Source organism: Thunnus thynnus, chromosome 18, assembly GCF_963924715.1.
Source record: "Thunnus thynnus chromosome 18, fThuThy2.1, whole genome shotgun sequence".
In the NCBI taxonomy this organism is placed as follows: Eukaryota; Metazoa; Chordata; class Actinopteri; order Scombriformes; family Scombridae; genus Thunnus; species Thunnus thynnus.
This window is the reverse complement of record NC_089534.1, coordinates 23,847,571-23,919,659: the sequence shown is the minus strand read 5'-3', so window position 1 is coordinate 23,919,659 and position 72,089 is coordinate 23,847,571. Positions and strand designations below refer to the sequence as shown.

At 40.1% G+C, this 72,089-nt stretch overlaps 2 protein-coding genes across 2 annotated transcripts; both read right to left on the bottom strand.

Annotated features, from left to right (window-relative positions):
* Positions 1 to 13,315: 13,315 nt before the first annotated feature.
* Positions 13,316 to 27,309, bottom strand: tfap2b (transcription factor AP-2 beta). Its single transcript, XM_067572207.1, has 7 exons — positions 26,104 to 27,309; positions 23,404 to 23,862; positions 21,811 to 21,865; positions 20,512 to 20,731; positions 20,104 to 20,222; positions 18,866 to 19,007; positions 13,316 to 14,394 (listed from the first exon to the last, which is right to left on the bottom strand). Exons 1-7 carry the CDS (start codon positions 26,149 to 26,151, stop codon positions 14,103 to 14,105), a joined length of 1,335 nt encoding a protein of 444 aa, XP_067428308.1. The 5' UTR covers positions 26,152 to 27,309; the 3' UTR covers positions 13,316 to 14,102.
* Positions 27,310 to 35,510: 8,201 nt separating this feature from the next.
* tfap2d (transcription factor AP-2 delta (activating enhancer binding protein 2 delta)) lies at positions 35,511 to 53,909 on the bottom strand. The gene is given in 7 exon segments (XM_067572209.1): positions 35,511 to 36,990; positions 38,495 to 38,608; positions 39,650 to 39,791; positions 39,915 to 40,033; positions 41,321 to 41,486; positions 46,818 to 46,878; positions 49,996 to 53,909. Coding segments are annotated over 7 exon segments (1,389 nt in total). The 5' UTR covers positions 50,566 to 53,909; the 3' UTR covers positions 35,511 to 36,773.
* Positions 53,910 to 72,089: the final 18,180 nt, after the last annotated feature.

The window sequence follows — 72,089 nt, the reverse complement described above, 5'->3', positions numbered from 1 at the left end:
GTTGAAACAGTATAGTTGTGATGCTGCCAGGTAGTGTGGATTAAGATATGTTTTACAACATTAAGTCTACTTTGTGGGAAATGATAGAGGTAAAAAATATGTTAAGCGTTTAAACTAAATAGTCTACAAGCTACAAATAGTATTCTTATTATTTGTGTTCTTGGAATCTTATTTGCACCTTTAAAAACAAACAGAACAGTAACAGACGTGTGTTTTAGACCTGTACGTTAAATATGTATTCAAACAAACTGCATTGTATATGTCAGAAAACTAATTGTAATATAGTATATCTGTCCAGTCTTAATGCGCACACACACATGCTCTCTGAATGTGTGTCTACTGTATCTGTATGTCAGTCTCCCACACACAAGCACACAATGTTAGAAGTATTATGAGGGTGGGCTGTATGCTATAGGGGTGGATGGTTGGTTCATGGCCTTGCTCACTCGATCAGACCAGGCATTTTGTTCAGACACTGAACAGAGACCTCTATCGCCCTGAGGCCATCTCTCTCTCTCACTGTCTCACACAGTCTGTGAGCCAAAGCAGAATTTCTATTATATCTGTAACAAACAGCAGATAATACAGTTTCTGTTCTCTCCCTCATCATCCTCTTCTACAACAACAAATCATCAGCCTGCCTCACTCATCTTATCTCTCTTCAGAGATGTCTGCTTCACCAAATCTTTGATCAAACCATATGTGTTTGCAATGTATTTACGATATGTAGATACACATCAAGATGACACTGAATGGGTAGTGTGTGCTTGTTGACCAGATGTCATTGCCAGGTCAAAATTGGATATGAACACAAAGTTTTTCCTTAAAGGGGATGTATCATGTACATTTCCAGGTCTATATTTTTTATTCTGGGGCTCTACTGGAATATCTTTGCAAACAACAATTTTTACAGCTCAAAAAGATCCTTAATTATCTTCCTTCAGTTCAGCCTCTGTCTGAAAGAGGCCGTTTTAGCTCCTGTCTCTTTAAGGCCCCCCTCCTGATGAACCCACTCTGCTCTGATAGGCCAGTTTCCGGCAGACTTTCAGTGGTTTTGGGGGCTATGTAAACAAACAGTAGTAGCAGGATTTCACTTCTTTTTCTCATTCCTTATTTGAGATATGAATTTCTCAAATACACCTGTACATGTTCAAGCCCAAATCCCAATCGAAATCTGCAAGCGGCCAATGGAAACAACCCATGGAACAACCTTAGCAACAAAGGCTAATGAACGGACAGCTATTTGTGGGAATACTCAAATAATCTAATGTCATCACGAGGAGGAAGTAGAGGTTACATTGCAAATGAAGTGTTGGGGCAGGTTGAAGCCCTGGCTTTTGACTTGCAGGGAGCACTTTACATACATTCACTTTGTGTTGTATGTAAAGTGTTTTGGATTTTTGGAACTTTTTTTAAATTGTAAATCATGCAAAGATATTCCAATGCACCTGGAAATGTGCATAACATGTCCCCTTTTAAAAGAAAAATGTCCCCCCTGAACACATTAACTTTTTAAAAAACAGCTGTTAGGGATCTGCCTTGCATTCCAGGGTTAATTTTGCTCTTTGGCAGTGAATTTATAGTCTGAAACATGACTGGCCAAATATACACAATGTCACGTCATATAAAGGTATAAAGGGCACTGATATAATCATGTCTGATGACCAAAACTTGCCTAAACCTAGCCGCTGTGTACTGCTCACTGGGGCTGATTCCTTGTCCATCAACACCCCATGTCAGCAACCCAAAACACAGCCAAATCTGGCAGCCATATATGGGCCAGTGCCACCTCACATTTGGTCCTCCAGTGCCACAATACAGCTGATTGCTCAAACATTCATTAACCATCTATGTAAAAGGAAGGATTAAGATTAACTGTGCCAATGTAACTTTTGAATGTAAATCAAGTTACGCTGCCTGACAGCAGGCTTTAATGGTATTTAGCAGGGTCAGTCAATCCAACATGTTCTCATTCCCAACTCATCACATAAGGACGCTTGGTTAGGAACCGTTGGCGTCACTTTTTAATGCACTGGGTACCCATTTAGTGTCATTTTTCAACATGTAGGGCTGTCCATTCACCTTAATATTAACCTTCCTGTGGTGCCATATAAAACTGTGAGCATCAGTCTGGTGGGCCAAGCCGACCCAGTATCACTGCATTTTTGAAATTTAATCTATAGATGCTTGTATATGGACACGAATTTCCAATTTTTCTCATGACACTCAGCACGACTTTCAAACTAATGTATTTCAATTGGAAGTATCTTTCCTGCACATTACACCTGCTACATTACTCAACATTTAATCACAAGATTTTTTCCTTTTTTTAAAATTTCTTTATTTTAATTTTCATCAGTACAGTCAATGTTCCGCATCAGTCTGGTGGGCAGACCAGAGGACCCAGCCTGGTATCACCAAATGGCGAATGAATAACATGTCAATTTCTTAAGTCATTTCACGCGTTATCACTACGGATTTTTTTGCTTCTTGCGTGTCATTTTATGCCATTTAGTCTCTACTGACTTACACTGTGCAGAGATGGCGTGTCCTTTTATGTTCAAATCTCAAAGAGAAAAAAAATCCATGTGTAAGAAGTGGTTGACTCACCGCCTGGAAGTATTTTCCTCACTGTCACTATATTTAACATTTCTCAACACAAAAACACAAAAGTGTCCTTGATAACTCAACAATATGATAGGTTAATGTCGAGGCCATCAGTTTTAATTATTTGTCCTTTGATTCTGAGAATTGAAGTGGCTACATTACCCATGAGCCTCATCAACTGTTACTATAGAGATGAAGACATTCCGCTTCGCGTTGCTACAAAACTTTTATTTACTGTTATATCTGTTATTTAGCACCCCCCCATTCACTTACACACACACACACCCATACACACACCCTCACACACACAACGTTGGATGACGTGGTTCAAGGATAGGCAATGTGTTGTGAGTGGACTTGATGTGTTCGACTCCTGTTTTGGCTAAATTATCTGATATAAACCAACATCTTTACTTTTTCTTAACATAGATCATCCAGATGCAGTGTCATTGCTAGTTCAGCTGTACTAGATATTTGATTTATTTAGTAGATACAGTATATCTTTTTTACGACCCCATTTACAACCCTACTTTATAAACCGTTAGAACTACGACTGTGGTGTAGATTTGTATCAAGCTGCATGGTGCATTTTTCCTTGGGAAATTGTAAATATTGAATTTAGAGCACACTGAGGAGTTTCAGGGGATGGTAAACACATTTGCGTAATCAGATATTAAATATCTAATTGTTAAATGGGTGAAAATGAATTTTAACCATATTTTACTCATATTTGACAGCACCCCCAGTTGTTGACTATACTCACATGATAGCTGAGGTAAAGAGCTCTCTATAACAGTTGGTCCCATGTCTGAAACCCCTTTTGTTGCTGAATTATAAGCCTTCAAACATGCACCGAGGTCAAGGTTCAAAGGGCAGTATTTCAAAGCTGTGGCCATGTAGAATCTTCATACTGACATATGTTACTCTCCAGGTTGAGACCTTTCCAACAATGTATTTGGTTTTGCTCTACGACAAAGTTTTAATTTTCTCATTTCATAGACACAAGCCATCCCAGGCCTAGTTTCAGAGAGCACTTTAAAGGCCCAATATATATAAAATGAAGCTTTTTGTTTGTTTGTGTGTTTATTTTTTCTTTTTTAGTGGAAATAGTGACCAAAATGAGTCACCGTCAGAGATTGCAATACTGCTGACAATCTAGTACATTACAACAGGCTTGGAGGAGGGCCTGAAGTGCTTGGGTTGGGTTTATGTTTAAGGTTAGGGTTAGGGCTGAAAAGTCCAACCCATTCTCATTTCCAGATCGTCAAATACTGACACATGCATAGTCTGCCAATTACACAACCTTGGAGATTTTTGTATCTTTATGATTTTTCGTTTTGGGATTTTATGTCAGCATGGCATAATCCATTCAATCAGAATCTGTTTTATTAGCCGATGTAAACATACAAAGAATGTGTCTTGGTGTTTGCTCCCAAAAAACACAACACAGAAGAATAAAAATAAGTAAGGTAGTAATAATAATAATAATAATAATGAAATAATATTAAAATGAAATTGAAATTTTAAAATCTATTTACACAATGGAATGGTAATAGTTTTGAAATGGGATATAAAACTTGAAATGAAATATTGACTATACAAAGGAAATATGGACTGTGCTACGGGCAAAGAAATGAAGTGTATGAAATATATGAAGGGAACAAAAGCAAAAATTAAAGGTGCATAAATAATTTAATTACGTAACAGTGCAGGTTGAATGCAATGTACAATGTTAAGTCCAGTTTGATGAAATATATGAAAGTGACAAGTGCAGGGATTAAATGAAGTATGTGAAATGTAAAGTCCAGTTTGATAACCCCATCTTCATCCCGTTTATATGGTCATGGTACAAGATTTGATGCACACACATACACTCATACAACAGCCCTACACGTTGAAAAATGATGCTTAAGGAGTACCTAGTGCAAAAAAGGGGTCCTGACCAAGCATCTGTATGTGATCAATTGGGAGTTAGAACGTGAAATTGGAAAAACACTTTTGATCATTGCCAATAACATCCTTAATTGCTTTATTTCACACCAGTGTTGGTAGTTTTTCTTTCTTTTTAACACAGTTACCATACAAACACTTCAAGTAGTCTGTGTCATAGATTAGGTCAGTTATGTTTTATAGTTGTTCAAATTATTTTCTCTAGTTTTCCTTTTTTGTATCTTGAAAAAATGACTACTTTTGTAATTCCAATTTAAGTTGTAAATAGATTACCATTTTTGCTTTCCACATCTGAGGTCCTTGAGTCTTACTGATTGGTCTCCCTGTGGTCATCCTCATCCTCAGTCCTCAGGAAACTGTTTTAAGAGTTTAGTGCTCTTTCTAGGTATCCACTTTGGACTAAGTGTGGATTTATTTCTCTTCTGAGTTGAAACCTCATCTTGTCTATGATACTCTTGTCTCATGCCTGATCTCCTATAATGACATCCTTCCTTCCATTCAAAGGTCCTGCCTGTTTGTGCCTGTAAACGGTATGACCCAAGCACGCCTCCAACAATAACTCCAACTGGTTCTCAAGGGAGTGTGTGTATATGTGTGTTGTGGCTGGAATGAACAAGGAGTTGATAATGAACACGCACTCTCCAAGCTGGAACTCAGTGGAGCTGGTGTTTGGATAGTAATCCTCATCCCGCCAAAAATGTCTTACTCATTTCCTCTTAGCTGATACCTGCATGTTTTGATTGATCTATATGGATTGAGATTTGTCTTATACCAGTGTGCCTTCACCTCTAGTGGTACTGAATCCACGCAATACCTTGCCAGTTTTCATTACAGCTGATCGCTACAGCAGCTGTTTTCAATGATTATCACCGACCCATGGTGCAGTGTAGGAGAGGGTGAATTTCAAGGTCAGCTCCACCAAGTACAACATTTGCACAGTTCAGTATGTTATATAATAGTAGACTTTAAACCACTTTGAGCTAGTGTTAGAAAGAAAATGATGTGGGTAGCACCAATAGACAACCTATGAGTAGATATTATCTTGGGTTTCAATTTAGTGTGAAATCCTTGAAACTGCTGCTGTTGTGTGGTTGTAATGAAAGCTCTCAATCTTCTCAACAAGTCCTCATATTTACTACAAAAAGGATGTTTGTCAATGCATTCCCAAATAACTATTGTGAGCATCATGCTGATCTGACATCCCCATCCCCCATTGGTGCAATGAAGACACAACAGTAGAAATACTTCTTCTCAAGTTTAGGCAACCAAACCTACATGGTTGTTAAACGCTGGTAGTTATAACAAACAAGTTATGCTTAAAGGATATGGCTTTTTCTATATTCTTCTTATTGTCAACAAATCTCATGTGCAGAGTCAAACCAACAATGAATTGATCTACTCAGAATTATGGTGTGTGCATCCAAATCCTGATATATGTTATTCCTCTGTGCCATAGACCTCTATTTTTGTCCAAAAACTATTACAAATATGTCAATGAGTCACACTATTGCACAGGGTGACATGTTCCTACCCCACAAAGATTATGGCTACAGCAGTTTGTTTAGAAACGGCTCCAAAAAGTAATAACAGCGATCATGTTTTCAGTCTCAGGAGAGTAGTTCCTTGTACAGCAGACACCACTGTGCTGCAATGGAAAGCGATTCTGTTTACAGATCTTCGCTAGCTTGTTGCGCTACATATCACAACCTCTTGACTTTGTACTACATTGTAAGTTTCTTAAAGAACTTCAGTAAACAGCTTACAAGGAACTTCTCTCCTGAGTCTGAAAATGTGATTGTGATCATGGAAAGATGAAAAGAGCGTATCGCTGAAGATGTTTACATCTTTTCACGTTAGTTAAAAGCATGTTCACAAGTTTGTTTTTCATGTGTTAAAGCATTCAAAAGTGGGTGAAACCACTTTTTCTGTGATATTTGGTATAGACCAATGTGGCAAAGTCACTTCTTTTTTCTTTTTGCGTTTTTGTAGTGGTTTGGCACATAATTTTAAGGTGTTCTAAAGTTTATTCTGGAGATTTGCCACCCCTCAGTGTTTATAGTAGATGTACCATTCACAGCAACACATCACAGGGAGGTAATAATCATGTGACAAGCACATATCTCCGCAGAGCCCAAAACTTGAGCAGGTGCAAGAGCAACTGTAAGAGGCCACATGACCATATACGTAGGAATGAGTCAGCCCTTATTTGTAGTGGTGCTAGCCAATGGCATGGCAGCATCAACCAATATTGGCAAGATAACATGACAAGATATAACTTATTGATGTGTGTAAAGTCTTAAGATGCTAGATTATAACCCGTTAAGATGCTGAACATGTCAAGATCCTGTGTGATAACATGCACAAGTAACCAGATGTTTTTGACATTGCGATGCTGATTTAGAGGGAGCGTTGCTTTGTGTGTTTGTGTTTTTATGCGGGTGTCTATGTGTGTAAGTGAGCGCGAGAAGCGATGTGGCATGAGTGTGTTCTCCTCTGTGTAACCTTGACCCGTCTGGAGAGGCAGCCTTGCCTCAGCAGCAGCAGCAGCTGTGTCACTTCAACTCAGCGTCTTCAGTCCAACCTTAAGGGACCCGGACTGCCCGTGTCCCTGCCTGCCCACACATCCAGCAAGGACCCCCCTGACAGAACAACCAGCCAGATCCCCACCCCCCCACCCCCTTGAGCTACCAGCAAACACACATTCATGCACACTGTCCGTCATGCATACTGATAAACGCGTTCACTATCAACAGCAGCAGACAGTGGCCTGGCTGGCTGGCTGCTTGACTGCTGACAAAGCCCAGACTCAGCCTGCCTGGCCCGCAGACACAAGAACAGCGGTGGAGACAAACACTGGCCTCCAGCCACTCCCAGTCAGCTCTACATATGTCACATGTTAATGACATCAAGTCTGTGGCCACCCACAGATCGCGGTGTACTTGAGGGCAGCAGATTGAGAAATAAAGTCGTTTCTCCTTGGAATGCCAGTCTTATCCCTTCGCTTTGGCAATCAGTGTCAGGACCAGAAGGCTTTAAACCTTCACTACAGGTCTGCTGTCAAGTCTCTCACCTTCCTCTACCTTCTTCAGCTGCAAACTATACACCCTGACACAGTGGTTTTGGTTAGCGGGTGATTAAGAATAAAATGTATTTGTACAACACAAATATATCATTATAATATTTATGATACATGTTTTTCTTCCTGTGAAATAATGAATATTTGTAGCCTCCAGGCTTCCTCTGTTAATTAATTAAGTGAACTAGACTGAAAAGGGAAAGTAAAAGTCATTATTCTAGTGTCTGAGTTCATCATTCTGTATATATTCCACTGTTTCATGGGAAACTCAAGTAGATACCCATTTCTTTTTGTAGGGATTTGAGCCTAAAACAAGGACGGCTGAGCCAACAACATGCACAGCTTTAATCTTTATCCCATTAAAGGACTCAGTAGTGAAAATAGTAAACAGCAGCCATGCTAGAGTCCTCCATGTGCAGAAAGGAAACACTACGGTGTCTTTTGTCAAACATGACTGATTCACTTTCGCCTTTTGTGTGTGTGGGAGCTTTCCCTTTCATATCGATCACAGTTGTGCCAACTGTTTGTTTTGTCTTTTCATATAATGAACCCTGGGCCCTCGGTGAGGCCCCGGCGGAGCTTTACTCCATGCTAAAGGGCTTTTTGTGAGACAGTGTCACGCTCCCTCGTTCCGGCGAGGCTCCGCGTTTCTTATTATTCATGGCTCTCTCCCCGTTTGTTGAGAAGGCCGGGATCAAACAGGCCGATTTGCCACGCCTGACACCCACTGCTGCGAGTGTGTGTTTTGTGTGTGTGTGTATGTGTGTGAACTCGGCTCTGGCTCAGTAATGACAGGATTTGTTAAACAGTAAATTAATGAATAATGAAATATCCAGCACGCGCCTGCCTTGCCTGGAGCACAGTGCCCCGAGCAGGAATTACTCCCGACCGGCACTCGGCTGTCTGCATGCTGGATAACCTGTGTGTGTGTGTGTGTGTGTGTTGGATAAGCATTTTTACAGCCCATTGCGTGACAGAGCGCTGAGGGGCTTTGCTGATGGGGGCCTGCTCTCTCACTTTCTGGCAAACTGACAGACAGACCGACGGAAATCTAGACATAACTACATATAGAGAAGACTGTCAGTGCTGCTCTCATACTCTGCCTCTATATAATGTTTTCATTGTTTTCATGAGCTCGGTCTATGCTCATAACTGGATTACATTCCACTGCTCTTCTCATTAAAGTAACAACCTGTGACATTTTCATAAAAATAAATTTTGCCTCCCATTATCACCAATTCATCAAATACAAGTGATTCATATTATATCCAGCTTCTGAGCGCCTGTTTGCCATCCTAAACACTCTGCAGCTGGTGGATCTCTCCCTGGTGCACAGGAAGTGATGCGCTTTAGCATCATCAGCAGTAACCACAGAGCACCACATAGAAAAACTCAAACTTTGACAGGTGATTTCAAAGCACTGCAGCATTTAAACTTTACACAAACCAAAAATTCACTTGTGTAATAGTCCAAAGGTTGACATTCCTCCACGGTTTAATTTTAAGGTCTGTTGAAGTTCTCAAACTGTTATCCATCTCCAGACTGTTGGTGTCTCTATAGATTTTGGTGTAAGTGAGTTGCCTCAACAGTGTCACAGGATCGCAGCATATTATCTTCACTGTTGGAGTTATTCTGCTATGACAAAAGCTCACAGAAGACTTTTAACAAGTGTCCTGGTGGGAATATAGAAAAGGGAATCAGAGGGTTGCGTTAGAAAGCTCCACACAAACTCCTGTTTTAGCCCTACAATTTTATATTTTCAGTTGAGCTGTATGTTCATATTAATACGCATTTGTTGCCTGAGTAGTAAGCAGTGGTACTGACACATCAAGGTTTTGTTGTCTGAAGGTTTACATGAGGTTTCAAACTTCTGTATTTGCATCGATTTCACCTAAAGGAATTATTATCCTGTGACAAGCTGCAGGTTTGTAAGGTTTCATATTTTATATCCTTAACAAAACAAAGATAAAATACAGCTGCTCAATGCCAAAGCCCACTGGTTATGATTATTGTTTTAATTCTATTTTAAGTAGTCATATATAATATATACATATTCTATATAACTATGCACTGACTACAGGTACAGTCAAGAAAAAAGAGGGAAACGGGGAAATATAAGTGAACTCAAAACTTGACATTATCTTTCATTATTTACTGGTGACATCTGCATATGTGATTTTTAAATAATTTAAAATCATTTTTTAAATAATTTTGTGAATAATAAAGTGTAACAGTAAAGCATTTCTAACCTCATATTTTAAGCCATGAAACTTGCAATACTTTTTTTTTTTTTTTGGCTTTTTGAAAACAAAATCTACAAACTTTTAATTAAACCTATTTACCAAAGTAAAGTTTGGATTGCCTATCTGGAATAAAAGGAAATTCTACTAAAACAAGATTGAATTGAATTTAAAATATTTGCATGACCTTGGTGGACTCATTTGTGAACATCAGGTAGTGCCTGTATATAGATGGAGCCTTGACTTCACAATGAAGCATTTTCAAGGAGGCCTGAGGCTCGATACACAGAATGAGAGAAGCAACTTTGTGACTCAATAGGAACAAAAATCTTCTCCAACTACTCGGTTTGGGTTCTTATTTTGAGGAGAGAAATAGGCTACATGTACACAAATACTTAATGAGCTGCCTGAAAGACACCTTACTACCAATTAATTATGTATCAGGGAGGAAACATGTTGTTTTTGAGGTATGGCCTTTGTATTCCTGCTCTTTTTGATGTACGTTATTGAATTGTTAATTGCTTTGAGATGTTTATCACTCTGAGCAGGTTGGATGCTTAAACACACCTGTCGTCATCAGAGCTTGTCAGCCTATCGGTGCACATGGATGTATAAATATGGGTGTATTTTTCTATTTTTACAAGCATTTTGAACAGACGAGGATCCATGTAGTATCGAAACGTTGTCCTAATTAAATTTTGTGGCTTGGAGTAATTGTGTAGGTGTTACTTTTTTTCATTAGGGAGGATTTTGTCATGAATTGATTACATTTACCTTCACATCTAATACCAGTTTTTAGTGTATTGTCATTTTATTGAGCTTTAATGACATTTTAGGATGAATTTTTGCTCTTTTAACTTTCTTTAGTCTGGTTGTTTTTGTTTTTGTCTTCCACAAACTCTAGTATCCATTTAATTATCATCCAGCAGAATTAATACACAAATTACTTTACAAAGTTTGTGAAATTTAATCATTCTTTATCAGGGTTTTGTCTGAACTGGGTTTGGCAGTTAATGACATTGCGACCTACAAGAGACCTATAAAAGTTATTTTTATTTATTTATAGTTAAATAATTTGATTTTAATTCCTGGCCCAGACTGCATTGTAGCATAGCAAAGCTATTTCCGTCTTTAATGAATTCTTTGAAACATTCAGTGACACATTCAATCGACAAAAAAGTAAGCTAACATCAAAATTTCCTCCAGTTGTTTTAAATATCATTGATTTACTGTTAATGTTTAAATAAACTGTCATTTATCTTGATTGAGGGATATTCTCTGAGTTAATTTGCTACAACGTCACGTTCCTCCTCGTGTTTGTTGTTTTCTTGTTTTCTTTAGCTTGTTTGTTTATGGCTGCAGCCAACCTGTCGTTGTTGTAGCCACTGATGCTCAGCAGCTTCTCGTCTTTGTAGAGGCGGGAATCGCTCGCGGACATGCGGGTGCTGAACTCTGCACCTGCGTCACGCGGCGTTCCACTCCACGGGTCACACTCAGCCCGCGGGACACACACACACACACACACACACACACACACACTTTCTGTATGTCTCTCCAGCTCCCCGTTTTCTTTCTCATTAGCTTTCTTTCTCTGCCTCTCTCTACTTTTCTCTGCGTGTCTCTCGCGCTCTCCCGTCATTAGCACACCGGCGGTAGATCCCCGCCGCAGAAGCGGACCCGCGAGGCACGATTCTATTCCCCCTGCGCGCGTGCGAGAGAGAAGCCTCTCTGAACGAGCGCCTCACCGGCTGGAAAATACAGCCAATTATCTCCCTGGAATAAGACGGTATCCATCATGGTGTGTGTGTGTGTGTGTGTGTGTGTGTGTGTGTGTGTGAGAGAGAGAGAGAGAGAGAGAGAGAGAGAGAGAGGGAGAGTATTCATTTCAGGGGCTTTACATTATGTGGACTACATACATTTTAAACCCTGCAAAGATTGTTATTGTTAATATTATTATCGTTGTTGTCATTATTGTTATTATTAGGTTATTATTACTATTATACATTATCCTTTTGGATTATAATCTTGACACTTTTACACCATTAGTGACCATTAGTAACACATAAGTGTATTTAAAGGACCAATCAGCAATTGTTTGACCATGTAAACTACACATATAGGCTAGTGATATACACTCACCAAGCACTTTATTAGGAGCACCTGTGCAATCTAATGCAATCCAATACAACAGCTCTGCCATAAATTCTGTTCCTGAAGCATTTTCAGTTTTTGCTGACATTGTCAGAAAGGTGATGATTACAAATAGATAAATAGAGTGTTTCTAATATTTTGTCCACCACATTAACTTACAGAAGGGTGGCAAAATATTAGGAACACTTTTCATTTGAATGCACCCCAGTACACCACCACCACCCGCTATGACCTCAATAATAAAAATAACGTAGAATTATCACCTTTCTGACAATGTTGAGAAAAAGTGAAAAAGCTTTGTGAAAGTAGAATTTACAGCAGAGCTGTTGTATTGGATTGCATTAGATTGCTCCTAATAAAGTGCTCAGTGAGTGTACAGGCCTAATGTAAACTTTGACTTGGAGCAGGGACATGAAATATAAGCATTGGCCATTATTCAAGAAATAAAGGCCTGTTTTACTCATGTGAGTAAATCAGTAAATATTGATATTGAAGTAAAGCATCAGTAAATATTAGTAACTTTAGTGGTGTATTTGTATTACATGTCCAGGTAATTCGTTTCAGAGTTACTCCAATCCTGCGTTATGAATTTTTGGTGGGAATTTTGGTCTGAATTTGTGCGGGATAAACCATTTTTTGACATTTGAATTCAGGATTGTGCTTTTGAATATAACAGTTTCCACACATGTTCTTCCCTGCAGGAAGATGAAGGGCCCTCTCATCCAACCTCCTTCTCTTTGGCACTACAGCAAATGTAGGCTGGTAGTCAAGCTGAGTGGCTTTTAAAGAAATGTCTGAAATACCAATTCTTAGTTCTGTTTGTAATGCCGTCATGGCGAACAGAAATTTACTGTCTACCACAGCAAATAAAGTGTGGTGCACTGTAGTATATTAGCTAAAGGGAAAAATAAGGAAATTGGGTTACTTCAAAGCTGTATTTGGCCCATTCATATTGACATGAACAGGTTAAACATTTCTCACCATTTCTTAATTCCTTTCAATTTGACCAATCCCACTTGAGGATCAGTGTTGGAGTAAATCCAAATCAAATTGCAGTTATTCAGAAAAAAAAAAGCATTTTCTTATACAGTTAATACCCCAAAAGTAAAACACTTCAAGTATGGATTCATTCATGAATATTTCATGAAATAAGTAAAGGTAAATGCCCAAACATCAGCTAATAAATATCATGTTTTACATTTTGAATCGATTGAACTGAAGGTGAGTTGTCCCCCCCAACCCTTACTAGTGGAGGATTGTCCTGGAGAAAAGGCGCAGGCTGCACACCTCGCATAATAAAACACATGGTTTATTATCAATGTGATAGAAATGAAATCACTGGACAATTAGAAGCATGTCTACCCATCATCAGCACCATGACAACAGCTCTATAAGAACAGAAAAACACTGGATGAGTCCTGTCCCCCTGCCGGCTCACAAAGGTCGAATCACAGATAAATAGGCCTACTCCAAAATAGCTGGCACACCTATTTACACAACCATCCATTTAAATTAATATAAATAAATATTTACACACATAAATTAACACCCTCCCTCCTCGTACTTGTGTTAAGGAAGCAGACAGACCTGTTTCACAGATAGAATGCTCATCACCCAAATCTTCATACCCACAATGCTTTTCTCTGTGTGAGGACACACACACGGATGTTGACAAACACAAGCACACGCGCTCACTCGAGCACACACACACACACACACACAGACACACACACACACACACACAACATGTTGTTTGTTGGCTGCTCACAGCATCTCAGTCTCACAGGATGCAGGCAGGGGGAGCGAAATGGATGTAACACAGTAACCACCATGTCCTCAGGGGAATGAAAAGAACGTAACACAGATGAAAAATCCCTCTGTGCTCTCTGACACTGGCCCACGGGTGTCTTCCTCTGCCTTTTTCTCTCTACCAAGCCTTCCTCCTCCTCCTTCTACTCCTCCTCCTCCTCCTCCTCCTCCTCCTCCACCTCAGCCCTGTTTATGGCAGGTCAGTCGCAGTGGTGTAAAGCTAGAAGTAACGGTGTAACGCCTCTGTCTGTGTGTCTTCCTCCCCTGCTTCATTTCCGCTGCTTCTCCTCTTTGTCGCCGGCCTTGTTGCCACCGTCCCCGTGCCGGTTGTTGGGAGGGTTGTTGAGAAACATCTTGTCGAGTCCTTTGAGGGCCTCGGTGAGGTAGTTCTGGAGGGCGGTGAGTGCTGCGCAGATGGCGGGCGAGCCGAAGCCGTGCGTGATGAAGGAGAAGTGGGAGAGGCAGCTCTGGATGCCGGGCTCCAGGATGGGGGAGGGCCTTGAGTTGCCCAGGGGAGTCCTGTCCTGGGCCAGCAGGTCTGTGAACTCCTTACACAGCTGTCTGCAAGGGAGAGGACACAACAAGACGTCAGGAGGGAGCTGACTATATTCAATAGCTTTACTGTAAATCTCAACATTTCCCAAACATGACAAATTGCTTACTCCGTGTTTCCTTAAGAATGTTACATGTTTTTGAGCTGACGAAGATCTGATTTGGATGGAAACATTTGGATTAAAATTTGAATTGTGACTTTGACGTAAATGTGCAGGCATTAGTGTCTTTCCATTGTCCTCTAATAGCCCTGCACTAACATATAATTACACATCTTCCCACTGACACAGATTGTTGATCACATAAAAACTCCACTAAAAGCCAACTATCACTCAAAATATGTCTCAAAATCTGAGTTGGGGATCAGTTTTGCAATAAGTATATAAATAATTACATTACTTTAAATTGGAGCATAATGAGTTGCTAATGTTGCAGAGTATAAATGCTGTGTAATCCTACAACATCAGAAAATGCACCTGAATCAGCCAAATTCAGGGAAAACATAGTGTCAAGGGGATGACACTGCAGCATTAGATGCAGATGTTCTTCTCAAAACTGCCTGAAACTGTTGTGAAAATATGTTACAAATTTCAAAAAGCTTTTTTAAAAATTATGAAATTTAGGGGTGAGGGGAAAATTAGAGGTAAAGGATATTACAGTTACAGTAATGTTAGTGTGTAATGATGTGATGTTATCCATTGGATTTCTCCCCAAAAAACAACTGAATAACTCTCAAATTAAATGTGACACTGCCGTCTGAATGTGGCACAGCACATGTAGAAATAATGGTTGCAGCAGTTCAGTGGATCATGTATCTTGTTGTTTTAACTTATAAATATGCGTGAAAGGGCTGCCTTAAAATTTTAGGTCAAGTCAACAAATACAAATAGTTCTAACAGTAAAAAGACTAAAAAGTGCATGTTGTATAAACCCTTGACTTCTTTTGTTGGATTTAGATCTGGTAATTCATTGAAATGCCATATGTATTTTTTTGACATTGTATAAAACTCAGATTAAATTTGGTTTTCATTTACTTTTTTTTTCGTAATTTAAAGAGTCAGTTTTTCATTTGATGCTTCCAGCTGTGGTTGCTGCTGTTGCACTCTAGAGTCAGTACACAGAAACATGCAAAGCTGCTCTCAGTCACCTTGTTATCCTACAAGTCTAAACAGGTTTAGGGACTGAATTCACTTCTAATCTTCACTGTGGTTGTTTGTATTGTTATGAAAAGAAAAAGTCATGACTTATTTTAACGTGTATCACAGACACACAGACAAATGAACTTAAATGAAATTAATAAAACGTGCATATTTAAATTAAGTTCATGACAAAAGATTAGTCGATTTCACTAAATTCCTGAATAATGTACAGTGTAACACAAACCAGTATTGTATCATAATTATCATCAAGGTGGAAAAGACCCTAAAACAGCATTCAGACCATCACTGTAACCCCGTATAATGAAATCCTTGCAGGTGGTGCACCAGCCTGAAGGCCGAGCCACCGCATCCACTTACTCAATGGAAATGGAAAGTGTGAGCTATAAAGCTTGCTGCATCAGTGCTGTGCTAATCATGACAAGACTGAAGCTGTTAAACCAGGATCCTTCCCTAAAATCCTGTTAAATCTCTCTCCATCACATGATGCAAACCATACATAAAAACTTCAATCGTTTCCTTCGACCAGACATTACAGCCTTAATAAATGTATTGAAATACGATATTAAAAAGGGTCACAGGAATGTTGCACCTATTCTATCATCATCCTCTTATTTTATTCAGCTGCTTGAAGGAGTTAAGCTCGCCCCAACCATTACAGAAGTTAAATTCATAAAAAATTAAATGCAAAAAATGTCCCAGGATGCACCTTCATGACATAATACAATCCCAAAGGAAAAACTGCCCCCCTGATACTTTTCCTTTTATGTCCCCTTTAAGTGATATTCACTGTATCCCAGGGCTTATTTTGTGATGAAATATAGCAGTTTGCTTTTTTTTTTTTTTTTTTTTTTTTTGCTGTTGAACCCTCTTTCCCTCAGCCTTTCTCTCATCTTCTATTTCATTTAGTGATTCCTCGTACTTCCCAGAATGCCTTTGGAAAACACTTTGGAATGAAAAAGCGTGAACGTGATGCAGTCTGCGGTTTATACGTGCACCCGGACTGAGTCGTAGCACCGTGAGAGTTGGAAAAAAGTGAGATTTTTGAGACTGTTGTCTAGAGTTGATGCTTTAGATGTGTTAAAAGTTTCAGATAGACTTCATTGGACACCATCTAAACTCCAGACTATCACCCCATGTTGTTTATGTTTAACAAATGATCACTGAGAACAAGAAAATGCCAAAAAAATCAACCAACAAAACGCGCTGAGAAATGCAAGGTTCATTTCAACACATTTCCTGCCTTGAATATCTGGAACATACAATGAAACTAATACCAGAGCAGTGACGCTGTATATTTTTGAGGCCTTCACGTTAGGTGTAATTCGAGACGTCTGCATTCTTCACTACAGATTTCATGGATAATTGCAACGGTAAAAGAAAAATCACCTCCTCGTCTCCTTCTCCTTGTTAAATTTCAGCAAATCATCTTCTGGTTTTTTTAGGCCCACATTTTATATTCAAGAGACCTCTCTATCTCTTGCTTTCCCTCTTGCATGCCCCATACACACACACACACACACACACACACACACCCTGTAAGCGGCCCGAGGGCAGAGCTACAGCAAATGAGTGACAGGCTGTGCAGGCCGAGCCCAGCTGGGGTTAGGAGAGTAGAGAGGAGAAGCTGCCACCCCGGGCTACACTCAAGGCTCTCGCTGTTGTTTTCTGACGACTTGAAACACTTCACTGCTAAATAATGAATTTCTAACAGGCAGCAACGACACACAGTATTGGAACAGGTTTGAATCTGAGCATCAAACATCCAGCACCGAACCGTACATACTGAACACCGCGTGGATACACACACACACATACACACACACACACACACTCACAAGCAGATGGTTTATGCAGTGCAGGCCAGCAGACAGCACTATTTATGCAAGCTAAAAATACAAGCTTCCTGAAGGGATCTTTGTTAGGTGGTTTACAGCTCTGCTTTGCAACCTTTTCATCAAGAAAACCCACATTCAGCTAAATAAATGGACATAGAAGAAGGCTACTCATCAGGGTTTCTTTGTTGAATGTAAAAATAGGTAAAAATCCAAAGTGATTGTATGATTTGATCCACATTTATACATCACCACTGTTGCCCTGGTTTCTTTCAAAAAAAAAAAAATAAATAAAAAAATCTATGCTGCTCAGCTGCTAAAGGTAATCACAAGATGCTGGATTCAATTCCACAGTTTAACAGCCATAAAAATGGATTAATATAAGTAACTTTTACAAGGTGGACCAGTAAAACCGATCGCCTCTAAGACCAGAAGCAAAGGTCAAACATACAAGCTCCGAGGCTGTCAGTGTGTTTTATGTCTGTGAGCTCTATAGGCCACATAAAAGTGTTCTGCATCAAAAAAGGGCTCATCAAAAGCTAAAGCTAAAGGTTTGCTGTAAAAAAAAAAAAAAGCTTGTAAAGATGCTAAGTTGTGCAGCTGCATACAAAGCGAGGGGATCAAATGTTGATGGTACAGGTGATGCTTGATATTTAACAGAATTCATTTATATCACAATCAAATTCTGTTTTTGTTTAGATGTTATAATATTCCTAACTTTGCATAATTCCGCTCTTTGCTTTAAATGCTTGAACCGCCCAATTTTTTTATTTTTTTTTATTGTGGCGATTTTTCAATCAAGCATTTCATTACAGTGTTTAATCCATATTGAGTTTGATGTGTTTCATTAAGAAAATCTCAGTCTCTTTTCTAAATGTCAGTGCCATGTTCACTGTGGCAGAGTGGACTGTGTGTGATATAGAGTACAGCACAGAGTAGAAGCAGGGCTTTGCACCCTCAGGGGCTTCTTAATAGGAGGCCATGGAGGCCTCAGGAAAATGAGGGAAGAGTTTAATTTCACAATAATTTCATTAAATGTTGCTATTTGGATAAGAAGGATGCCCTGTCTTCACCCTGCATGAGTGCAGTTATGTAATTAAAACCAACAGCAATCAAAATGTTTCAAAATGGAAATGTCTCTCTGTCTTGGACCTTTGGGACATTGAAATATGAGAACATCTGCTGCGTTAGGCCAGGCTAGAGTGGAAATGTATTGAGACTCACTGGATTTTTGTTTTTGTGAAACAGTTGTCTGCATTTTTCTTGGTTTTCTCCGCTCTTTTCCTCATCTTTTCTCCAACTCTCACTCTGGTTTAAATCTGTCTAAATCCCGAAATATCTCGTTTAAACGGTTCAAAAACAGCTAATCGCGGGTTATAATCTCATTATTATCGTCTTCTTATGTGCAGACATTTGAGTGTATATGAGAAAACACCATATAAAAGCTATGAGGGGACAGAATCTAATCAAACGCTCCATCAAACTCACTTTGTCGCCAGCAGCATGTTTTTCCGCGTGTGCAGCTCGTTGGGGTCCGTGTGCTGCCGGTTGAGGTACTCGCTCACGGCTTTGGTGGGAAACTCCGTCTCGCAGATGTAACCGAAATCCCGGGCCAGGTGGACCGCTTCACCTGAAGGAAGGTGTGTATATGTTAGTCAATGTAAATAAATATATGACAAACAAGAATGTAAATATTTCACTCACGAATTTCTATTTCAGTTCTAACGTTTTATCTTATTGAAATCAGCAAAAATAAATCCTCAGACCCACTGGCCGACCATCTCCCTCATTTTTTTTATTAACTATTAATTCATATATTGTGGTGCCATCTTTCTTGGTGTCCGATATACAGGAAATGGTTTCAAATGGACACGTTATCCTTTTACGCACCAAGTTCACTCACCTGTCGCCCCTTTAACTGACGCAGAAACCATCGACAGTGGTACAAATCTCACTGATTTATTGGGGCAATTAAAGATACCAGACAATGAATCGGTTTTCATGGTTTTAAAAAAAAGAGGGAGATGATTTACGTGGTCTTTTGAAGGCGAGAATGAACACAAGCGGTCACATTTAAATATGGAAGTAGGCAGTGAAGAAATAAAGTTATAGCCTGTTTGAATGATTACGTGTTTTAAGTAGGTGACAGCAAATGATTAAAGTCAAAATGTAAAGAAAACCTTTCCCTTTAGATATGATTTGAGAACAGTGTGCCTCAATGGAAATTAGCAGATGACCAAATTAGTGTGAAAAACATACTGTATGTGTGAGAAACAAGGCAACTGAAGAAAAATATATAACTCGTGGTCAAATCGTTGTCATACAACGGGGGCAGGCCCAACCTGTGGCCTCTAATGAATTAATTACAGATATAGAAACCTTAACCCTCCTCTGTCCACCTGTTAAACACTGAACATTTCTTTTCCTGGCACTGCTTCCTTACAACTTTTTTATGGAAACAGGGACATTGCCAATCTCCTCAGGCCATGACCTTTGCAGTTTTTGTTGCGCGCAATTTTTGGTGATGGTGGTTCACCGTGGATATCATATTAACAAAAGACTCCTAAAATACCAAAAAAAAAAAAAAAAAAAAAAAGAGAAAAAAACCCAAGAAAAAAAAAGTAGGTGTCTTTTCTGTTGCAACACATTTTCCCATTTCAGAGTAAAGATGGCAGTGCGTTTCTGCTGTTCCTACGTTTATAGATTTAAAACAATGAATCAATCACCTTCTACTAGTGACGTTAGTAATGTAACATTGGCAGCTTTGCGTCTTCCAGCAGGTAAATTCAGTCCAATCTTCTCCAGCTTTTCTCTCAGACATTTCCCACCGTTTTTAGATTTTGCTCTGCAGAAACAAAAGAAACCAAAAGCATGTGAAACGAAGCATCCAATGCATAAATATTAAGATATATACTCGGTTTAGTTTACTGAATAATATCTTGTCATATCATCAGCTTGTGCTTCAGTTTGTCTCCAGAGAATTAGTCATTGTTAAGTAGAATGTAGGTGGCGTTTTTCATAGCTCAAGGTTTAATTAAAAGACGCTCCTGCATAGCTAAATCTCTCAGATACAATCCACAGAGTTTCTACAGGTTATTCTCTCTGTCATCATGCTCTGCAGGCTGCAGTCATACCTTCTCAACACGCCCCCCAACAAGGAGGCGTTGAGGCACTCGGGCGGGGACAGTCTCCTCTGCACCTCCCCTACGGTCACTTTGTACTTGGAGGTGGAGCTGAGCAGCGACAGGCGGCCCGGTACCGAGCAGAACAACTCGTTTATGTTCACGGTCACTCCACCGATCAGCCCGTCCTTGCCCAGCATCAGAGAGCCCATGTTCTTGGGTGGCATGGGAACTAAAAGAGGAAGAGGATGGTTGAAGGCGTTTATTAATATGAGTTGATATCTTACATAATAAAATATTTGGGACAACTTTAAATCTCTCTGCTATGTCAAACTTTGCTTCAGTGTATGAGACCACACGCGCTCAGAGGGCGGCCCGGGCCTAATGAGGCGCCCACGCGCCGGGCATTTGCTGTTATTTAATGTCGCGCGACATTCTCATTACAATATTATCGATTGTTGATTGGCTCGCGCTCCCAAATCGCATTAACCACCTCCCCGTCTTTTCTCCACGGCCGGTTTAACTCCCACCAGCAGCACTGGATGTTCCTTCATCCCGGTTCCCGCGTGTTAATGCTCGCGCTAATGGCATAAAAAAAGAAGCCTCGTGCGTGCGTGCGTGCGTGCATGCGTAGGGGCCAGTGCGAGGGGGTTTTGATAGCTCCACGGGGGATAATACCGCAGATTAGCTCTAAACGAGCTCACGAGATCTCCGTGAGCAGTGCCATTTATTACATCAGCGGCTTAAATGCCCCGCGGGGAGCTCAGTCACTCAACATCCCGTAACTAAATCACCGCACATCATCAGAGCTGCAGCATGGCAGCCTGTCAGCGACACACTGCCTGGCAGTCAATATACCGGGATCGTTATCCCGGCTTCCAGCTCCTCATCCTGGACCCAAAAAGTAGAGAGCACTGCCTGGTTGGTCTGGTCCAGTGTAGGTCCCCATGGTGCCCACATTTACCCCTTTATGAGCGAGTAGGCTATGATTTATCCACGCCTGCATCCCATAAACATCATCATTCACAGCACACATAAGAAAAATGAATTATATAGCAATACATAGAGTATATAACCCCTAAGAAAAGGTGCCACTTCTTGACAGTGGGTGCACATTTGCTAGTCTCAGTATATGTTATGAACGGATAAGATTGTTCCTAAATTCTAGTTTTATTTTGAAATATATTTAATAGTTGTATTACATATTGTCATTTTATTATATTGGTACATTGGTGCTACATTGGCAACATTACTCAGACAGAGATGTGTGTGTGTGTGTGTGAGAGAGAGAGTGTGTGTGTGTGTGTTTACCTTTTTTAATTACTGATTGATCCATTATGTTCGTTCCGTTGGTGTCGTCAATGGTCTGTTAGAACCAAGATGATTAAAAATCATTACAGACCGCTTTATACAAGATGATCCACACTGTAACAGGCCACTTAACGTCTAACTTAATTTCAGTTGAATTCAATCACACAATCCAACACCCCAAAAAATCCCTAAAGGATTCCCTACCCCCACATTTCAGCTCATGTAAAGCAGGAAAATTACATTTTTAAAATCTTTGTTTGCAGACATCAATCAAATGTAGTTTACAATCCATTTATACTTCATACAGTTGTCATAAATGTAAATCCTCATTCATCATCCTGCGAAATAAACTCCTTGTTAAATAGATCTGATGTCATCATTGCTTCACACTCGTATCAAGAAAGAATAATTCGTAAAAAAAACAAATTTATATAGGGTTAATAAATGCATGGCACACATAGGAAATCCAGAAATGAGAATCAATTCACAATTTGTGATGGTTGTGCCCCGAGGGGGAAACGAGGGGAAGATGAAATCCTACACAGCTGACTATAAAGTCTATTTCTCCGAGTCTTTAGCAGCTCGATCTGTTAATTTGGCACCTTTGCACCAAAAAACAAAACAAAACAAGAACAACAAAAAAAACGTAGATCATCTTAGAATAAAAAAGGAAACAATCTAATTGTACAAATTTCAACAATATTTATAATAATAATAATAATAATATAGAGGATCTAGAACACAAAATGAATATTCTATATTAAATATATTCAAATGTTGCAGCTTCCCCTTCAAACATTTTTGTTTTCGAATTAAATTTTTTTTTATGCTGGTGGATTTCAATCCACATAAGCAACATTTGATCCATGCAGTCATTTGTGGAGTCCATTACGCCACATATCAGCGTCCTCTCATCAAAGAAGATGTCTCTGGATGTCTCTTAAGACACTTTGCTTAGCTTTGGGCCATTTACGTTCAGGCTACAGCTGCTTGAGAGTCCAGCCCTGAGGGAGCTGCTCGGAGTTCACTGACCTCAACTCTAATGGCACGAGAAACATGCGAGACAATGAAGAGGACTGTCAACTATTACCAATCCCTGTCTTTCATTTCAATTCTTGCCATTTTATTTAGGATTTTATTTTAGTCTGGTTTATTTGCTGCATTTTCTAACTGCCCTCCAAACTAAGAGAAGTTGATAATGAGTTGTTATATTTTGACATGCAAATATTTGTAGGCTTTACCTGGATTAAATATTATTGTTAGAGATTGTTTTTGGTTGATTGTAAAACTGTCTTTGTTGCAAATATGAAAGGTTAAATTCATGATTACAATTCATAAATTCCTTGTCTGTTATTGAGATAATATTGAATGAATTGTAATATAATTGTAGCGGCATATTCCCTGTTTTGCCCAACGGACCCTGATAGTCCCTGGACTCAACTTGAAAACACTTGACTTAGAAGCGGTGTGTAGTTTTACCTTTATCTACTAAGTCATACCAGAAATTCTCACAGAAATCACAATAAATGGAACTATAAAATAATATTTCATGCCCTATACCCTAGTAAATCTCAGCTGTGACCTTTGACTCACCTGAACATCCTCCATGCCGTGAAGCCCTTGCAGAAGTCCGTCGCCCATGGGATCCAGTCCCGGGTGAGCGGAGTGCAGCAGCACATCGGGCCGCCTCACGCCACCGTAGTCCCGCCGTGGGTCCAGCCCGGACAGCTGAGGCAGCGAGGCCCGAGGCTGCGCCAGCAGAGCGGAGCTGTCCATCCGCTCCCCGGCGGCGTCCTGCCGCTGCCGCGCCCCCCATGCGCCCTGCTGGCTCTGGTGCAGGGAGTTCAGGGAGTACGGGTCGCTCACGTGGGAGTACGGGTCCTGGCTCTGGTAGTGAGCGAGCGGCTGGTACGGCGGCGGGAAGTACGGAGGCTGGAAGTCCGACGAGGGCGCATGAGACAGCGGCGGGGCGCTGGAGTAGGGTCCCGCATGTGATACCGAGCCCAGCTGGGACAGGCGCGAGCTGTGGCTCGAGACACCGTCATGCCGGTCCTTCAAGAGGGTGCAGAGAAGAACATAAAAAAATCAACTCCTTGCAGAATGGGAAGCACATTTTAACGAAATGAAACCATATGGAGGCCTAGGATCATATGCATTTATTAGAGTATTGCCCCTGGTGATGTAGCCAAAGCAGCCTAACTGGCATTGAATCTCCTGAACATAAAGCACACAAGAGCCTGAAGGAAAGATGTTATAACCTCATTAAAATGTCTCACTACTAAAACCTGAAAGCAATATCAACGAATTCACCATTTGCGCAAACGAATTCTGAAATACACAGTGAGGAGTAAAACTCACCGCGGTGGAGTAGGAGTGAACTAACATCTGTATACCCTCTGTTGATGTCACGAGCGGGTTCACGGTAAAACAGCAGGATAGTAAAGAGCGCGTTTGGGCAGAATAACACTAAGTCATTCCAGGTAAAAGCAGCGCGTGTGTATCTGCAGGCACGGCCTGGTCTACAGCTCCATACAGAACCTTCCTCCGCCCGGAGCTGCCGCCGCTCTGAGTGTGAGCACCGAGCTCCCGCCTCTACCCCCGGTATACGGTGTAATTGTTATTCATGACTGAGACTTACAGGAATATTAATGTGCGCGAGGCAGGGGACTGGCGACACATGGAGCGTGAAGCCTCTCGCGCAACCGTGAGTGACGTTTAAATTCCGTGGAGAGCCGAAACGACGCGCGAACAGCAGGAGACAGAAAGAAGACTCTCTCTCACTCGCAGGAGAAAGCGAACAGGGTGTCCAGACCCGGGAGGAATTCCCCATCACAAAAAAAAAACACACTCTGGGGGCCTTTTACAGGCAAAATCTGACGCTGGAAAAAAAAAGAAAAAACGCACGGAAGCCTTTGGAGACAAATATTGTACAAATATTCTTTTGCACAAACAGACTTTGACGTTATAAAACCCAAAATAAGTGAAGTCGGTGGGTAACAATAAACGAGGGGTGCTGTTAATCATATTGGGAGAACCATGACACTAATACCACCAGGGTCAGAGGCTCTGTGTCCACACCTGGTCACTGTGCCAAAGAAAGGAGATGTGGAAAAGGCTCCCAACAAAGTAAAACCCTGTCTTCTTCTACGCACAGACACAAAATACCTGCACACACATGAACAGATTTTTTTTCTCTAGTCACTCTCAGATATTTAAGCTACTAAAACTTAATCATACCAAACTAAGACTCCTATAATATAAAGGGCAGCTCGTGTTGTGTTGCAGCTGCCTTTTATTACTAGGAAACACACTCAAGACGCTACAGGGCGCGTGAGGGGCTCGTGTGAATGGTGTCACGAGTCAAAAGAAGCGATTAAACTTTATATTGTAAACTACCGGCCCCTCTTTGCCCTCTTGGATGACTTGTTTAACGACATTATATCCTCCCCTCCCTCGCGCCGTGGGAGAAAAGCCATGTGCGGCACGAGACAAGGGCTTCCCACCGGGTTGAGCCGAGGGGCCTCGCGAGCTGCCCTTTCTCTTGTGCTTTGTGCTCGAGCCCATTGAGCGCGAGCCGGAGCAGCGTTTCGCCCCCGCGCGCGGCGGTAGGCTATTTCTCCCCTTCTCCCCTCTCGTTTTCTGAAATGATTGTTCTGGGATGAAAGCCAAATGATTATCATACATCTGACACACCAAAGCTCTGCTCTGCACATCCAAAATTATTTTCTCTAATTAAAAAAAAAAAAAAAAAAATCTAAAACGAGCCATTCATTTGTTCTTCGACTATTTTTTGAATGGATGATTTTGCAGCATCACTGATTTATCTACAACATCTTTTAGATATTTTTAGAGCTGAAAAATATTCTAAAAGTTGTGATTTTTAGATTTCTAACAAACATTAATTCATACAAAAAAACGCAGCGCCATATTTACATTAAATAATATTTGTATTTGTATTTACAAATGACAAATATCGGATTTTTTCCTCTGCTCCACCATATGCTCCAAATAGCGACTCGACTCGCATCTGAGTCAGAAACAAAACTGAAATATGAAATAACACGCTCACAAAGATACGAGCGCAAAAACGAGACACATTTCTTCCAAACGATACTGTGCCATGTAGTAAAATGTCCTCCAATTCATATTCACAGCATCACAAATAATAACAGGCCTAACGCCTCCCGGAAAACACCTCACTTAACTTTACACAGACTAACATTTCAATTATCCTAAAAGCATGTCTAATAAGTCTGTTTCCCCAAGACACAAGCAGCTGGACGGCAACGTTACCTCGTAAATATCTTCATACTTGACATTCTCAACTAGCTTCCACAGCATGGTCGCTTCTCCGGTGTCGGTAAACCGAATGCAGCCAAGTGAGGAAGGGATGCCTCAACTCTCTCTCTCTCTCTCGCTCTCTCTCGCTCTCTCTCTCTCTCTCGCTCTCTCTCTCTCTCTCTCTCTCTCTCTCTCCCTCCCTCTCTCCCTCTCTCTCTCTCTCTCTTTCTCTCTCTCTCTCTCTCCGCCCTCTGTAAAGTCAGACAGGCTGGCTTTGTGAATGGGGAACCCCTGTAAAGACTCCACTACTGTGAAGAAGAGCTATAGGGCGGGTTGACAGCAGAAGGCTCCATGTATATGCAGAAGCAGCAGCAGCAGCAAGTAAATACATAGAATTAATGTTTTAATGGTATTAATCACGTGTGTCTGTAATTATACATGCAAAATAAAATAATAATAATGATAATAAAAAAAAACACAGAACATTAACTTAACATTGCATATTGGTATGGACTTTTTTCTTCCCACGGCTGAATGTTTTGGGACAAAGTGAAGCAAAGACTGATGACTGAAGTGATAAATGATTGAAGGTAGGTCACCTTTACTGTCAGCTATAGAGGGAAAAGTCATATCAGATAGATTTTAAGTTACAGATGAATGACACATTAAAGCAAAACATACATAAAGTTCAATTTTCATTTTTTATTTACTTATTTATTTTTTAAAGTTTGTTTTTTTAGTTTTCTAATATATGTTAATGTCAAACACTGAGTACCTGGTTAGATAAAGGTTGGTGGTTGGTTGCTGTGTAAACATTGGAAACAACAATGGAAATCAGTTCAGGATTTAACTGTTATATTCCTTTAAAAAAAAGTCTGATATGTTGTTTATTCTAAATATATTTGGATGTTGTGAATAAACCAAACCAAACCAAAAAAAGTGTCTTACTAAGGTATTAATTCACCACAAGTTTCCAGAAGAGCTTCATTGCTCTTGGCACAGACTTACTGGAACTCTAGTAAAGGATTGATCACAATTATTCTCATAGATATCCCCTCATCTGGTGTTTTGATGATGATGATGATCATAGGGATCATTGTCTACTGAGTTGACACATTGAAGGTCAGAACACATAATTCACATCATTCATCTGTGGCCATTCAGTGACCCTTTGTACCCTGTATGGAAGCATCTTCAGTCATTGTATTTCTAACTTGATTTCCTCAGGTTTTACTTAAATTTGTCACCTGACTGCATATTTCAAGATCAAGATTCAATATTTATTGCCATATCAACACATGGTTGTTGGGGATGTACAGCAATAAAAACAAGTACAGACTTTTGCATTTTGACTATGGATATGGATGACAAATAACAAGTAAGCTTCACATATGTTGTAGTAAAAGAAACAAAGAAGATGTAACACAAACCAATAGCACAAACCACGGCATCTTTACAGAGAACAAGAATTAAAAATCAGAAATGAGACTTATAGCTGGTAGTTGGATTAATGAAGTCATAATTTGCTGATGTCTTGTAATTATCAGGTACCACAATCCTGCGTTTAATTATGGGTATTTCTTATGCAGAAATGTTTGGGTCTAACACTACATCACTGATAAACATGACAAAACACAAACAATGCCACTTAAAGATTATCAATAATTACAGTACAAATATATGATGATATCTCACACTTTGATATATATTAGGCCTATATTATCATCATATATTACTGCACAGTCATTACAAAACAGTATCAGATGTTTGGTGATGACAGTGTATTAGAGAGCTCAGCAGTGATTGTCTTATATCTTGAATTTTAAGGTTCAGCATCAAAACGCATAATCATCTTGTCACGTTGCATCATGTTTGGTTGGCTGATATGCACTAAATGTTGCATCTCATACTTGATATATGATGATGATATTTAAATCTCATTCATTTAAAAACTGGTTCACCCCAACAAGTCCAATTTTTAAAACATTTCAATGAAACAAAAAAACGATTATTTAAAAATATGTTCTCAAATATTCAGGATCTCATACTGTGAAAAATTTGCATAAAATTCTGAAAGATTGTAATGAATCATTAAAAGAGTGTAAGGAACGATGATAAAAAATGATATTGATTTATCCTGTCCTATTGCATGGCCATGACATCACAAGAGTGGGAAAAGTGTTTATTGTGCCTTTAAAGTCAACTACTCGCATTCAGCAGATCTACAGAGAAAACACTATATGAATTAGACTCTTTATACTGAGTTTCACCTATTTTTTGCACAATTAAGGCTTCATCTTGACCTTCTTTAAGGGTGCCTGTCTTTTCTCAAGCTTTCTTCGGTGCATCTACAAAACAAAATGAAACAGAAAACCACAAAAATCACAGCTGTCACCTGCAGTTACAAAGGTCACTGGCTCCATATTTTCTTCAGTAGATCTGCTGTATTTGTACTCTCTCTTCTGTGTCACACATAAAAATGAGTAGATTCAAGGACAGATATTTAGTGTATTGTTAAATTAACTACAAAAAATCACATTCAAGTCTATATTATACAATAAATACATGTATTTCATAACTGTGGCGTTCCAACTTCCTCACACTACTTGCCTGTGATAGTTTGTCCATATGTGTGTAAACTGCTCCCCCTTGTGTCATAAGATCATAAATGCAGCCAACATATGTTCACTAGAAAATTGTGTCATGTTTTATTGCAACTCAACAGGCTTAATGAAGTTGGTGGAAAAAGGGAAATTCATCATTATCATTATTTTAATGAGTTAGTGTTGCAGATGTGAAAATATTTAACGAATCAAGCTACAAAACTTTACGATCAAAGCTGACAGCAGGTGCTATCTACCATATAAATTTCTTTAGGAGGTCTGTACATGTCGATAGATATTCTTTACTGTCCCAGAGGGAGTTTTATTTGTTTGTTTGTGCGTATTCTACACAGAAAATACAAAATACAAAGAGTCATGCAGCAACCTACTGATATACACTTGCTAACATCTCCATATACAGTATCTTCATACCTCTTCCTGTATCCTTGAGTGTTTGCTTGAGTTAATACTTGAAAATGATGCCAGAAAATAGCAGTTATGAGGATTTTTATTTTTAAAAAATGCACCTTTCTCCATTTTTCAGCGGCCTTGAGGATCATTAGAAGCTCTACTCATTGGCTTCAGTTCTGGTGTCAAAACATGTTCTGCAGGTCTGGACTGAGTTCAGATGTCTCATGTGAAGTTGTCATGAAGTAATCAATGCTCCCATACATGAGTCCATACACTCCTGTTCATGTGTGTGTGTGTGTGTGTGTGTGTGTGTGTGTGTTCTCTCTGACATGGCTGCCATGGTTAAGCTCCTTTGATGTTTGATGCAAAAAAAAAAAAAAAAAGCCACAGAGGATACCAGACATGAATGTTTAAGAAGCACGGCTGTTCCCATGTTCTCTGGAATGACCCGCTGCCAAATATGCACCCATTCAACCCTCTCTCTCTCTCTCTCTCTCTTTCTCTCTCTCTCTCTTCCTCACATACACATTCAGACACGCACACACATGGCGGGGCATATGACTGTCAGCGATGACAGATGTCCTGACAGTCTGGAAGTCTGGAGGCATGGTTGTGGTTGTGGTTGTTGTCCTGCAGGGCTTTGACACACGATGTATCAGCATACATTACACACATGTCACACTAATACTTCTGTTGCCTCCCTCCATGCCTTTTGTTTGCAGTCATGAGCCGCATTTGTCTTTGCTTTAACTTTCACTGGGAAATGAGGTTTTGGTTCCACCTGTTCTGGCCCTTGTGGCTGCGAATCTGTAAATATTCATGTTTTTTTTTTTTTTTTTAAACCTTTGCTCAGGATCTGGAACATATCCTGTTTGTCTTGCTGTTAATACCTTGATTCACAGTCGTGCATTTATGTACTTTCTACCCATACTGACTACTGTTGCAAAAGTAGTTCATTAAGTGTGTTAAATGACTGGACATAAGGCTGAAAATCAGATCAGTGATGTAATACTATAATCGTTTACTTATTTCTCAAAGCGCTTCATTGTCTTCCACCAGTCTGCTTCTCTGACAGGCTTGAAATGTGTGAACTGGGATTGTTTTAGTTGTTCCGAAGTTCAGGTAAATTTAACACCCTCCTATTAATTCTAAAGTTTTTATTCCTCCTGTGCATTAATCTCAAATTATTATAATCTTTTCAGCTTGTCAATCATGTGTGAAGCACTTTGAATTGCGTGTAAGAAAGGCTTGATTGAAATGTGATGGTGATGAGGGCTGTCTGAAAGAAAAAGGAGAAATACTTGCACTTGTTTATTTGTTTGGATTCCTGTAAGCCTCTCTATTACAGCAGTTGTTCTTCCTACAGGTCCACACAGCAAATATACATGGTGACAATACAAATGAACACTATGCACTCATGTCAGTATCAACTGGACAAATTAGAATGATATTATATCCATATGATGTATACACAATATAACATTGCAAACATCAGGTCATTGGTTTAAAAAATGTTAATAGATTATCTATCAGTGGTGGAAAGTAACTAAATACATGTATTCAAACACTGTACTGATGTGCAATTTTGTAGTACTCTACTTGAGTATTTCCATTTGGTGCTACTTTATACTTCCACTCCATTGCATTTCGGAGGGAAATATTGTAGTATCTACTCCACTACATTTATTTGACAGCTTTAGTTACGTTTCATATGAAGATTTGACACAGTGGATAATAAAACAAGCTTTTAAAATACAACACATTGTTAAAGATGAAACCAGTGGTTTCCAACCTTTTTGGCTTTTGACGTCTTACAAAAAGCAGTGTGTAGTCGGGGTCACATTTCAGATGTCCATGAGTTGTTAACAGCTCCACCAAATAGTGATTTTTCCCTCTAAACTTCTCACATGCTTTCATTTCAATAAATGTTCAAAAGATTAGAGAAAAAGTCCAAAAACTGAAAATAGATTTGTGTATCAGAACTTTGTTTTTTTCTTCTTTTCTCTCCCATTAATCATCTCATGACCCCTCAGATTTATCTGGTGACCCTTTGGAGGGGCTTGAACCCTAGCTTGGGAACCACAGGACTAAACTAGCTAACTGTATATAAAGTAGTTGAAACTAGCTCCACCTCCAGCAGCTACAACAGTAACATGCTGCTCTAACACTGATGCTACAGTATTAATAATCTAATGATGTCATATATAATAATATATCAGTCAGAGGCACCAAACCACTACTTTTACTGCAATACTTTAACTACATCAAGCTCATAATACTTATGTACTTTTACTTATGTACGATTTTTCAAGCAGGACTTTTACTTGTAATGGAGTATTTTTACATCACTGTATTGGTACTTTTACTTAAGTAAAGGATCTGAATACTTCTTCCACCACTGTTGTCTATACACACCATTAACGTCTGTTGTGTTACTTTCTGTCTTGCAGTGGTAACAACATCTTCTAGATAACAGTAACAAGATGTGATGAAGTGTTATATACTGTATTTATCATAAAACAAAGTATTGTAACACTTTAAATTACAATTTCCTCCTAGTTTCCTGGGGTTCCCTTTTCCCATCTATTATTAACAGTCACATCAGGTGCTCAAATTGTGCAGACTCAGGCTGCAGTTCAGCTGTTGACCACTAGGTCGCACTAGAGCACCACAGAAAAGAGATTAAAGACATGCAAGCAGGCAACAACATGGATACTGAGTTCAGCTTTGATTTGGTGAACTATCAGCACTGAATATCCACTCTTAAGTGTGTCTTAAGCCTATAAATGTAGAATTAACTGATGGGTCTTAAGGAAAACTCATGGAGAATGTGAGCAACAGATATTTCTAAAACCTGAAGTCATAGCGAATTTTACAATTTGTTTTGGATATATTTGAAATTGAAAATGAGCAATTACAGGCTTAAGACTTACTTCAGCATCACAGAAGTAAAAACATGCTGAGAAGGGAAAATCAAAATCTATGTTGTCAGACTCATCAGTGGCCATCAGCTGGATCTTCAGTAAAAATAAAAACATCTTGACAATGATGACCACATGTATTCTGGAGGGATTGATGGATCTTTAAAGAGTGGGGGAGGAAATTAGATGATTAAATATTAGTTTTTTGTACCAAAAACAAAACTGTCGCGGCATTTTCAGCTGTATTCCACAGATTAACATTAACATACCAATCATCCATTTGTATTATTAAATCCTTAGAATTCCTCTCATCTTGGTTGTGTGAGACTCTCGCTGGTTTGAGTGAATTGCAGTAGCTCTTTAAGTGTGTGTGTGTGTGTGTGTGTGGACAGAGAGTGACGGGGGGGGGGGGGGGGGACAGTCAGGACAAGCAGCTGAGGAGAAAAAGGCCTTGAATGTTCCAGAAGGACTGAATGGGATCAGGACAGAGGAGGAAGAGGTTTTAGCAGAGAAGCAGGAGAGAGGAAGAGGAGGAGGGTTATAGCTTCAGAGGAGAGAGACTGGAGAGATGAGGCTTAGAAGTTAGCAGAGTTTGGTATTCGTGACTGTGGGGCTCAGTCAGCAGGAGTTATAGTCCCCCCGGAGACCTCAGACTCTTTAATTCACTTCTATATAAATGTCTGTATTCATTGCATGCATTACTGGCTTGAAGATGCACATTTCTGCATGTTAAACGTTACTTCCATGCATAAACATCGGCGCTGCATTGAAACGATTCTTAAATATGATTGGATGAAATCACTGAAATAAAGAATATTGCATACAGAGAGGAGTTATAGCGGAATAGAAAATATATTCTGAAGCCTAATTACTGATAACAGAGCGTTGCATTGTAATATGATCAATAGCCTCTGTGAATAATGCATCGGCCACCCCATCACATTATGCACCGCTGATGTCAAACTTATGATTCATTCTTGTCCGTTTGTCAATTTACAGAATCTCTGGCAGAGGCGATGTATCGATTTCATTTTCCAGCTCATTTTGATCAAGCTGCTTATTATTCGGACGCGGAGGGGTCAGCGGGGATGTCTTTCACAGGGATTACATGTTTATCACGTAAGTAATAAACAAAAAGTGTGTGATTGGGTTACTTTCTGTGAGTGTATTTGCATATGAGTATCTCCGTCTGTATATGTGTGTGTGTGTGTGTGGGTGTTTACAGTATGTACATTATGCTCGTGCTTATTTGTCGGTGCTCATTTACCCTCCAGTGAGACGCTGCTACCATCAGAGAGCCAATTTAGAAAGCTGCTTTGCTTCATACACATCACTCGTCTTCACATGCACTGGTTGAGATACATGGGTTTTATCAGCTCATATATCAGGCTGATTCCTCCACATCATATGATATGATTGATGTTCCTTCCAGCTGTCGACACTATAAAAGTCATTAAAACAGCACAACATTAGGATCTATGTGACGCTGTGGCTCAGAAACCGCCTGAAAAATGTGTAAAACTCCAATTTCTGATGTTATTTTTCACTCAGTTTAATCTTGGAGTAATGCTGCATTCATGTCATAGTCGACTGATTAATCGATTAGTCGATCGACAGAACTATTTTGATAATTGATGAATGGTTTTGAGTACATCTTTAAAAGAAATAAATGCTAAACTTCTCTGGTTCCAGCTTCTCAAATGTGAATATTTTCAGCTTCCTTCAGTCTTCTGTGATAGTAAACTGGTTATCTTTGGGTTGTGGAGTGTTGGTGGGGACAAAACCAGACATTTGAAGTTGCATCTTGGGTTTTGGTAAACAGGGATCGACATTTTTCACTGTTTTCTGATATTTTAAAGACCAAGCGTCAAATCGATTAGTGAAGAAAATAATGGACAGATAATAGATAATAAAAATGATGGTTAGTTGCAGCCCTTCTATCAATCAAATCAACCTCCTGGAGAATATTTATGAATGTTTGTTTCTTTGTTTCCAACCTGGCATCATGAAGTGCTTCAAGACATGCAACAAATATATATCCAAAAAAACATCCAAGTCAGGATTAAATATCAGAATGATCAGTTATGTTCATATTTCAACTGACTGTACTTCTTGAAAATCCTACTAAAGTTTCTTTGTAGCTGATTTTTAGTGGATTTTGGATCAAGGTGTTCTAATGAGGAAAAACCCTGAAGCAATGATCTGATGAACAAAGAAACATGAATGTTCAATGTTATGTGAGTACATTGACTGTCATAAACAAAACAGGCAATAAATGATTTTTATCATCAGATAGGCAGTCGATCATTTTTTGGATTCATTGCTTAGTCTGTGAAATGTGAGGTAAAATGTAATTTCCCTGATCAAAGGTGACGTCTTCAGGTTGCTTGTTGACCAAAATATTCAACTTATAATGATATAAAACTGAGAAAACCAGCAAATCCAGAATTTTTGGAGGCTGAAACACAGAATGTTTGGCATATTAACTAATCGTTGCACTAAAGCAAACTGTTGGTTGCATTGCACAGGACGTGTTTGAATCATTTTTGTTTTTGTAACTGGATATTTGCTTTGCTTGTCTTGTATTATATTGGATAGAAATACTACAGTAGAAGTGTATTCATAGATAGACTGTGGAGGAAGCGGTTGCTCCCAGGCAATAATGCATCGCAGTAAAGGCTTTAAAAAACAACACCTGAGAGAAAACTGTAATATACTTGTCACTGTGCATGTTTTGGCCATTCTGCAATGCATCACCAGCGGCCCGGCATTGTCCCCCCCGGATCATAACACATATAGACATATTCTCTGGGTAACACCATCTGCCAAACACAAGACCAAACAATAACAGAAAAAAAAACTGCAAATACGTGAAAATCCTGCACCCGTGTCTTCTTCTCTTTACATCACCGTCTTTACCTCTATCCCACCTGAGGCTTCACTCGTATTGATTCAAGGTGACAAACCAGCGCAGGCATCACTGTAAATGCATCCTGTCTGATTATGTATTTTTCCGTGATACACAGTGAACGTGACCTCCTTTTAAATGAACTGGAATATTAAAGAGTAAACACAACCTACAGAGCCTGGATGGAGACGCTAGCAGGCAGCTGCTCCTCTCTCTCTCTCTCTGTTTTTTTATCATCTTTTTTTTTTTTATAAATATAAATAAGCAGAAAACCTGACAGAAGTCACTCAAACTGAAAGAAAACACACATGCTTGTGCACACAAAGGAGGCTCTTGAACTTTTTTTTTTTTTTTTTTTTGTAGGTAGAGCCTTTCACTCACAACAGAGGACTTTTTGTAATTTTAACACTGTGAACTCATATGGATAATTCACACAAGCTGGCTTTGATCTGCGCTGCCTCTCTTTAGTCTTTTCTTGCTCTACTGCCTCCTTTTCTGTGCAAGTATGTTTATTATATATGTGTGTGTGTGTGTGTGTGTGTGTGTGTGTGCACCACATCTTAAAGCCAGAGTAAATAGTAGAACACAACTGTCTTTATTGAACACCAGCATTTTAGAAGGTAGGGATTTAACATATATATAGTTGAAAGCCTACAAGAAAAGTAATTTAAATATTTATATATTATCTTTACAAATGTTCATGGGCGAGTCAGAGAGCTCGTGTCGGCTAAACTTGCGATCTGGGGGGGGGGGGAGTGTACAAAGATAGACATGCACATGGAGGAGTAACGACGGCAACCGCAAAGTCACCTTTTACAAAATGGCTGAGTCGGACCCTTCACTCTCTTTATCTCTCTCACACACTCACACACACATACACACACACACACGCTGCAGTGTAGCCTACCCCGGGGGAAGTGGCGTCACGTTCAAAAAACAGTCTCTTTTTTCTCTGTCGTACACATGGTAAACACACTGGTTGCTATGGCACTGATCGTGAGAATAGAAATAAGTCTGCTCGGTGGGTTCAAGTGCTCTCACAGGTACACGAGGGTGGGGGGGGTTTGTAAAACAGACTGTGTGTGTGTGTGTGTGTGTGTGTGTGTGTGTGTGTGTGTGTGTGTATAAGGGTTTGGGTTAGTTGTTTTAAATGTTATCAGTGAAAAATGTTAGGAGGTTCAAATTTATTTCACTTCAGTCCGCTGACAATTTGAGCAAAACTGGGACTTTTTTTCTGGCAGATTGAACAGATTTCTTTCAATAATTGAACACAAAACAGATTAAAAGAACCTTCAGAGGAAGAAAAAAAAAAAAAGTGTTTCAGATTTTTGATTTTTGCAGAAAATCCACACCTGAATTAACTAGATTAAAGTAAAAAAAAATCTCCAAACCCTTGATGTGTAAAATGTGTTGTATTGCGTTGGCAGTTACCCACCCCTGTCCTGGAAAACTGTGATGTCAGCATGTCCATGTTCACTTCCTGTTTTCAGAATGAATAAATAAAGAAATAAAAGTCTCAGGTGAGTCAAAGCCGTCTCCATGGCGAGGCTCCTCCTTTGCTATGACGGACACACATGCACAAACACACACACACACTAACATAGGATGTGTCATTTCTGCTCACACACATCAGGATGTCTTGTCTGGGACAGCTCAGGTTTAGTGTTACATTTCAACATAAGATAAATAAATAACCATGAATATGAATTGTCCCGAAGAAGACAAATTAATGCATATAAAATAACAAATCCCTCACACACACACACACATACACACACATACACACACACACACTCCTAAACGCAGCACTCCAAGGCACGGGGACCAGTTGGGTGGGGGCTACTCAGTCTTTTCTGTTTTCCCGTCTTTGCTCTGGGGCTCGGCTGTTTTCCGGAGCTGCGACTTTTCCGAGCTGTTGTTGATCTGTTGGTCGGTGGGTCCGCTCGTTTTCCCGCTCGTGTTTTTGTCCAGGTAGTTGAGCATCTCGCTCAGGACTGTCTGGAAGGTGCTGAGAGCTGCGCAGACCGCCGGCGTGCCGAAACCGTGAGTGATCAGACTGCGAGGAAACAGAAATGATCATCAGGACAGTGACGAACCTTTGTTTCATTTAGATTTGTTTAAAAGTGGGACATTTAGTTTGTGGTGCAGATTCCCTTTTTGTTTCATCAGCCTGCAAACCTGCAGTCAAACTTTCCTCTCTCTGTTTTATGGAACTTGTAATCCACCTAAAAGAGTCTCTATAGTCTGTCAGAGAAGAGTTTTATATCTTATGATGCTCTAAATGCTGTTTCTACTATAATTCACGGGGAAACAGTGAATACTACAACTGTTTTATCCAATTCTAGGACATGAATATTGACAGGTTTAAACATATGACACACTAATTAGACCTGAAATGGTTTGTTAATGAATCGATAGTTGATTGACAAAATAATCAGCAACTACTTTGATGGTCAATTAATCTTTTAAGTCATTTTTCAAGCAAATAAGCCAAACATTCTCTGCTTTTACTTCCTACATTATGAGGATTTCCTGCTTTTCTTTGTCAAGTAAACAGATTTTTCTTCTGGTTTTGGTCTGTTGATTGAGGAAAACAAGATATTTGATGACATCGCTTGGGCGCAAAGAAATGTATCAGTGTTTTCTTACATTTTATAGACTCAACGATTAATTGAGAGAATAATCGGCATATTAATTGCCAATGAAAATAAGATTTACTTGCAGTGCTAATAAAGATATTATCCTACATGATGGCTTCAAAACATACAGTAACTCTTTGCATCTTCAAAATCCCATGTGGGTATTTATAGTGATCAAAAGTCAGAATTAAACTTATTTGTATTTGATTTTCCTAAAACAAAGTTCAAAAAGAGTTTGCATACCAAAATCTATCAGAGTGCTCCTTTCATTTTACCATTTTTTCCAGTTTCTATATCTATTGTAAAACAATGTGCACAAAAGTTCCTTACAATCAATCTCAGATAAAATCTGTGAAAGCACCATGAGATCTCAGGATAAGAATAGAGAATACATTTGTTGGTAAATCAGATAAATGGTCAAGAACAGGCTTTAGGAATCAATTCACAATATGATACTGATTGATTTCAGATGCTCAGGCAGGTTGATCAGAGCTTAACGCCTGGTAACCTCTCAACCGGACTCACTAGCTGCCAGAAGGGTTGTGTTGTTCAGTCTGTCATAACTGTGTTTATATAACCAGGATCACGTCTTGTTTCTCAGGCCCAGCAGTGCTACAGTGCGTCTCCCTTTGGAGGTTTGATAAAACTTTGTATATTCTGCAAAAGGATGACGCCATAGATGTGACATTTCTGCTAATAAGCCGCTGTTCCCTCCTCCTCCTCCTCCTCCTCCTCCTCCTTCGTTTGTGCCAAATAACAAACTGCACAGCTGCATCTTTGGAAAATAGCAAAGAGGTCGGAGCCAAAATGGAGAGCAGCAAGAAAACTGTCTGCGCCGGGTAGTTTTAATAGTGAAGAGGGACTCCATACTGGAATCATTGTGTGTTCATTTCCTACACATAGCGTGTGCGTAGTTGTTACCTGAAGTGTGTGAGGTGTCTCTGGATGTCCAGGTCCAGGATGGGGGTCGGTCTGGAGGAGCCCAGAGGAGAACGATCTTGGCTCAACAAGTCCTGGAACTCCTTACAGATTTGCCTGACAGACAGAAGGAGGGAGGGAGGGTTTACCATCTGTCTCCAACACCACCATCGCAATTTGAGTCTTTTTCTTTTTTTCTTTTCTTTCTCGCACCTATCCTCAGGAGTTTGAATCAACCCACGTGTTATTTCAAGTTACTTCTCCTCAGAAAACTGTTGATGGACGGCTACACGCAAGAGCAAGTTGAGTTCAATGTCAGAACAAAAACACAAGCAGAACATTTTCACAACATGATGCTAAAAGTTCTGCAGGTGAAGTGTCGGGTTTCATTTCGCTGCCATATTTAGGTACAAAGGTTTGTTACGCCGGACCAGACTGTCTCATAACTGTTTAGTCAGTGCTGAAGTCAACATGACTGGACGAGATTTTGAACTGTTTCACTTCACTGCATCAAAATTCTGTAAGAATTTACCATATATGTTGCTCATACTGTTAAATAAACACAAGCAGAGGGCAGTGGGATCATGTCTTTACTAATGACAACAACAAGATCTGATATTATGGCCTCTTTTTGACTGGTTTTTATAAATACTGAGTCTATTTTAAACATTTCTGTGACATTTTATTCACCAAAAGTTTAGATTTCTATAAATCCATCTTTGCTTACAGCCCAGATGAAAATGAGCATTTTGGCTAACTCTGGCATATTTTCAGAAATGTAACTGATATGCATTATCCCTGTCATAAGAAATGAATAAACCAAGCTTTATTGTTGTAAAACACATTGGTCCGATAAGTTTTATCAAAGAATTACGTCAATATAGGAGCTTAGACGCAGTAGATAGTATTAATTAATGGCTATAAAATGACTTTCAATAGAAAACAGGTGAAGTGATAACATAAGCAGAGGATGTTTTGTTTGACCTGATGATAATCATGGCCAAGAGATGAAAACATGAACATCCTTTCATCATAATCATGAAGTGAATGTGAGAATAAAACATATCTTTTGGAGAAGTAATATGATCTAAGCTTTTAAAAACCTTTTTTCAGTGTGTTGCTGTTATTTTATTTTCATCAGTATGTGTGTATTCTCACTTTGTAGCCAGAACCATTTTCTTGCGTGCGCTGGTTTCTTTCGGCTCACTGTGCTGCCTCGCCAAATGTTCCCCCACCGCCTTGCTGGGAAACTCTGTCTCACAGGTGTAGCCGAAGTCCCTCGCCAGGTGGAGCGCCTCACCTGCACACGAACAGCAGAAAAACAGACTGATGAGACAAGCGCTAAAGGGATTGAATATAAATACATCAGAGCATGAAACGAATACTTCCTGGAAGAATTTTATAAAACCTTTTACTCCCTTACCTTCCACCAGGGAGGTGAGCAGCGTGACGTTGGCAGCTTTCCTCCGTCCTGCCGGCAGGTTGAGGCCTAGACGGTCTAATTTCTCACGAAGACACCGGCCTCCGTTCTTAGACTTTGCTCTACGGAAAAGTAAAATAACTTTACATTACATACTGTACTCCACATCACCACATTAGCACAAATATTTTGTGAAACATAAAAAAAAGACTCATCTATCATCATTCATAATCCAATCACTTTTCAAGGAAATTATACCAAAATACAAATCATATGATATGAGCTCCTGATTCTAGATGAAATGTTTGTGTCTTGCAAGTAAGGATGAAAGACTATAGATTTGTCTTTATTTTTGACAAAGCCATAAAATCAAAGCGTGAAAAAATTAAAACATGTCATGTTCTCAATTCTTTAATTAAAGCTCATTTGCATATTTAATATATACTTTCAGGATACACATCCCCTTGAGTTAACTGTCTTTCATTGTTTGAGCGTTTATGTCTCTGACTGTACATCATCAGCGAGGAGTAAAACAGCATCCGTGTCATTTCTGGTGTTTCATGTCTAATTTTGACAATATATTTGCTAGCTTCGTATACGGTGTGTCATTTCACTTCTGATAAAAACTTTTTAATGATCCTTTTGGGATGTTTGATCAGCTTCCTGTTCCACTCAAGAAGAAATTCTCTACTTTTACTTTTGTATTTAAAAAAAAAAAAAAAAAAGGGTTCTGATACTTTGGCAGATGACACAACTCCAACACAGAAAACACAATTCACTCCACACAATGATAAACACCTCTATTTTGCACATTTTCCACTTTGTTGATGCCTAATCTTGCAGCCATATTCCCTGCTCTCTCTCTCTCTCTCTCCTCTTCCCCCCTTTCCCTTTCTCTCTGCCTCATCAATAATACAGCGCTGGCAACTCTTGCTTTCCTCTGGTTCCTCTGATCCTGGCATGCTTTGGCCTGGTCTCGCCTCCCTCTGGCTCCCTGGGCATGGCGGCGCGTGCAGCCCCAGCCCCTCGTTCGCCCACAATAGTCTTTGTGGGCCCTACTGTATATATATCGTCCGTTTCATCTGAGGGCTACAAAGACTCAGGCGGCGCTCTTCAATCCTCACCAGCCGGATTAGTGCTTTTTAAAAAAAAAGTGTTTTCACTTTTAAGATACCCCTCTGTCACACTCGCCTCTTTACTTCAACAATATTTTGTTACAGAATATTTGTTCAGCTGCATACAGAGGTGGGAAAAGTAAGTAAAGCGTTGAGCAACCTAAGGTGTTTTTGTTGTTAGAGGATCCTTTTAGCCTCAACAATTCTTTAAATATTGTTTCTTAACTTATCATAGAGCCAGTAGAGAAATATGGCCGTCAGATTTCTGCCTTGTGCGTGTGTGTTCGTACTGACCTGCGCAGTATTCCGCCCAGTAGGGAGGCGTTGAGGCACTCTGGCGGGGACAGTCTTCTTTTCACCTCAGCGATGGTGACTTTGTACTTGGAGGTGGAGCTGAGCAGCGACAGTCGACCCGGTACCGAGCAGAACAGATCTGTGGGATTCACCACACACGTTCCCCCTGCACACAAACACAACACACCTGTTACAACAAGCTCCAGCAGCGGCGTCACTAGAACATCTAAAGGAAGAGTTCAACAATCGATTTATTTTTAGAGCTGTAGAGATTTGTCGATTAGTCGGTAGACAGAAAATAAATCTGCAACTAGGAAAAAATGCCCTAATTGTGTCCAGCCTCTCAAATGTGAGTATTTTCTGGTTTCTTTAGTCTTTTATGGTAGTAAAGTGGATATCTTTGGGGTTTGGACTGTTGGTCGGTCAAAACAAGACAACTGAAGACGTCACCTTTGATTCTGGAAATTTATAAGTCATTTTTCACTATTTTCAGATATTTTATAGACCATATGATTAATCAATAATGAAAATAATCGTTAGGTGCAGCTCTAATTATTTTAGCATCAGCTGAAGCACTGGTTAAAGTTGGATGTCCTCATAACACACACAGCGAGCACAGCTTCATGTCAACCATCTTTAAGACAACTTCAGTGGATAGAAACTGTCATCAGATTATTGCAAACAGCTTTTGCTGCATAATCCAACTATTCTGAAGTCAAACAGCTGTACTGAAGCCAAAAGTGTTTAATGGAACTATAAGTAACGAGCTCCTGTTGATCAACTATCATGTAGATACTGTGATGGGTGAATGATTCCTCTACTGATAGATAGCATGTCTTTCCATGATGTAAACTGACATCAAGTTGATACAATGAATAGTGGAACTGAGAAAACTTCATTGCTGTAATACATTGCTAAAAATAATAAACTGTACAGATTATTTAGGTTGCTAATTTAGGTTATTATCAGAAATAACATCTCAAAATGATTGAGATGATTTATTGTTCACTGTACTCCGTTTGTATATCTGTGTTTTGTTTTATCATACACAGAGTATAATGTACCAAACTGTTCTTTTGAGAGACTCCTTTGTCGTCGGGGTTTTATAAATATTTTCTTGCACTTTGCCAACAGAAACATCCACAAGACTGATTCACTAACACTGATTTAAAATATATTTTTTTAAAAAAGCAAAATGTCAACAATTAAGTTATTCTGCATGTTGAAGTTGTTCCTGCCTGCTGGTTTAACACAACCAACAAATCATCATTTAAAGGAGCATTACACCAATCTTCTGTCAGTGAAGTAATGACCCCCTGCAAATGACTTTTAGCTCTACTGTGCAGACATATACTGCAGTTATAATGAGAAGATTCATACTTAAAGGGATGTTTTCACATTTGATTAGATACTGACCAAAAGGTCATCAATATAATAAGGAGGATTTATCCAAGAGCTGTAAATTATAATGAGTGTTTGTAATATTTAGGGCATTTAGCAATAAGACAATATGTCACAATAATAATAATAATAGTAGTAATAATAATAATAATAATAAATGTTGCTCCATCCAGCAGCCAGACAAGGAGCAATTAATTTTGAATTGCTAGTTTTTGCAATGTATGCCTGTAGTAATGAGAGGTGGTTTGGTTTTTTTTTTTTTTTTTTTGTTTTTGTTTTTTTACCACAACAGCTAAAAAACCTGTTAAAACAAACAAACGTTTAATGTAATTATAATAATATATCTGTGTTGAACGTATCCAATAAAAATCCATTTACACCTTGAAGAGGCTTGACTCATAGAAAAATCCTCAAAATGTTTTTTTCTTGTTTTGGTCTAAAAAAAACCCCAAACAAACAAACAAACAAAAAAACAAAAACAAACGGATGCATAAAAATATAAAATAACCATGTATCCATCAGTGAAAGTGAAGTGAAATTTAGAGGGTTCCCTCAGCTGTGCACAAACTTTGCATGAACTTTGCAAAGAATCCCACATATCAGGACTTTATACAAAGAATAAAAAGCAGCTATGCATCTGCGAACAAGACAAACACAAAGTCTCTTCTGTATTTTCTAATGTGTCGGTGCAACCAGTCTGCAAGCTTCTAATTGAAGCCTATTTTGAGCTTGCTAGTTCGTTACCTATATCATCCCTGCACACCGTATAGCTGTGTGCACAATATATGTTTAAATACTAATATAATCCAAACAAAACTGAGCCAAAAACGACTGTGATAGTAACTGCACTCAGCCCATAAAAAATACATTTGATCAAGCATCTTTAATCAACACTAGCATGATCAATGTGTTTCCCTCAGCACTTCATCAGACTCCTTTTCACCAGTTAAATATTATATTTAGGTTTTTTTTTTACTATGTACATATATTTATATTTTTGTTTCAACTCAATATTTGTCTGTATGTAAGAGTTGCCTGCTCTAATCCCAGGAGGCTGAAACAAAACCTTCCTTTAATCACCTTCCACCAACCGCCGAGTTGATTTCATTGTGTACTCCTGAAACTCTGAATAAATGATTGCGGTTGTGATAGTGAAGGCTCTTTCACATTTTTAATTGCATCTGAATGAGTGTTGCTGGATCCTCCTGGAATATATCGACTGCTCTGTATTATTATTAAACTTTCACTTGAACTAACGTCCCAAGCAGCTGAAACGCAAGGTTTCTGTCTGATGTACTGTAGGCTATATTCTATTATTCATCTGCCTCATTATCAAATCTAACAGCAGGGTGTGTCGCTTTGTTATTAGGCCGTGCTGGATATGATGGAATGAAGAAAAGGATGTCATTTAGGCCGAACAGAACAACGCTGCAGGCGGAGATACGCACGCCAATCTTTTCGGGGGCAATGTGGACAATTTGGCCACCAACTGAGCCTCATATATATCCAACTGTAACCTATATTTGTGCTCTCAGAATCTATTATTCACAATCAGCAGAAATGCACTAGTTTCGTATCATTCTTTCTAGCCGCAGGAAGGCAGTTAGACATGTAGCTTCAGGAACATGTCATCCAGGTTCAGCACCATGGACAGCGGCTTGCGCCTTTTTTTCCCCATGTCAGCACCTGGACAGCGACTCGTGCCCACAGCACAAGTGTGACATCACAAAAGTGTGGTAATAAAAGCCTGATGTATTCCAGCGGGCAGCACTTTGTAGAAAGCTGTATGGGACTTTCACTCAGGCTGTCAAGAATAGACGATTGCAGGGAATCGATTGATACTATTGGTTAGGCTATGTGTGTGTGTGTGTGTGTGTGTGTGTGTGTGTGTGTGTGTGTGTGTGTGTGTGTGTGTGTGTGTGTGTGTGGCGTGCACGTGTGAAGTCCGGCTCGTGTGTGTGTCTATATGTGACACAAACCGGGCAGACCTGTCTGTCAGACTCACGCGCTCTGACAGGGGCGCGCGTCTCTGAAAGCCGCGGGTTCACATCATATTAATTCCCCTAAAAATGTTTTGATTCAAAGTAGTTTGTATTTTATGTTGCCAAGGGCAATCGAAAAGAGCTATTGCCGGTAGTGCAGTCAGTGGAGCGCGCGGGCCCAGAGGCGATAACGGTATTTAAGCAACGGAGAGTAGCCTCGGGCTGCGGCGCGAGCGGCGGGCGGGATCACACGCGGAATCAAGCGCCTTTTACGAGTTTGCCACGAAAATTAAAGAAAAAGAGACACGGGCCAAATGTCATTCTCCTGATGTTTTAACAACAATGTTTATAGCTTCATAAAAGCCCGCCAATGTCTTGACAGAAAAAGAGAGGTGCGCGTGCACGAGCCAGTGGCGGGAGCGCGCGTCTGACAGATCAGCTTGATCTGTGAGGCTGCTGTTAGAGCTGAACTGGAAAAGGGATAGCAGGGTGATTAAAAACACAGACGACTCCTCCTAAGTAGGATCCGCGTTTCTTGAGTGATTTTCTTTTGAAAAAGGTTATGTGAATATTCATGCCGCCAAAGCCGCAGTCAGAAAGAACAACATTAATATGATCTCGGCTGAATCCGGGGCCCCGCTCGGCATTAGCATATCAAAGCGTCCGCCCGAGGCGAGAGAAGCTATCGATACGGGAGCGGGAGGTAAAGCAAAGATTATTGGTTGTGATGGTTGCAGCGGCTGAGCTCAGGGCCAAATACGGCGCACCATTAACCGAAAGTGATAGCGAAGGGATTCCCGCGTCAATCCGAGAGAAAAGCCCCAACACCTAGGCAGAGCTGATGAAAAATTAAACCCGAGACACAGCCTTCCTCTCTATATAGAACACTACACATGAGTGTGTGTGTGTGTGTATGTGTGTGTAGTCCCGACTAAAAAAAAAAAAAAAAAAAAAAACAGGAGCAGGCTTTGATGGAGCAAACGCAGATGCACAGCGTGTTTAAAGCCACTCACGAGGAAAGTGGCCGGCCTGCTTTGTGCAGGTGCAGGCCGAGTCCACATCCACACCTTTCCCCCCCTGAAGAGTCAACCCGAGCCGCCTTCAAGAGCCAGCTTTTAAAACGCTGGGATTCATTCTGCTATCTCAGACAAGAATTATTACACTCCGAATACGTGATTATTCCTGAGACATGGTTTACATTACAGCACACACATAAACACATGAAAGAAAACAATACAACAGGAAACGGGATTTGCCCAGAGGCAAACAAATATGTAAATACCCAGAACAGCAAAATAAAATATATATGTTTGATTGATCAGCTTCACGCAAATTTGTTAGCATAGCACATTGTTTTACATAGTTAAATTGATATTTTAATTGAAAATAGACCTATAATTCAACTGGTATGGTATCAGTTTGTTAAATTAACCCTCACTCCTTTGAAATTAAGAATAATTTAATCCTGCTGTCAAATTATTAATCAGTTTAGAGCCTGTTAAATTATGCTTTATATAGGTTATAGTTATAGCTTAAATAAATTCAATAGTAGGTGTATTCCTATTTTAATTTTTGTTACAGGAGATAAGCTCATCAGCAGTGTATGATCTCAAAAATAAACATGAATATTAAATCAGAGTAGTGTGTTTATTTCATGAAAACAAAAACAAGCCGTCAGTCTACACTGTTAAAATGTTGCCTACAGGTTTGACTTTTAAAAAAGAGATATATCTGATGTTTGTGTCTATTGTGTGACAATAGAATATAATATGTTAAATACACATTTCACTACAGTATTATATAGTAGGTCTATATTAATTTGGCGCCAGATGAATTCATGACGTTAACATTTTATCGCTCTCAGACAGCGTTTGGAGCGACGGCTGAGTGTTGAGTGACAGTGCGTTTCAGAGTGGAAATGGGAAGCACCGCCGCCGCCGCTTGTACAGTGTGTTAGTGTTTAAATAGGCGAGAAAATGGGGCCGTTCCCGCTGTAACATGTTGACAGCAGACAAGAGGGGAGTGTTCCGCCTGTTTGTCTGTCTGCTCGCTGTCTTGTCGTGTCGAGCCGTGAGTGTTCACGGCCTCCGGTGAAAGTAATCGGGGGGCCTTACCTCTCCGGATGACGCCCCCTTGGCCGTTCAGCACGAGCCCACACTGCGCTTCCACGGAGCCCTGCAGAGACACGCACTCATTAGGACGAGCAGAGACCCAGGTTTTACACTGCTGGAGCACAGTTCACCTAGCCGCCATGCAGGCAACAGCTACAGCACCACATCACGTTGCTTTCGTTTTTTTTTTTCTTGATGTGTGAGATGCTTTATGATCAATGAATGGAGGCGTTTATACTTTTTCATACAGAAAACAAGGCTTTTAGTAACACCATCATATCATACAATGAAAAGTGTGTATTAGAATGAAGGAAACAGTGATGAATAAAGCTGAATGATAATAGTAGCACTCCCCATACCTGAATAACTCTTCACACCACATTATAAAGACTATATGAATGTCCAGTAAATCCTATAGATGATGTTGACTTGTGTCCCCATGAAAAACAGCAACTTATCTGTTGTAATAGTTGTAATTCAGTATGAATGATTTTCCCTTCTCAGGTTGTTTAATGTGAATATTATTTAGAAGCATCACAAGAAAATAGGATAGAAAAATCAGAAAAATAAACAGATTTTTTTGTAGCAGAATATCTGTCCATCTATGTATCTATCTATCTATCTATCTATCTATCTATCTATCTATCTATCTATATTTTCAGTCTTTTACTATCCCCTTAATCATCTCATCAGATCTATCTTGCGACCCCTTTGGGGGACCCTAACCCTTAGGTTTAGATCCTTAAGGAGTAAACAAAGGCACGTTATAGCCTCTGAAAATTGGTCCTGTTGCACGCCCTTTGAATCGTTTTCTACTGGCGGGAGCTCTTTTAGTTAGAAAGTGTACATCACTCAGCAGGCTTTGAGTAAAACTGAGGGCAGTAAGATGCAGCTCACGGTTCACCCAGAAACGAGCTTTACAGAACAGCTCGTCCAGACTGAGAAATGAGGCAAAGTGTCCAGAATTGGATGCAGCACCAACCTGTTGGGGATTTCTCCATATCTACAGCGCGCGCGCGCGCGCGCACACACACACACACACACACACACACACACACACACACACACACACACACACACACACACAGACACACACAAACACACACACACACAGCAAGCAGCACACAGTAGCTATATGGGCCTGTAGCTTTATAGAAACCTGTTAACGCAGCCATTTTGGTCCAGATCAGACTCGCGTGCTATCAACAATGTCATCAAGAAAGGGGAACACGCGCTTTTTTATTCAGAAAACACTTAATCCCCCGTGCGAGCCTCGAGGCCTGGCCCGCGCGGAACCCCCTGATTAAAATAAAGTGGGGAGAAAAGGAGCTTGTTGCAGCTCTTTCTTAACCAGCTCCTGCTCTGTTTCTTTTCTTCTATTCCGAAGCTAAAGTGATTATAAAATCAATATACAAAACGCAGAGGTCTTGCATGAATTAGCTTAGTGACGGGAGAAAGGTGTGGCAGCTGCTTTTGTTCGGCATGAAAATCTCTTTAACGCGCTCAAAGATGCGACCGGGCTGCACGAGACCATAGGCGCATCTGTTCACGTTCATACATCCGCCTCGTGCAAGCTCAGGTTCACGAGACGTTTCTTTCTTCTCCTCAATAAAGGGTCAAACCTGCACTTTTTTAAATGTCCCGACAGCTTAAATAAATATGCTATTTGCGGTAATAATTAATAAAAAAATAAAATGTCAACATGACCTGGGTGCACTATTAATTTTAGGGGACTACTATTATAACAACAAATATAAATTAGGATTAGTTGCATATTGTTGTCATTATCATGCAATTCAAATAATTAAATTTCAAGCAAATCTAATAATAAAAATAGTTCATAATAACATAAAGACAAATAAAAAAAATCTTGCATGTATAATTATAATTCACATTAAATGCCAGTTTACATTATTTTTTATTTTAATACTCATCCTCAGCTGCTGCCACACCTTTTCAATAAAGTAAAATAACTCATTAAAAGAAAATGTAATGTTTTTTTTATGTAAAATATAAATAAAATAAATTCTGATTAGGCTACTTCTCGGAAAAAAATATTATTGTTTATCATCATTGAAATAATATAATTGTTAATATCATTTTAAACATATTGAAAACTTTAGGTTATATTAATTGTTTGTGAACAGTGGTATCTAAAATGTCAATGAAAGCGAGATTTATTATTATCGAGCTGAACTTGAAGTGAGTTAAATTGTTAACGTGACTGAAATTATTTGTCAGTGTGTTAAAGTGTGTTTAACTAGAGACGTGTTTTAACCAGCTCAGATGTCGCTGTTTAAGTAACAAAGTTGATTGACGTTAAGTCGGTAATTGGATAAACTACGGTGCTTTATGGCGCTCGAGCTGGGCATTGTGCCCTGAACCCCGATCCGTTAATCCGCCCTTTACCGGAGAATAGAGAAACCAGCGGCTTTTCTTTGCCTCAGCACACACACACACACACACACACACACACACACACACACACACACACACAAGCTCAAGAACCGTGCGAATCCGTTTTCATCTCGACCATTTCTTTGCATCGAAAAGAATTATGTAAAATATGGGTCACGTGTGCTTGTGGAAAAATAAAGGGCGGATTTCACAATAGGATTGTATAGACTGCCAGTCAATTAACCTTTAGAAACAGGCCTGCCTTTCAGGGGCACGGTGCCGTGCAGACTTGACATTTACTTAGCCTGCTGTACAGTCACGTTTGGTTTCCTCCTCCTTATTCCTGGCAACAAAATTAGATGATATCCAATATTATTTACTCCACAGTGGGACAGAACCATTGGCTGGAGATAACCTACAGGCCAAACAGTATACAGCCTTGTCAGTGTCATAGACAATAGACAGATGAAGCAGACAGGCAGACAGACATCTGGCGCTGTCTTTCTGTTCAATATTTTGGAACTGCTGTGTGGCTGGTACAATAGGGGGGGAGTTTTTCAATAGTAGGCCAGTGGGGCAGGGGTACTGGGGCACTGGGCCTTGTGGCAGCAGCTGTAAGGGTCTGTTATCCTATCTTATTCTATCATTTGGAGCAGTGTAAAAAAAAAATGGTAAACCAGGCAGGAGAAGCTGAAGGAAGTGCAGAGGAGGACAATAATGTGCCTGCCTTGAGGTGAAGGCAAGCTGTGAATTAAAGGGGAATAAAGATGGAGGCCGCCGGTACCTGCAGGTCGTCTGCCGCGGGCGTAGGGAGGCCCAGGCCGGCGGCGGGCAGCAGCCTCTGGTCCGGGTGATGCATACCGACGCCGTAGGCCTGGGAGCCGTGTGACGTCATCAGCGACAGGTCATGGCGCCGGTAAGCGTCGAGGCAGCCCAGCTCGCGCCGTTGCTGCTCGTCCAGGCACGAGGACTTGAGGGCCGAGCGAGCGTTGTGCAGGTTGATGAAGTCGGCGGGCTCTCCATGGTGGATCTGCTGGTAGTACTGGCCCGAGTGCAGAGAGTTCAGCCCGTAGGCCTCCGGGGCCACGGCCGGGTGGGAGTGCTGGAACTCGTAGTGGAAGGACTGGTGGTGGAGGGGCGTGTACTGGTGGTTGGCCGAGAAGTAGGGCGAGGCGAACTCCGTCCCCGCCGGCGCCGGGTAGGTGAGCGGGGAGGAGGAGGAGTAGGCGACCGAGGAGTTGGCCACGGACTCCAGACAACCGAGCTGCATGAGCCTGTAGCTGTTTGATCCGTCGTGACGTATCTACAAGATAATAAAGAAACGGGGAAATATATGAGCCGTGTCATTTAGCATCAGCCGGTGTCTCCTCTCTCTGCCTTCCCAAACACGCTCAAAAACACAACTCACACACTCAAAGCGTTTTTTTTTTCACCCCCACTTTAAACCACCTGAAGGAGATGTCATTTCCACACGCCCGGGAGGGGAACGAGCGCACGGCAACAGGAGCCATCGGTATTTTTTTTTTCCTCCTCCCTTTGGCATGCCTGTCACTCTCCTTACAGCGTTTTAAAAGGCGTGCTGTTATATATTATTATTATTACCGAGCTGCTGGCAAATTTACTGTCCCAGCTCTCTCGCTCATACTGGATGGGAGGTAAGCAGAGTGAGACACAGCGGAGAGTGTTCCGCCCTAAAATGTTCTAATCACACTGTTATCGGCTCACACACGAGCCTCATTTGCTTCCACACACTAATAAAAAGCTCCGTTTTTTTACCGGCAGCTCCAGTCAGATGCACGACTCATTTCTCCCTACATGCATATTATTTCTTTTCTTTTTTTTTTTTTAAAAAAAGAAGAAAATAAATCCGTTATATTCCAGTTTTCCGGAGAGCAAACCTCGACATGACTCCGTAACTCAGTTTAAAACCAAATATTTTCCTACTGCTCACATTCTGTAATTTCATAAATATAAGTAAATAAATGAGCCTACCTCTGCGTCGTGGACAAGTCCGGGGAAGGTCGCTGACATTGTGCTTTCTCCAAAGTAACCCGTGTTTTTTTTCTCCTCCTCTCTCTGGCTCGATCGAATAATAATAAAAAAAAATGCCTTAAAATCCCCAAAAAGCGATAGAAATGGAAAAGTCCCCCCTCGCGCGCTCTCGGTAACGGCAGAAAGCTGGCGGAACGCGAGCGTCTCCCCTCTGCACGGACGGGGCTGGCTCACGGATTTTGTACTTGCAGGGTATTTCTCGGCTGATGTCGTAGGTCCCTTGGTAATATAGAAGTTTTGAAAATTAAGCATCAGCACTGAGGAATGGGAGGACAATAGACGGAGCGGAGCATCCCAGGAGACAGGGAATAAATATTGTATCTTCGCCTTAATAAGGAACCAAGTGCTTCTTTCAACATGTTCTACGCTTTTTGTGGACATTTTCCTTTTTGACCCGTTTGTATTTTCACAAGCTCTTCTGCTCGGTTTCGTCGTGTTATTATTATTTCTATTTTTTTTTTCATTCACACCGGCTAAGTCGTTTTTTACAAAAATATGTACGGATTTTCAACGGAAATGTAAGTTTGCTTTGCAATATTATAAAGCTAATTTCGATAATTATCCACGGAATGAAATAAAAAAAAAAGGATTTTCGATTGTTTCTAAAACCAGACTGTGGTTAATGTAGGGAGCTTCCATGAGGAATTTGATCCTGTAACGGGGTTTTTGACGCTTTCTGCAGATGTTATTAGGTGAATTTTCATTATTATTATTTTCAGGCTGTTTTACTGGTGTACGGATTTCACAATGATCACATCTGTGCACAAACATTTTCAGCACAGATTCATTCGATATACTGAGAAAGATATTGATGAGAAATATATTTTAGAAAGTTTATACATTTTTATAGCTTGATTTAAATCTATATTTCAGTAAGGGTAATTATCTTGGCTTTAATGGTTTGTTTTTTATTTGCAGTGGACTGAATTAAATCTACAGGACTTGTCCTTATTTTTTATTTTTTTTTTTTTTTGGTTTTTGTTATTTTTCCTCATGCATGGAAAACAGCTTTTGATTTTCTCTTTTCTTTTTTTTATTGGGGGAGGGGGGTTATGCTACTGTGAGTTTTGCCTTTGTGAAGAACCGACGAAAGCACGAGACCCTTTCTCATCTTAAATCAGCATTGTATGTGTGTGTGTGTGTGTGTGTGTGTGTGTGTGTGTGTGTGTGTGAGCAGAGAGCGTGCATGGTTGGATCGAATAACGGATGATAGCGAGTGTTGCTTTATTATTATTATTTTATTATTGTGATGTTTGGACTGACTAATCAGAGCTGGGACCCCTTATCGGTCAGTCGGTCAGCCTCGTGACCCGTCTCTCTCTCTCTCTCTCATCTCTCTCACTCTCTCTCTCTCTCTCTCTCTCTGTTTCTCTCTCTCTCTCTCTCTCCTCTCTCTCTCTCTCTCTCTTCCTGCCTTTCTCCTCGTGCTGTAACTCACCTGAGCACGCGCCCTCGGGGTGGTCCTGCCCAGCTGAACGGAACCGTTGTGGTGTTGTAGAGAAAGATAGTAGAGGAGGGTTTTTTTTTCTCCAGTGTGTTTACATTTGTCTGAATGCTTATAGGTTAAAGGCAAAATTGAGTAATCAGGTGAAATAACACAAACAGCTAAATTTCAAATGTACAGGTTAATAATAAAGTGAAATAGTAACAGGTGTACTGAGCCAAAAAAAATGAGTTTGAGTCAAAAATATCCAGCCTATATAGAGTATAAATAAATATACAGAAACAAACACATAGCCTATAGCTGCCTTGCCCTTAGGCCACCCGGGAAGCAAGAGAAATACAAAACGTGAAAGCAGAAGCCACAGCCTGAAGAGAAGAGAATGAAAATAAAGGACTGAAGGAGGAGATGATGGAGGTCTGACTTCACTCCACTGACTTATTCTACTGTCTGTCAGATTTCTGCCATTCAAAACAAACCAGCCAACACACACACAGAGAAGAGAGAGAGAGAAAGAGAGAGAGAGAGAGACCAATAGCTCAACCCAGAGCAGAGATAAGCCCTAATCAGTCTTGTTTTGGATGTTTTTTTTTTTCTCCTACTCAGCTGTAACTGTAACCAAAGCGACTCTGATATTATTAAAGTGCAGACTGTGACCGTGCTGACGCCGGGACGCCGGGATTGACTCTGCACTTTAATTAAACAACTATTTCCCCTCCCATCTGTTCCTGCATGCGTCTCTCTGTCCTCATCGACCATAATAATAATAATAATAATAACTTGGATTTTTAATATATCAGAAAACGTCGACTTGTTCCCCCTTTTAATATAGTTTTTATTGATTTTTCTTCATATGGTGCATGGTGTTAATATATTTTCCACTACATCACTGGTGGCATCGCTGCAAATGGCCCTAAACAAGCTTATAATATTCTGCAACATCTTCCTTTTTTTTCTTTATCAAAACTATTTAGTCTATAGTCTGGCAGTCACATCTAAAGAGAGAGAAAAAAAACAACCTCTACATAACAAACACAAACGGCCCAGGCGGTGCAGGGGTCGCCTTACATAGCCTCCTTTAAAAAGTTCTCAAGGCCTTTTATATTTTAATTAACCGTTACCGATTGTTTTGCCTCGAGGCTCGTCGTGAAACCTCTGCACGACGAGACCGGTGAAGGCCGGTTGTCGCACGCCAGGTATTTAAAAAAAAAAAAAAAAGAGGTGGGAGGAGGGTGGGGTGGGGGGGTAGAGAAGGAGGAGGAGGAGGTGGAGGAGGAGGAGGGGGAGGGATGAATGGGAAGGCCACCGGGCAAAGATAGATAGAGAGAGCTTTGATGTCAATTAAGGTACCTTAAGTGATTCTAAATGTGATCATATGATCATCAGATTCTGCTTTTTTTGGGGGGGGTTTATTTTTTGGACAGAAAATATCAAGAGGATGTTTGGAAACCACAATCACACCTGGAGGAGTACAAGGGTGTAGTTGTGATTTCAACTTTTTTTTTTTTTTTTTTTTTTTTTTTTTTTTGGAGGATGGGAGGGGGGCCAAGCTTGATCAAACTCTGGGGCGGGAAATCATGCTGACGTACAGTACAGGCCTTCAGTGGAATAGTTGTTTCTCCTTAAATCATCATCAGAAGACAGATATTTAACTGAAAACATAGCAGGTGTTGTGGGTTTAAAAGATGAATTGGTCAAACCTGGTGGTCTAATTGGATTTAAAAACAACTTTTAAATGCATTTAAATGAGCTCCAAAAAAAAAAACTAGAAGCGATGAAATTCACATTAGAGGAGGGTTCCCCCCCAAAAATCTGCACACTCCATTGACCAGAGTCCTAACAGACCACTGAATGCATGAGTCAGATTTAGTTTATTTATGGCAGGAGGTTTTGGTGGTGAATGCTGCTGCCTGAGACAGTTATATGTATGCAGGGTGTGCAGCCACCGTCGCCGCCAACCCGAGGCACCAGTTGCACGGTAGACGGTCCTAATAGGGCTTAATGCCGACGAGTGGCCCCGCTTTACCGGGGGCTGGGAGCGCCGCACCAGATGCGCACTGATCTCCGGACAGGAGCCAGTCCATCTGCCGCCTGACGAGGCAGGGAAAGGCCCGAAACCCCGCACAGTACAGCCCAGAGGCGAGAATTTAGATCAGCCCCAAGGTTTCTGGATGGACCGCTGCTCCTGCAGAGAGCAGGGGGCCCTGTTGTCATATTTCTAGAGCAAGTGTCAGAAAATAAGACAGCATGGAGAGCAAGAAGATTAGGATTTGAGCTCATATGGGCATGTAGTAGGCTGTGTCATGTGTGCACAGACTGATAATGTGACCTTTATTATCTCAGTGGAGGACAATGTTCGCGCGATATTTGTAGAAATGTATTTGGGAGAAATGACGAAACAATCATGTCAGGGAAGATTAATGACCACAGTTCCTTCTACAATGAAAATCTGGTAACCTTTTACTTATTTATAAGTGACTTCTTTTATATTGAACAAATAGTATCAGATCATATGGATATATCCTCAGTTTTGGTCTTTTTGATGACATATTTTTTTTAAATGAAGGGAGTTTACTGCAGCTCAGGGTTTAAATGTAAAGAAATAATCTAATCTCCACTCCAGCATAATGTCTTCAAAATCCAGCAGTTTCAATTAAAACACGTTCAAAACAAGTTTATAGCGGGAAAAACTCACATTTCTATGTTATCAAGCGAGATGTCAGCCCTCTCTCTCTTCTTAGATTGACCATCAACCCTGACTGGTTTAAATGGTTTAATAGTGAAACAATTTATTTATAATAGATCACTATATAGCCTGCAGTCATGTAGCCTATCGCTACCAGTGTAAGCACTAGGCTTTAATGCTTATTGTGTCAGATTGTAACACTTACAGCAAGTGATGGTGCAGTTTAGTGAGTATATAGGGATCAATGCTGTGTTAAAATGGGCCGATAGGCTATACAGGCTAATGTTTATCCCTGTTTCATATTTTACACGCCTCATATAAACAGGCTATATATATGCACATATAGTGCAAGAGGAGCATAGTGTTTACAAAGTCGTTCTTCATTAGTGCGTCTAATAGATCAGTTGGAGGAAAAGCACAACTACAAAAATCACAACGCTTGTCTGCTTCCTGTCTATGTGCACATGTGTTGGCCTTGTTTATGAGTCTGTTTTGGTTTTAATCAGACACCGACCTCATATGGCCAAGAGCGTCCGTTAACTCGGTCCTGCAGCCTTTAGCTGTGTGTGTATGTGTGTGTATATGTGTGTGTGTGTGTGTGTGTGTAGGCCTGCACCTTTCCAGCCCAAATAACGACTGGCATAATGAAGGCAACATAACAAACGGCCCAGAAGATGTTTGTCCTCCATCAACAGCAAAAGCAATTAAGAAAATGGTGTCTGACCTACATAAAGGATGCGCCTCGGAAGGAAGCACAGGTTAATATGCTAATATGGATCTGCTAATTGTGGGGATTTACTTGTCGGTTTGCGGAGGGGAGGGGCCGGGGCGTCACTGCCTTGTTTAAGCCTTCAAGATCTGCAGCAAATTAATTTCTCCCCATGCAGTGCGTGAGGTGAGGAGAGGCAGGAAACAGGTGGTCGCTGTTACACGGACAGTCAGGGAGAAACAGATTGACTGAAAAAAAAAAAACACATAAAATCTGGATTATTGGCACTTTTTTTCCCTCCTACTTGTCTTTCTTTTCCCCATTTCCTAAGATTTACTGTCGAATTTGTGGATTAAAACAAATATACATTTAGGTCCTGTCAAGTGCATACATCTTATTAATTATTATCGCCCCAGGGTGACACCCCCTCCCACCTCACCCCCACCCACACATACACACACACACAGCCGCAGGACATTTCGGCTACTTCAAGGACCTTCCATCTCTCCAGGAAACACTTTAAAAAAAAACACCCAGAAGTCCCTAAATGCAAGAATAACATGGGTGCTCAGACTACCTGCCATGAGAGGCAGCCACCGGGTATCATCGCCGGTTTGTGTTGCCAATTAGCGTGTTTAATTGTTGTTCTTTGTTGCTGTAATTACTCCCGAAGTCAATTCAGAAGTTCATTCAGAGCAGACACGTGTCAGCTGCTGCGAAAACACTAAAGAAAAGGCCAATCTGCTGCCAACGGACGGCCACTCACTAACATATTGGATATACATGGTTAATCCTTCGGCCTGTTTATGGCAATAATAATAATTATAAGCACTGCGTTTGGAGATCACAGCTTTTTGTCTGTTATTGTGGGAATTTAAAACGTGACCTCTTTTCTTTGATTTCTGGGTTTAGGATGAAAACAAGACCAAAAAAAAAAAACTCCTTAAAAAATGTATAGACTAAAAAAAATAAAAAGCTTGAAGTGATCGGCTGTTAAAAAGTCATCTGTTGATGGTTTTTTTTTCTCCGTTCAAGCAATCAATTAAATGTCTTCTGCTGTGAATGATTAACAATATTTTGAAGAGACGATTACAGCCATCGCCCGGCCATAACCGAAGCTGTAAAATTGATCTCTAAAACTTAACTTCAGCAGCTGTTGGATCATTGAGCTTATGGTGTGTGTGTGTGTGTGTGTGCGTGCGTGCGCGCGCGCGATCGATGTTCATTAACTTCTCTACTCAAGAGTTTCTGAAGTGCTCCTGCAGATCACACGGAAGCTAAAAGTCTTTTGACTATTTCCCATCCAGTTATTTTTGTGATGTGCAGATGGGGAGGAAAGAGCAAAACGTATTTTCAGATATTCATCATCCCTTCTTCCTCCTCCTTCTCCTCCTCTTCTTCATGTCTGTGTGTATCTTTTTTTTTTTTTTCTTTTAACATCCTGCAGCTTTTCAATCCAGATGCAACAGGCAGTAAAAATCTGACTTTTATGACTTATAAATTAATCAACTATCTCGCTGGGTTCAGTTTTGGCTGTTTGTTTAAAACAGAAGATGTATCTCACTTTGTTTGATTGTGATTGGAGTCTTTGACCTGTTGGCTTTATTCTCACCGCAGCCAGTTGTAATTAATGTCAGACAGTGGATGAAATACTCTTTAACTGTAAAACTGACATACCGTACATGTACAATACAAATGTAATACAGTGTTATACAAAGAAACAAACAAACTGACAGAGCTACTATAGCTGGTTAGATGTGACAGTGTCAAGTGGACCAAATACTGTTTCTAGTATGACTTTCAGTCATTTCAGAGATGCAGCTGTTCCCTCAGTGCTACTATTGCAGACAGTATGACCTAGTATCTATCATGTATTGCTGCTACATCGCCCCCTGAATTTATATCAAGAGCTTTGCTAAGAAATTATAGTGTAAGACAGTGGTTCCCAACCTTTTTGCTTAGCAAATCACTTCAAATGAAGGGATGTTTACATGCTATAGTACCCTTCATCATGTCTACCAGTTGAGACCTGTCAATCCAAAGAGCCTTTTATTTGTTCTTTGTTTTATATGAATGATTTTTGTACACCTGAACAGGTAAAACAATCAAGTAATTCACAAGATAAAAAGCAAAGACTGGAGCAAAGACTGCTTTCCTACTAAAAGTAACAGAGTGAGGAATTCCTTTATCCCATCATAGCACTCTGTAACACACACGCAGCGCAAGGGAGGCAAATGTGTATGTTTTACACATATCACTCCTGGTACTCTCAGCAGTATTAGAGTTCGTGCTGCACAGTGGAAAGTATCATATTGTGTATATTTCTGCTGCATTCTGTCTTCTCTCACACTGAGTCTTTTTACATCATGAGCTGCTGTGGAGTAGTCTTGTGTATTTTTCAAAGGATGTATGCTATATGTGGACTATGTATTGGATCGCTGCAGATTGCTTCTCTGTCTTAATGTGTATGTTTTTTTTATTGTGTATGTTAAGTTTTCTGCTCACACTGGGATAATACTAAAGTTAATCAAACTATCCTCTTAACCATCTTGCGACCCCTGAAGTTTATCTTGTGACCCCATGAACCACAGCTCAAAGGGTATCTCTAACCACATCGCTCTGATCGGCTCCCTCCTGCCTCTTTGACCTCAGCTTCAGGTTGTTCAATCTTTAGTAATATCCATCTTTTGTCTCGCTCTACTTCAGGTTATTGTATTCTTCTCTTCTGAATATGTGTAAACACCTGACATGTGTTGACGGGTCAACCGTGCTGCTGTTGGTACATCTTTACTACAGCTGAAAGCATCACAAGATCCAAACTGGGCTGCTTGAAAAGAAATACTGAAAATGAGTTTTATTACAGCCTGTTTCAGGTTCTCTGGTCCAGAACTAAGACCTTCCTCTAGACATATATTAAATGCATTTTAACGATGTGTAATAATCCTGCGTGAAATGTCAAAACATGTCCATTTATAGTGTTTTATTGTTGTTTTTATGCTTGAAAAGGTGTTTCCCTTTTTTTGCTGTTCTTGTCCCAACCAGCAGAGTGCGCCGCTCTGGCAGTGCACCCCAAGGGGAGATTAACCTGCAGGTCTCTGAGAAAAGAGAGGACACACACACACACACACACACACTGTGATTCACACCCTGTCTCACTTTCAAAGCTAGTAAGCATACACATGCAAGGGGGGCGACGCAGGTTCAATGACTTTGATCGTGTAATTCCTGTGTAATCTCTGTAATCTCTTAAAGCAGAGCTGTTTGAATGTATGTTGTATGTGTGCGAGTGCGTGAGTCTGTGTGAGTGATGATGGGCGTAATGTACATTGGATTAACAAGATGAAGTAGAGGCCGAGACTACTGCTAAAAGAAAATCTTTAAGAATCAAACGATCTGGGCCAGTCGCTGTTTTAGAGCTTTTCAATCCACAGTTCACAGTTAGAAGGGTAGATACAGGCTGGAGAACATGACAGAAAGTATGGACTTTGCACTGGATATACTTCAGTTTCATTTCTTTTGAAGTCTTTTATCATTATGAAGTACGCGTGATTTGGCATGTGGACGGATATTTAGCTTTGAAAACAAGAGCAGAGACATGAAGTGTTCAGAAGTCTTCACACTCAACTGGAAGACATTAACAGAAGCCATGAAGGCCTCCAGGCTGCACACTTTGACCCTTTGACTCTTTTAAAATATTGCTGTGAATGAAGATTGATGTTCCACATGAAGTAACTCACCAGTGTTCCTCTTGTTTGTTGCATAATAAAAAAATTTGAACACAATATACTAAATGCAAAATAAACCCTGATTGTGAGAACTTGAACTTTTACCTTTGTGTGTGGTCTTTCCTTGTATTCTGCATGTTGTACGTACAAAACCATACAGTTGGCTTTCATCCAATTCTTTCCACAATACAGTAGCAATCTGTCTGCTGCTGTCTGATTAAACGCGATTAAACAATGGTGGTTTGAAATTAAAAAGGAATCCTGTGAGAGTTCAAGCGAGGCCGCCAGACCACAACTTTGGCTGCCAGCCCAACATACACAACCTTTAGTCTAGTGTGGCCTTCAGATGATGCAGTGGGCACCGTTCAGCATCAAATTGGATGAAACTAAGTCCCAGAAAGAAGAGGTAGCAGCTCTTTTATGAGGGGCAAAAATATATTTTAAAGTGATCATTTTTGAGTATCAAACACTCCCTGTAGACTTGAACATTGCCTGTTCAAGGCAATGATGTGGTTGCGGTCAACTTGAATGACCAGTTTCTATGACAGATTCTTGACGAAGAAATCTTCCTATGTTATTCATATATATTTATTAATCTGGCATAAGAGGAGTATTCTGAATTAAGAAGCTAAAGCAATTCCACATATAATACACTATAAGGTTAAGGGTAGAGGTGTTCCAGACTTGTTTTGGTTATAGTGATGGTTTGGACATCTTTATCTTATGACATTGAGACGTTACAGCTTGGAGCCTAAATTGTTTCTTTAACGTTGTACTCTTTCTAAATGTAATAAGGAAAAATACTTGAAGGGAGCATTTTACAGCATTGCGAGTCCTTGGGAAACAGAAAGTATCTACAATTTCTTGGACTCAGCACCTGGACATGAAAGATGTGTGTGTGTTCTGCACACTGATTGCTTGAAAAGTAACAAGGCCCCTTCAAGTACTACTTCAAATAAGTCGGTAATTCTACCAGAATAACAGTATAAAGACATCCACAGGAACTCCTCAATCCATCTTGGCAGCTTAATCCACGTCTTAACCGTCCCTCCATACGCACAGTATTCTCTAAACCTGTTGATGGCAAATAGAAGCCTGTAGGCCAAATCTGTCCCTCCAACGAAAACATCTGACCCCCAACAAAGGTTTTCTCTTTTATAGATTACATCCAAACTTTCACATGACTCTTCATAAATCTACAGTAGATAACAATGTAAATGCAAATAATTATGATCCTGTGATGTCTCATAAATGAAGCAGTGGATAAACTATCAATAACATTTCTAGTCTCATTTATGTTCATGTTCATGAATCATTTTACAGCAATGACATAAACTGCTGTAACTCTGTTTGTCCTCACTTACTAATGGGAATTAGGGTATCTGGCCTCTGATACAACCCTACACCTGTTTTATAAATTAATTTTATTCCTGAATGAATTAAAAGAAATAAATAAAACATATATTTTTTTCATTGTGTTTGTACCACGACAATAAATAATGCAAAAAAATTCTGGCCCATGATTGAACCTAATTCCTTTCTAAATGGTCTATGGTTGAAAGCACAACTTACATCATCGTCATCATAGCACTGATCTAGTCAGGAAAAATATGGTTTCAGGTGTTTTGATCAATTAGTAAACTACAACAGAAGTTATGACTACTGAACAGACCAAAGAGAGGGTTACTCAGGCTCGCCAATAAGCGAGGTGGAGAAGTACTTTAATGTGCACATGCTAATACATTCAAGATTCAAGATTTAGTTTATTGTCATTTTCTTGTGTATTTGCACACACCAAAAAATGAAATGTTGTTCCTCCCAGCCCATAGCAGTGCAACAACAACAGAAAGGATAAAGAAAGTACATGTCTCAGTTTTATGTTGTCAGCTTTTGCATGTCACTCCTCCGTGCTCGCCCGGCTTCTGCGTCCTGTCACACCGCTTTCCATGTTTCCTCTCCGGTGCAGCTCCAGGCAAGGCCGTGGTCTTCATTGGGTCCACTGGGTGTAGCAGACCAAGCACGCTCAGCTGATTTAGCTTCCAGCCAGTACTTCTCGTAGCAAATGACTTTGTTACGAATGTCCAAATTAAACTGACGATCATAGACATATTTGTCTTCCACACGATGACACAGACGTAGACGTAGACATGGAGCTACAAGCTAGGAGAGGCCGCTGCAAACGTCAGCTGCGCCACCATCACACTAGTTCATGGAGAGAAAGAGAGAGAGAGAGAGAACACCATCAATAAGGGCCCCTTCATTCCTCTTCTTATCTTCACAAAATAACTCTTCTGTTAGCTTCCTCGGCACAGTTTCTCCTTTGGAAGGTTGGTATCAGTGGCAGGTAGCAGCTAGCAGTTGACAGCTAGCTAGTTATTTTGATTTAAAAAATATATCCAAAGATGATAATTCCTCGTCTGTTCTTGCTGATTAATGCTGTTACCTCTTCTTCAGAGTCTTTTCTGAAGATTATTTGAAGGTTATTCTGCAAAATGTCCCATTTTTTAGGTCCGAGTTTCAGATGTATTCAGGAGCCCATCTCTGGTGAAACCACGCTCATTTGAGAGGAATGAGAGACATGCATGAGGACTCGATTGTACTCGATTGACAATCATTATATAAATATCTACAGCGGGTGAGTGATTGATAGATAGAAGATAAATGTTGCGCAGAGTATCACTTTAAACTGTGTTAGATGTGCAACATCTTCAGGCAGTGCTTTGTAAACTGGGGTCTGAGGACTGCCAGGAGTCCTTGAAGGGGTCACATTGAGTTCTCAATAAAATAAGTGATAAGTTTCTCCAGAGTTCAGTTAAATAGGTATCCCAAATAGAGAACGTATTACAATTAGATTATTTAAGGTTTCACTCTTACTCTAATGTGCCTGTGTATTGTGTAGACAGTTTGACAGTATGAACACATTTAAAGATTTAAAGTAAGAGGCCTGCAATGTGAAAAAATAACCCTCTTTTTTTGCAACATGACAAAGGATCTTTATTTTGCCTTTGTCCCTTACAGGCTGCCATATTAGCCATATTGATTTCCCCCCACTGTCAAACTCAACTGTCTCACAGTGTTGTCTTTTTAGCCTCTAATGCTTTTGTTTATCCTCAAACGCAACAGAGGCACATGTGAAACCGACAAAAAGTAGATGAAACAATACCCAAACCGAGCAGAGAGGACTGTAAGAGAGAGACGCTGGAAAAGTTGAAAGCAGAGTTGGTCAATTAAAACAGACTCCTCCGGCTTTGAGCCTTTGGTCAACTATAAGCTCATACGCTGTTTTCTTAAGTCATCTGCTGCCAGTGAAATCCTGTTTACTGTGTAACAACCAGCGTGGATGTCAACCGCGGCGTATACGGCATACACCTGAGATCACAGACCTGCTGCTTTATGGCAAGACAAACACCCACATTACACACTCGCACACACCGCAGTACACAGGAAACACACCACAACAGCACAGATATAAGCATATAAGGGGGGAAGAAAGTGTGTGTGTGCCTCTGTGTGTGAGTGGTTACTTGACTGCTCCTGTATAATTATCAGGGAAGTCTCCTGATGTGGAACCTTTGCTGTTCTCACAATGAACCCATTTACCGCTGCAAACCATCAAACACCTGCCAAACACACACAGACACACACAGGCTGATAGTTTACATATACCAGCATGCACACACACACACTAACATGAGGCCTAGAGAAACGTATATACACACACACACTCACACACAAACCATTTCAAACGAATGCAGGGAAATAAACAGAGACGAGAGCACACAACCCCTTCACCCCTCTGGGAATTTTACTATTCCGCACTTCTCTGCTTCTCTCATCCCTCTCTCTCTCTCTCTCTCACACACACACACACACATACACACACTCGCTCTCTCTCTCTCTCTCTCTCTTCGTCTCTTCCTCTGCTCCTTTGTCTCCCTGATTATGCAGTCGATCCCAGGGTGCGCTACTCACTGAGATCATCCACCTGTCAATCTGAAGCACACACACACACGCACTCTTTTTTTTTGCACACACCATTCCACCAGTGATATTGATACAGAGGAAATATTAATGACTTCACTCACCTGCAATACACTGTTGTATCTTACACTTCCAAACCAGGCCATGCAATTCATCAAGACACAGTTCTGGAAACTTCCACTCAAAAAAAAAAGAAGGTGAAATAACACTGAATGCTTTGTCCCTGAACACACACACACACACACACACACACATATGCACACAGGCATGTCGGAAAGCGTTACATCAAGTGGTAAAAATTCAAGATGGCGTGTAATTTTAGAACATCTTTAACACGTGTCATGCTGTTTTCTTAGCGCTTTGGCATATGTATGTCTTTTTATTAGAATTCTGGATGGTGCAATCACAGGTTGTTGTGGCAGGTACATAATTTAAGTATAAAAGTCATTACACATAAGGAAAACACTGAGGCAGGGAGGATGGATAGGGACAAGGATGAACATAAGCTATGAATATATGATGAAAATATCTTCTTGGTCAAAGCTTTTGAATGCATATTGGATATCATATGCATATTTAAATACTATATTGTATTTTGCAGCATGTCTGCGCTTAACCTATAGTATCTTATTGTAAGAGTAAGTAGCTACATCCTGTGCATCCTCACACCAGGAGTATCAGTCAATATCCAACAAATAATGTAAGCAAAACAGCGGCTTCTGTTCACACATTGTTGGTACTGAATTTTAAAGCATATTCGAACCAGTATAGGGTTTTGATAGATGATACTGAGTCTAAAAGATTACAGTGAAGGATAAGGCTACTATTCTTGATATTGTCAACACATCTCACTAAAAGACCAAAACCAGCAAGCCTCAATTCTTCTTGTGTCTTCTGTCTGTGCCTCTAAGCCCAATGGTTCCTTCTGAAAATGTAGCTCTTTAAAAAGGGGTCATGAATAGATAATTGAAGTTCTTAAAAAGGCAAAATAGTGCCCTAAAGTACACGTTGCATTTAAAATGGCAACATTTTGCAGCAAAATCAACTAATTCCAATGGAATTCCTGCAATCAGTGGGGTTTTTTGCAAATGCATTCAAATTTTTGGAGTCAAGTGCAACTTTGGTGAACTTTAACACAGAATTTGCATTGTTGACAGTGCTTTTTTGACAGTGCTGACCTTTGAGCAAAAGGGGAGCTGAAAAGTCATAAATAGAGGAAACTATTGTAGCTTATTACTGTGTTGCATCATCCACATTTATTTAACCTCCTCTGTCAGCAAATACACTGCTCGGCGATAGAGGCATAGTTTGCAGACAGTTGTGAGACAAAGGTCAATGGTGCAAACATGTCTTTTAAATATATTCCTACAATAACTCTTTATTGAATTAAATGATGTTACACCCTGGGAACAAAATGCCTGGGGGAGTAAACGGCTCAGCACAAGACATTAGAAAGTAGCTGGGACATTTATTGTGACTGACAACTGCTAACATGTTCCCTGCTGGCCAGTGTGCTATCAGATAGCTTGCCAGCTACAGAAGGTCACCAACCAGCCTAAGAGTGGTACCTATCATCTTCAAAAGCCCCAAACAAATACTAGGCAAAGATAAACGATTTATTGTGCTACTTAAAACTGGGAAATGTAGTTTTCAACTGAAGTTAAGCAGTGCATTTGTTGGTGACTTTTTTCTGCCATAAATTTTGTGCTCTATGGCACCATGATAGTGGATTTGGAATTGACTACAATGTCTATATGTTTATGGTAATGAACCCAGTAAAACAATGTGGTTCACTGATGTGCTTTTAATAGTTTTTGGACAACAATGGACCTCTATGCCACAGAAAAATACAATATATCAGACTTTGGCTACACAGACAATACTTGTTAGTAGGATCAATGCGTTATTGGTGTTGGTCTTTTCATAGGATTTGTTGAGAATATCACCATACTTATCCTTTAAATCTATAGATAGTCAGTATTTTCTCCAAAAGAAGCTTCTGAAGCAGCATTTAGACCATCAGGAGACACAAAACTCATCTAATGAAGCTGCTGACAGCTCCTTAACCCAAACTGAGTATTTAATGTAAAGGCTCTTCTTATACCACCACACTGGAATGAGAAAGCATAACTGTCCTTCATCTTCCTCACCAGGTAGCCTGTCTTTGTGTCAGTAACACAACACTAGATAGATAGATAGATAGATAATGATCTTGTCTCCATAGCTCATTTTATTTCTCAGCCTCACTCCATCACTCTCTCTGAGATCCTGGGCCTTAGCCTCGTGTGCTCTGATGGTAGAGGTTACCATGGCAACGGAGTGGTCTTGTGGCCCTGGATGTACGCACGCACACACACACACACACACACTCTCTCTCTCTTCCTCTCTCCCTCGATCTCCCTCGATCTCTTCATGCATACATATTCGGAGCTACAGGTGCCCCCAAAAGTATCATCCTTCCTGATTTTGATTGACACACTCGAGGGGCGGCGGATCACAATTAGTGATGCGGCTAATTTCCCACAATGCCCTGCAGCCACTGGGCACCCACTGCGCCCACAGCCAGCTCATCAATATTCATGAGCCATCTGATGAATATGTAAATGGTAAAGCGGCAGTGTCCAGGTGAACAACAGCAGCCCACCAATCAGAGCCCGCGGTACACACTCGACATCCAGGGGTGGGAGATGTGGCAGGAAATGGCATAAAAGGGAAGTCAGTAATTTTAAAGATAACTAATTAATAAAAAGCTTGATCATAAACACTGATCTAAATTAAGACTAACCTCAACACCACAGATTAAACCAAATCCTAGGCTTAATTTAGTGGATTTTAAACCAAAAGTCTGCTTTAATCTGTTAACCCTCATATCAGCCTCCCTTTTTGTAATTCTAATTCTTCATTTAACTCTAATATCTACTTCAAAGAGGATAATTCCAACCTTACATTTAACCCTAATATTATCCTCATACATCATAACAAAACCTGCATAGACATAAATCCATGGATTATACATTTAACTTGAACCTTAATCCTAATCTCAGTTTTATGGATTATATACCCAATTTAACTTTAATCCCATGGATTATAAAATGTATCGTAACACTACTTCTAATCTTTAAATGCAGATCTAATTTAATCTTAATCTCTACCTCAACCATAATCACAATCTCATGAAAAATAATCCTCATTCAAACCTCATGCTTCATAAACCGTATTTTAACATTAAACCTACAGTTTTCACCTTGTTACGGACCATATATATATATATATATATATATATATATATATATATATATATATACACACATATATACATATATATATATATACATATATACATATATACATGATACTAATTTCAATATAATAAACCAACAAAACCCCAAATAAAACATTATTGACTTCATTCTGTCATTAAGCAGGATATGTTAATAGCATATATGATGAGATTTGGTGGACAGATCAGCCTTAATCCAAGACACAAGTGATGAGATTTTGTAGATGATCTTGATCTGGGATTTTAATTTTGTTGTTTAGCTAAAACAATGAGATAGTGAGTTGATTTAAAGTCCTCAGGGGGTTGTTTGCAGTCACAATGTCAAAGTCACTCTAATGAACCAAGGTGACAAGAATCACATCTGTGGGTGTAATATGTTTTTTTTTAAATTTTAGCTTCTAGTTTGTCAAAACCAACCTCTCCTTAATTGTTGGAGGTTTAGTTCAAACATATTTAAGTATAATATAGAAGTAATATAATAATAAAATAAGTAAATCTATCCTACTAACCCTGCAACACTGTGTGTCTTGTTATTACAGTATTATTTGAAAGTCTTCTCTTGTGTTTTGAGTGGTTCAAACATATAGTCACACACACACAAACACACACATATGAAGCCACAATGGGAGCTGCTTTGCCGCAGATGTGGGAGAAAAACCAAAGCGGACAGATCAGAGCAGAGATATAATCAACCCTGAGTTCTGAGGAAAAAGCATTTCGCTCCTTCCTTCCAGTCCTCCTTTACCTCCTCTCATCTCCATACTATCTTTCACCACCACCACCCCCTCTTCCAGCCGCCCCTGTGTGGAGCTCAGAGCGGCGGCTGGTGATGCTGAAACAAACAGACCCAGTTCAGGGTTTGAATAGACAAACCGGTAGCTGACATCGCTCAGGACCCACAGCACACAAACTCCGAGATGGGGCTCACGTCGAGGCAGTGCTCCGGTGCAGAGTTCAGCTAAACCAGAAGGTTTACTGCTAGGTGTGTGCATGTGTGTGAGTGTGAGTGAGTGTGTGTGTGTGTAGGTGTTATTGAGAAGCATGGCTTTCCCCAGAGAGATCCTCCATTAATTGTGAAGTGAAGGAGCCTGAGGGCGACACCAGGGACCTCCATTAAACACAGACAGGCAACTGACAACCTCTCTCTCTCTCCCTCTCTCCCCACTTTCTTTTCCTCTCACCTCTCATCCCCTCCCTCATTTATCCTCTAAAATTCAAATTCACATTCAAATTTAAACAAGGTTCATTGCCATGAAAGGAGCAGCCTAATGTTGGCAAAGCAATAACAACACACAAAAGAAAATAGTTTTGTTGATTCTGGGAGGCTGCAAACAAGGAATGCATCACCTAAATGTAGCATGCATGCATAAAAGATCAGATTTTTGCAAATTTCAAGCAGGAATTACCCTTGTTAAACAGCTTTTGTTGTGCAGGAATCTAATTCTGTTTTTGTCTGATTCCATTGGTTGAGGTCGACTCAGGTTTTTAATTTCCTCCGCCACACACACACACACACACACCTCAGACTTCTCAACTCGAGATGCTCTGCCCCAATTATACTTTTAAAACATCTGACTGTTCTTTAACTGGTTTTTTATTGCTCATATTTGGCTCGTTCCACACTGCGGCTGATAAGCCTCAGTGGATATAAACTTTGGCACCTCAGAAGCAAGTTGAAACTTACTAATGGTGTTGCTTCTGTCCTTGGAGCCTGCCCATACTATGGGTGCTTTTTGTAGCCAGGCTGTAAGTCCCTTATGAACTTATTTCCAGAGCAGGGTAATTATTGCAGGTACAACGCCTCAGGATGAGTACCTGATTCCCGACAGGATCTGTCTGGACTCTGAATAAGCGCATTTTGAGATCTTCTCCAAAGTGCCACTCAGCAACTAGATCTCCTCCACCACAGGAAGCTCTGTTTTCTTGTCCCCTGGCGAATCTCCAGCTTCTAAAAGTGCGATCCCTTCTCTGAATATAGAAATACTTTAAAAATGGTCCCCAATTATCTGTCATTGTTCTCATTTGTATCCTCTTTCAGCTCTTTTTCACCCCTCAGCGATGTGTGTGTGTGTGTGTGTGTGTGTGTGTGTGTGTGAGAGAGGGAGGGAGAGAGAGAGAGAGAGAGCAGTAAGGGTCACCGGCCACTAGAGGGAGCACCAGTAGTGTGAAAAAGTCTCACATATGTCAGTCCTCACTCACCCCCACCAACTTTGACCATCACACACACACACACACACACACACACACACACACATACAGTATATGGACATACTGCTGTAGGCAAATACCAATGAACCTAATGGAGTCCACCTTAACTCTGATTATCAATGACTTTGCAGGGTGAAGCACTGATGTGCATTTTATGCGCGTGCACAAATACACCCAAGCACATGCACTCACTCGCACACACACATATACACATACGCTATAGCAGATGTTAAGGATTAGTGTGTGTGTATGGGTGTGTGTGTGCGTAGCCTCAGGCACTGTTCAACAATGCATTATTCCTGAGTGCACCAGTTAAGAGGGGCACTCCGTCTCCATGGCAACCACCCCGGCTCTGATGTAAACATGGGGGTAGTTGGAACGTCAGCCCCAATAAAGTGGAAGATTTGCCCCCCAGATTACAGACAATAAAAGACAAAGATAAGATGCCGAAGTGTTACAAATGTCACAGTATCTTTTAAAAGAAGTGTGAGGATTCGCTGTGTGAGGGCAGTCTGGGTAAAATGAAGGTCAAGCGGATAGTTTTTTTTTTTTTTTTTTTTTAAGATATTGCTGTATTGATCACACCATGAATAAATCCTTCTCCTCATTTTCATCTAAACCCAGCTCGGCTCAAATGATGGACACAGACTCCTCAGAATGAAGCTGGGAGCAATTTTGGTGATATGAAGGTCAAATAAACTGCTTCTGACAGATAAACACATCCCTTCTTCCTTTATTCCTAGCCTGGTTCACTGAGAAGTTTCTTCATAGCATTCTGAAAATCTTAATCTTGGATGTAAAAACCCCCAACAAAGCCACTTACTTCCTTGTTTAACATCTTAGGGAACCCTGCTTTGTTACACAATACAGATGGCTGCCAACTTTTGCCAGCCTGCAGAGAGAATGGTGGATTTCTGGAGAGATTAGTATAATCACTGAAGTCCCACTGGGGCTAAATATAGGTCGACCAGAAGCGGAGAATCTAAGCTAAGTGAGGGGTAGGTGCTGGTGGCCACCGGCAACATTTTGAGGCAACGTTGCAGGGCAACTGTGACCAGCAGTGTGTTTTTCATTAAACTTCAGTTCCTCAGAGCCCACTACTCAGCAGTAATCATAGTATTTATTGACCTGTTACATACACAAACAAAAAAGTCCCTTCATTATCAGGTTTAACACAATGTGATCGATGAAAGCCATAATTTGTAACACTCAGTCAAAGCATGAGTTGAGTTACTTTTCAGAGATTTTGAAGAATAATGTGCCGTCTTGAAGTATAAAACCATCTTCTTGTAGAAGAAGACTGGCATGAATTCTCTTTTTTTATTATATTGTGCTATCTGTTCATGTTAGCCTACTCTGACCTGTACATTCATACGGTATATCATGATATAATATTCATTTATTGCATGATTTGTATTGAATGGTATAATTTTGTGTTATCCAATTTTGTCCCACCATGCTATAGCAATGTATCGAGAGGTAACACCAGACAAGTAGATGCTATTTCATTTAATGGGTTGGAAGTAGAAAAAAATGTAGAGACCCACTGATGTTTGACACTGTTAAGTATCTTTCCATATTACGCCATAATATAGAGTGTTATATTAAACAATACAATTCTCTATCATACTGTGTTGTATTGTATTGTATCATAGTTTACCATACAGTACAAGGTCATAAATGGTGTTTGGACGTTATGTGTTAAGTATTACTGTTCTGTTTTACTGAAAAAGGAGACTTTAACTTGCCCTTTGGTGCGTGTGACCGTGAACGGCTGACTGTTCATGGTAGCTCTGTGATAGTGAACACAACCTCTTGTCCAATGTGTGCTGGGAGAGACTCCACAAGCAGAGTAGGAGATGATTCAGTTATTATGTTACTTCTACTAATAATGCAAATTTAAAAAACAGGTGTGACACATTCTCATGGCCAAAAAAACATTTTTCAAATGACAAAAGCAGTTTATATTTATTAATCCAACTAACACTCATTCACTGCGTTACTGATAACCTGTGTGATCTGTTTATAGATACAATAAAAGTATGTAGAAAGTAATGCAACTTATTATTGCTCAACTTGAGCAATTAGCAAGAAAATGTAACTATTTTTAAATTTAGGAATAAGTAAAGAATAAATGATTACATTTTACACTGATGTCAGGGCAGTTTCAGCTTGTGACTAGTAGTGTCTACTAGTAAACTCTTCATCACAGTTTTCATATGTCTGTGCTGATTTTCATGTGACAGATTGCCACTGAAGCATGAAGAAATAGAATTATATTTTATATTTTAAGAAAAGAGAAGATTATAGAAAAGTCTAAAAAGAATTACAAAATGTGGGCTTCAGAAACGTGTTTTTTTTCCTTCAATAATTATCTTGTGACCTCAGATTGCGCTTTCCATCCATGCTGAGACCCTTAGTCTTTAAAGCTGTGTCTGCAGAGGGTGGAATTTGAAAAAAAAAAAAAAAATCCAGCAGTAATCTGGATTACTTTCCACAATATATTTACAGTATCATGGAAAAAACTATTTTCATTCATTTCACCCTGTCATCAACAGTTTATGATGCAAGTTTCTGCAGTTCCCCGGGAAACAAACAGACGAGTGTAAAGTCAAACCAGCCAAAGCCAGCATGTCATGTCCACCACCTCATCCAGGCAGAGGCATTATTGTCTGGAAGCCACACAAGCAGAAAAGTAGGGGCGACGGGGGTTATAATGTGTGTTTATAACTGTGTGTGTGGATCCTAAACTCTCTCTCCATTGGAATGGGTTCTAGTGTGTGTGTGTGTGTGTGT

Coding starts and splice junctions, on each gene's coding strand:
- tfap2b (XM_067572207.1), bottom strand. CDS start 26,151: ATGCTGTGGAAGCTAGTTGAGAATGTCAAGTATGAAGATATTTACGAG. Junction 23,863..26,103: donor AGTATGAAGATATTTACGAG/GTAACGTTGCCG, acceptor ACCCTCTTGAAG/GACCGGCATGACGGTGTCTC. Junction 19,008..20,103: donor ACTAACGTCACTAGTAGAAG/GTGATTGATTCA, acceptor ACCTTCCTTCAG/GTGAAGCGGTCCACCTGGCC.